At 38.1% G+C, this 55,586-nt stretch overlaps 2 protein-coding genes and 1 pseudogene across 2 annotated transcripts; all 3 read right to left on the bottom strand.

Moving 5' to 3' along the window:
* Positions 1–4,789: 4,789 nt before the first annotated feature.
* Positions 4,790–30,297, bottom strand: LOC140245703 (uncharacterized; annotated as a pseudogene).
* On the bottom strand, positions 16,079–21,452 carry LOC140245707 (uncharacterized). The gene is made up of 4 exons (XM_072325243.1): positions 21,101–21,452; positions 20,539–20,667; positions 19,740–19,864; positions 16,079–16,093 (listed from the first exon to the last, which is right to left on the bottom strand). The coding sequence occupies exons 1-4, from the start codon at positions 21,450–21,452 to the stop codon at positions 16,079–16,081; spliced, it is 621 nt and encodes a 206-aa protein (XP_072181344.1).
* A 17,374-nt stretch (positions 30,298–47,671) lies between the features above and the next one.
* Positions 47,672–53,673, bottom strand: LOC140245718 (uncharacterized). The gene is made up of 5 exons (XM_072325253.1): positions 53,334–53,673; positions 52,325–52,450; positions 51,057–51,187; positions 49,854–50,088; positions 47,672–48,180 (listed from the first exon to the last, which is right to left on the bottom strand). Exons 1-5 carry the CDS (start codon positions 53,671–53,673, stop codon positions 47,672–47,674), a joined length of 1,341 nt encoding a protein of 446 aa, XP_072181354.1.
* Positions 53,674–55,586: the final 1,913 nt, after the last annotated feature.

Below are 55,586 nucleotides of genomic sequence, written 5' to 3'. Positions count from 1 at the left end.
AGACATGTTGACTGAAAATGTCATGTTACTCCGTAATGTCATTCTTGAGATATTGACGACACAAAATAGGCCAGAAAGAAAGAAGAATAAGAAAAAAGACAGATTTTGACAATCACAATAGGTGATACGCTGATAGCGTATCACCTAATAAAGAGAGATTTTGACAATCACAATAGGTGATACGCTGATAGCGTATCACCTAAATATTCTTCAAGTTCGTTGAGGCATATCTTGTGGCGTTCGTTCGTATGTGCATGTTCGACAGCACATAAATGTCGCGCCATTTTGCGTTTCACAAAACACTACACTGTACTTTCTTTAGCGGCCAAAGTCCAAACTCAAATGCACCCAATGCGACATGGGTGCATGCAACCCAGGAATAGTGCATTAAGTAGCATCCATTGTTATTGCTATAACTTCCATGGTGAATAAAGTGGTACGAGCTCAACGGATTGCAATGATAATGTTGACTGGTATTGTGTAGATCATCAGAACCGTAATAGTCAGGTCGTGTAATGCCAAAATTTGGGCTTACTGTTACAGGGCGGATAAAAGCACCAAATTTGGGGAGGTGATCAAACCTAGATCTTACTCATTGATATTAGAGTAGTAGCCCTCTGGGATTTTTTTTTTCTTTATTTTTAGGTTGAAAATGCTGACCTTCAATATTTCTCTATTCATGATAGATATATACCGTATTTGCTTATTTAGGGAATATTATGTGACCGCGCACCACAAAACAAACAAGAGAGTTCACACCCCAAATGAATATCAGAAAAGGCCTACTCCCCCGGGAACTAGCATGCTTCTTTTGTGAGAAAGGAGCAGAGGGTGGAGGATGTCCTCCATGCTTTGTCTACATTCGACACTAATGGCCGGAATAGTTGGAGGAGATTATCACTGCAATGGAAGGAAGATATCATTTTCGTTTTGCTCTTACACTGCCGAGAAAAGGTTCACTTTGAAAATAAACCATATCGCATTATGATTCTATTCTCTATCATAATCTGATAGAGAATATAATCATCTTGTTTATTTTCATAATTTCATATATCATAAACATGTGTGTGTAATGTTCGTGTGCTTCTGCATGTGCACGCGTGTTTATTTGTGTGAAAGAAATCAATTGTGTTCCCTATTTTCCCTTTAATCAAGCTATTGACCTGTCATATCCTACATCAAGATACACCAAGAAAATATATTACAATAATTACGTAGGTGGCATAATGTCTAATAATAGAAAAAAAACCTACAATATAGCTCTTTTTACACTTGTGTTTCTTAACCCCGTACTTTCTCTGACCCAGGACTATCGTTAGTCCCGTACCAATTTTTTCAGCTTTTTACACTCGCCTATTAGTCCTGTACTAAGCTCTTGTCCGGGGCTAAGGAGAAAATTGACCTTTTTACACTCGTATTTCTTAGTCCGGTACTTTCCAAACCACATGCATATTCATGATTACGCTGTGTACTGCACACGTACACGCGCGCACCGGCAGCACTTGATTACCTCGTTTCTGATTGGTCAGTGAGGGTCGGACTTCGTCTCTGTCGCTTAGCCCAGGATTATTTTTTCGTTCTGTTTACACTCACTTGTTTGGCACCGCAATTGCGGTGCTAACCCTGCTATTTTTCAGGGCCAGATAGTACGGGATTATCGGTGGGGCTAGCCCACTTTAGCAAAAACGAGTGTAAACAGAAAGTGGGCTAAGGATAGTCCCGTACCAACGGTGGGGCTAAGGCCCCCCGCCCCCCTTAGCCCCACCGTTGGTACGGGACTAAGCACAAATTTACAAGTGTAAAAAGCCCTTATTTTACAGTACAACACATTATGATATACAGTACTATAATAATTCGAATTGGTATGTCATGCAGGAACTGTATCTCTTGTTCTTTTCTCTTTCATTTTATTCTATTTTTTTTTCACATCGCACGAATGTGACAGGGCATAGTAAAATATATAGTATAGTACGAGTACCAATCAAGCGTACAATGTACTCACAACAGCAACGTAGTTTCACTTAATGTGATGCATGCACGCAAGAACATCAACGCATATAACGCAAAATGTGCATTGACAGCAACCGGCCGTCATGACGCTTTGGTACCAGTTTTACCACATATTACCACTCCACTTACTGATTATGACCACTTGTTACCACTCCACTTACTGTCGTTTGTAATTTTTTTTTTTTTTTTGTCATTGCCAGTGAGCGCTACACACCCCATAACCTACACAGTAAAGGAATAGAACCTACATGTGGAAAAAGACGTGACAAATTTCACCATTTAGCCTTTCAGTTATAATTTTTCTTATTTTGCATTTAAGCATTTCTTCGAATTACATCAAAAGAATGCATAGATCGTTGGATTTCCCTCACTTCTGAAAATATCATCGTGCGCAAAAAAAAAAAAGGTGAGATACAGCATTAGTTATATTCTCATTTTCTTGTTTTTTTTTATTTTTTTATTTCATATTCCTGCCCTTTTATTTTGGGAGAAGGGGGTGAAAATTTTCATCAGCCGGATAGAAGCGTATGTTCTGTATAACATTTGTTATTTCTTGCCAGAATAGATTTTGCATTACACACAAAACTCACAGCATAATACGTCGGAATATTTATATCGTTTGAACATGAGTTGTTTGAAAGGGCGTACCATAAACAGAAGTTTATGATTGCTAAAGTTGATTTTTTGATTCGGCACAATATATCTAAGTATACATTTTATGAAAGTTGAGATAACTGTCATGTCCCATGATCTTCAAACAGTGCGTCACGTGGACTTTCGCCGTAGACTTTGTGCAAAAAAAAAAAAAAAAAACTTTAGTTTTAGTACTAGATAAACAAAGAGCTTTATATTGTAGAAGCGTGAAGAAAAAAAAAATCTGTTTCCCTTGGGTTAAGTTTTATTTCGGGATATCATTTTCAATACGGAATAACGAAATCGTAAAGTGCATAATTTTATGAATTATGATTTATATTGTGAAAATAAAGATGTGAGGAACAACATCGTTATCAAAGGGACGGTAGCTGCGCAAACATGTCGAATAGAGTTGAGAGAAAACGATTTGATATGTGGGGGACTAACTTCAAGAAGCTTGAACAGAAAGATGGTCCCATTCACCGTTGCAGCACACACACACACACAAAAAAAAAAAAAAACTTCATAACTTCATAACATTATTATCTGACCACTCACAAAGTAAATACCAGTGCATAGGGCGTGTGGTGAGGTGAGGTATTCCTTGTGCTGTGATGATGTTGTGATGTGTAGACGTACGTATAATGTACCACGGCCGGCGGAACGGAGGGGGGGGGGGGTCGGGTACCCCACCCCCAGATTTGCCCCCCTCCCCTTTTTAATTTTAGTGTTTAGTTTGTTTGTTTGTTTGTTTTTTTTTTTGCTTGACAGATGAAGAAACCAGGAAGTGAAATGATGAGAAAGATGAGCTGACCTCAGCTTCAATTTCTGTTAAGTATGTATGTTTCTGCTCGAAATGGAAAAATAAACGAATTAATAAAAAATGAAAATGTCCAAGAATTACTGAAGTATGAGACTGTTTTTGTATCATCTTGTAAACATATTTAATGGTTAATAATATTTTTGAGACTCATATGCTTATGCAGGGAGGGAAATTCAGACATGTGATATCATCAAACTCCTTCATGCTTTAATTCTCTTTGGGCTATAAGGATTCTGGGACTTTCGCAAAGGTAACAGGACGACTGACGCCTTGGGTATGAATGAAATACGGTATTTGTATAAAAAAAAAACCGAAGTCATCTAAAAAATCAAACGATGTAGTGCACACTTTTGGTATAAAATCTGAAAAGCTTTCAAGCAAAAAAAAAAATTGTACATTTTTGAACAAGTTGCCGAAATACTTCTTCTTTTTTTCAAAAACGAAAACCAAATAGGAAAATGGGATATCATGCTTAACAAAGAAATAAGGGAGGACTATCCAACCAGAAAAAAAAAAAAAAAAAACGGGGGTGGGGGCGGGTGGAACACCCACCACTGTTGCCACCAATGAACAAGATTACAGCAAAGATCATGATTGCGCATTTCTTTAATTTCGCAAATATAATTTTGGTTACAACTTTATTATCAGATGTACCTTAATGATTGCGCATTTCTTTAATTTCGCAAATATAAATTTGGTTACAACTTTATTATCAGATGTACCTTTGTTTTTATCTTTTCTGAATATGAAGAATATTTGAAACATTATTGAAACATTCGACAAAAGTTGAGGTATATGGACCAATCCAACAGTGATGACATACTCCTATTCTGCGATTAGGGCTAAACATGTATTCAGCAACTTTTCTCTCCTAGACTTTTCAGTTTGTGAATGGTAAAGGAGCCATTTTAATACCACGAAAACTATGCCGTGAGTACTTCGAGCTCGACAGCTACAGCCTCTTATTAGGAACGGCTTCTGTTGGAGGACAGGCTTCTGTAGGAGAAACGGTTCTTGTTCTCCTCCTATCCATACATCCATACATTCATAAATGGACATTATATTTTTGTGTATTGCTATACTACGCGGTAAGGGGTTCAAGATCGACAAGTGCTAGCTGTAGGAGGAACGGCTTCTGTAGAAGGAACTTCCTCTGTTACAGGAACAGCTTTTGTATGTTCTCTCCCAGTCATCCATACATGGACAGTTTGTTTACGATAAAGGCGCGTGTAAGCGTTAAGGGGTTCGATCTCGACGGCTACCGGCTCTTCTGTAGGAGGAACGGCTTCTGTTGTTGGGGGAACGGCTTCTGCTATTCTCCTATCAACGGAGGGCGTACAATTCCTTTAAAATGGCCTGAGCCAGTAGCACTGCGAAAGTCACGCCCACAACGGCTGCGGCTGCTGTGTCGGGTTTGTTCTTGAAGTCGAGCACGGGAGAAACAGAGATGTTTCCAAACGGGTCCGTTCCCCCAGCCGCAAAGTAGGTGACGATGAAGAGCAGGTAGATGACGAGGAACATGAGGGGGTAGACAACGTGTACGAAGCGGACGACGATCAGAGTAAGTAAGATTTCGATGAGGAAGCCGACGGTGAAAACGAGATTGTAAAAGTAGTATATATAGGTCAAAGTACATGACCCCCAAGTAGAAAGTAGTTACGATGATTGAAGGAGTGGCGGCGAGGTTAAAGAGAAGCCACTGAATCTAGTATCGAAATGTGTCTGAAAGTACAACGAAAGTGACAACTAAGTCACTGTCAGGCATGCTAGCCTGGAACCATTAAACTGCACATTACATGCATATGAAACCATTCTTCAGCAAATGATTTTCACACAACAATAGATATATAATAATGGTCTTAAATGAATCCCACAAGAATTGGAACAATCATCCCCAGCATTCCCACTGGTGTACACTGATCAGTTACTAGCCATCCCCTTAACATTGATTACACGTTATTCTACTTATACTTTATTTTCACATTGGTTTTTATGCCTAATCACATTTTATAACTTTTTTGAAGCACTAAAGCTGGGTTTCTGTTTCATCTGCAAATGGAAAATAATGCATTTCGCTTCCTCCTACCCCGCCTACATGTATTTCCACTCCACCAAAGGAAGACACTCTACCTTCAACTGTTACATTTGTCTTGCTCTTCCTGAAGTCCATCACAGCATTAAAAAGGGCAAAGCAAACGTAACATGTTGCAGTTACAGTAGCAATCGTCCAGAAAGGGAGGTAGATGAGGAACTTTGGGCCCAGAGTCTTTGCCCCGAGTACAACACACCATATCAAAATAGGGAGGGAAGAGGCTGCCATTCCGAATCGGTAGAGTGCGTATACAACGAAAGATAATATCCATGGCTGAAAGAGAAAAAAAGTGAACTGTTTTGAAAATTGACAAACTGTTCAATGATGTTGTACTGAACTGTTGATAACGAAACCTTAAAATAAATTCTTTATTGTGAAATCCAACTATCAAATTCAATCTCGCTGGAAGTTTTATAAAACTAGACACTAGGTAATTTCAGGTAAGATGCTAGTTGCTGGGTTTAGTCTCAGCACTAGCGCCATCCATAATCTAAAACTAAAAATCAGTCGATGCTAGCAGTGCAAAAGTATGACGTTGATACTATTTTCAGGACACTGTTGTTGCTGTTGTTTTGTTTTAATGGCGTGTATCACTCCGGAGTGAGTATCTTTGCGTTGGGCATAATGCAGCCTAGCTTTCAGAACCATCTGCCTGTATTATTCTGATTCCCAGAATATCAATAGTAGAGCGGCTAAGACCCAAAATACACCCAAATCGTTCACTTTTTGAAGAAAGCGTGAAACTTTGCGCATCGTATCTATGATACTTAAGGATCATTAAAAAAAATGGATCCAAAAAAATAGCGCCCTCTGGCGGCCGCCATTTTGAATTCCAATATGGCCGCCAAAATTTTAACACCTGTGTACAAAATAGCTTATAACTTTCTTGTAAAACATGTTTTTAACATGTATGAGGTATGAATTTAAAGAAAATTAAATTCTTAGCATAATGGAACCAATTTAGATTTTTTTTAAATTTACATTTCTATTGATAATGGGAGGAAAACCTATTCGTTTTACATTTTTTCTGAAAATTGCAGATTTACCATGAGATGCAACATTCTGTAAAATGATCATTATTCAACTAAATGTCATCAAATAAATCAAAAAAATATCTTGAAGTATGCTGAATAGATTGTGAAAAGTTGGTGATTATTACATTTTTTATCAAAAAGTTATAACCCTTGAAAGAGAGTAATAACAATTTCTTCAGAATCACAAAAGTGAATAAGACATGCGCCCTCTGTTGTGGAGACATGGGCAGCTGCTTTATTCTGGTTGGTGAAAAGTTTTGTTCATCTATTGACATCTCTTGGCCGTCTACTCAGGTAAGTCTCTGCTAAGTTTAGCATTAATTCATGTAGAAAATGATATTTTGATGCTGTAGTTGATATGAAACAATGTTTTTTTTCATCAGGATAAATGCTTGTATTTGCAATAGTTTCCATGTTGAATAGGTTTACTGTTCACCAGTCCCATCCAGTCAAAATTGTGTCGGGTGACAGTAGTGGTGTTTGCACGTAGATTTATATACAAATATAGATCTATGATCATTCAGAAGAGTGTTTAACAGTCAAATGAAGTTGTATGCATGCAGTCTCCACTGGTAATTTCGAAGAGAATTAAAATGTTGAGACATCATAGATTTTTGTGATCATTCAATTAGATCTAGGCCCTAGCCTAGGTAGTCTAGTCTAGCCTCGAGTTCGTGATCTAACATAAGGCCGAAGCCAGGATAGGGTCCGGGAATAAAATTATATCATAGATTTCACTGAAATTGTGAATTCAATAAAGGATTCACTAGAATACAACTATTATTGTCTCCTTTATAGAACAAATGTGGTGTAATCAAAAGCATGTAGATCTATACTTGTCTAGACCTACATCAGGACCATAATGTAGACCTGGACTGAAAAAGCAATGGAGTTAATACATAAAAGAATTTAAGATCAATGCACAGTGTATTTGAATGTCATTCTTTTGGTTTATAAATATAAAAAAGTAGAAAATGAACATACTCTAATCCATTTAGGACAGGAATGGTGTTGCAGCAAAAGCAATTGCTATTCCTCCTCAAGTTGGCAACACTAGAAATTTCAATTCTCTTTCTAGAATACAGGGTAGACTATACCTAGTTCTTGAGTGTCTGGACAGGTTGGGTATCCGAACAGACAGTTTTAGTATTTTAATTTCAACAAGATGGCATTGATTGTTTTATGAATTTGTTGAGAATTATTGCTAGTATTATTCAAAATCAGATATATTCATGATATTTTCTATTATCGGATGCATCATTTTGGCAAAAATTGAAAATAAAAATTAGACAATTTATTTTCGTTAAGCCTCTGGACACCCAACCCCCATACTATTAATGCAATGATACCCAATTTGGTCTCCATTTCAGAAAAGCTTAAACAGTTTGTGAACATTTTTTTTTCTCTCTTTCTGTTCATCAGATAGTGAAGAAGACATACACCCTCTCTTCCGAAGACATGCACCCTCTCTTCCGAAGACATGCACTCTCTCTTCCGAAGACATGGACTTCTGGTTGGACAAAATTAGGTAAGTTTAGCATTCATTCATCATAATGGTATCTTCAAGAAGATGCATAAGAGAAACTGAGAACAGTTGGGTATGATATATTTTCTTGAAATTGGGGGGGGGGGGGGGAAGGGGGTTGATGAATCTAGTATTGCATTGCATAAAGATATTTTTGTATTCTTTGTAGTAATTGTGACAGGGCTTGTGTGAAATACAGCCTGTCATGATACACCCCAAGATGGCCACCGTGTTTCACAATACGATTTTATTGCATTTGGCTAAAACCTTTATTGAGAAGTTTTAACACTTTTTTTTTCTATATTCTTACAACTCTTTCCCCATGATTATTGTTTATCACTTTATCACATTTCTTGAGCGTCCGGACAGGTTGGGTATCTGAGCAGACGATTTTAGAATTTCAATTTCAACAAGATGGCATTGATTATTTTATGAATCTCTTGAGAATTATTGCTTATGTTATTCCAAAATTATATTCATGATATTTTCTATCATCTAATGCAGAATTTTAGCAAAATTGAAAATAAAAAAATAGACAGTTTACTTTTGTTAAGCCTTTGAACACCCAACCCCATCATATTTTAATTTAAAATTCAATACAATATTATCTAATTTTGGTCTCCATTGTATGTAGAAAAGCATGAAAAAAAGTTGAAAACAATTTTTTTTTCTCTTTCTGTTCATCAGATAGTGAAGAAGACAAGCACCCTCTCTTCTGAAGACATGCACCCTCTCTTCCGAAGACATGGACTTCTGGTTGGACAAAATTAGGTAAGTTTAGCATTCATTCATTATAATTGTATCTTAACGAAGATGCGTAAGAGAAACTGAAAACAGTGGGGTATGATATGTTTGCTGGACATTTAAAAGATTTTTTTTTTTTAAGGGGGGGGGAGGGGACTGATGAATCTAATATTGCATTCCATGAAGATATTTTCGTATTCTTTTTTCTATATTTTGAAATACAGCCTGTCATGATACACCCCAAGATGGCCACCGTGTTTTACACTATGATTATATCGCATTTGCAGGGCTGTCAACATTGCGGGAGACATTTGAAGATTCAGGCAATATTTTAGCTGCTAAGGTAGTACTAAAGCAAATAAATACAGATTAGAATAAATAGAATAAAGCCCAGAACTTTCCAAACAGCTGCATTAGCTGATACAAATGCCTTTATTCTTTAGAAATAAGCCATCCAAAAAGCTGCAACAGCTGAAATAAATGCCTTTGTTATTTAAAAATAAGTTATTTCAAAATAAAACATAAAGATCCCTGCCAATACACCCAGTATTAAAGAGAATTATTTTGACACTCAAACGAATACTTCTAAAGCAATAGATATCATTGTCCAACGAACAAGATATTTGATTCAGCTGTTGGAAGTATGCTTCATCTTTTTCATTCAAATCATTGTGTAAAATTTTGTTTTAGCTGCCTGTTTCACCCTGCCAAGTAAAATTTAAAATGTCTCACGCAGTGTTGGCAGCACTGCATTTGGCTAAAACTTTCATCGAGAAGTTTTCAACACTTTTCGCTATATTCTTACAAGACTTTAGTCTTTCACCATGATTATTGCTTATCGATTTATCATATGCCATTTCTTCTTTTTTCCAGGATCAAGAGGAAGATAAGGGTTGAGAATAGCAACAATTAGCAAGTGTGCCGATGTGCAGATGCTACCCACAGTCCAGCAGCACTTGTGTGATACATGATGTCGAAGCTGTTCAGACTAGTAAAGCCTGGCGAACTGGCTGAAGTAAAGCGGCCTCCATTGGACTGGACCCTCTGCATTCTCTGTCAAGAGAAATCGTCAGAATACCTTACCCAGCCTTGGAAGGGTAGAGGGCGAGGGAATCATGAAGCTAAAGGGACAAGTTATCAGTCATTCGCGACAAATCTGTTAAAATTTAAAGAACTAGGCAAAGTTCCTTTGAATGTTGTTCCTGAACAATTAGATGATGGGTCTGGCATTGAAGAGACATTACAAACGAACAAAGCAATGTGGCATAAGACTTGCCGGAATATGTTCAGCGACTTGAGATTGGATCGGCAAATAGAAATGCATGAACTAGAAGCAGACAGCGGCAACAGCTGCAGCAGCAGAGTTAAAGTGAGACGGACTAGTGTTCAAGGCGACCATTGCACTGGACAGGATCAAGCTCTTTGTTTTTTCTGTGATAAAGAAGCTGGAACTGCAGGATTGCATGATGTTACGACAACTGGGATGGACCAGACAGTTCGAAAGTATGCCACAGAGCTTCAAGATACAAGACTCCTGGCTAAATTGGCCCCAGGTGATATGATAGCACTGGATGCAGAGTATCACAAGACTTGCCTGTCGGATCTATACAACAGGTGCGTTGATTTATGAGAAATTAGTGTGAGGGGCGACCTGTGCTGATGTTTCATTGCCCAATGAAATATAGGTAAAGGATTATGGAGAGTTTTAAATGTTGATCACTGCCTAGATTGACAAAAAGTAGACACTGCCCATAAATCATGCGCCATGTTTTTATATTTCTATGGTTGTAGTATTTTGGTGAGATGAATCATGATTTCAAATTAACTTTCAAACAGTTAAATATAATAATACAAAGTTTACGATCATAGGAAAAGTGCATATCAGTTTGTTTTTGTTTTGTTTTGTTTTTGTTTTTGTTTTTTGTTTTTAGCACAGACCAAAATGTTCAAATCTACATAACAAAATGAGACTGCACTCACCATATTTGCAAATAACTAATGGTCAAATAGCAACTTTCTAGAAAATTAGTAAAAAGTTTTCCTCAAATCTTTTGTTTCATACCAGGCTTTATATCGTTTGATGCTGATACATGCGTTATCGTATCAAAGATCTGTGTGGTGGTGATATAAAATATGATATCAATTTTTTTTTTTCAAAGGAACATATAAAAGTTTGTACCCTCCCAGCACAAAATTGCAAAATTCCTTTGGTTGCTTAGGCATCGATAAATAAAAACATGTAAAATTGTGTGTTCGCTTTTGTATGTTTGTTTTATATATTTATGAATTAATTCAAAAGAATATTTGAATTCTGAACAGATATTTTAAGAATGTTTTAGACTTCAAACTTTACATTAATTTGTGTTTCACATTCTCTCTATAGGTATAAACGGGTGAAAAATACAAGACTTCAAAGCTCTTCTGACAGTCACGACTCGTCCCATAAAAGTATCGCACTTGCGGAGCTGATCTCTTACATTGATGAAAGGAGGATGGTTGGGCCTAGTGTTCCTGTCTTCCGTCTTGCCGACCTTGTCTCTGTGTACACAGAGCGCCTGGTGGAACTGAGTCCGGACAATACAGAGATAACGGTCAATTCAACCCGCCTGAAAGAGCGTCTCCTATTGCATTGTCCATATCTGAAAGCTGTGAGGCAAGGAAGAGATGTTCTCCTGACATACGACACTGCGATCGGAGATGCCATCCAAATGACATGCTTTGATGATGATGATTCTGAAGCACTACAACTGGCAAAGGCAGCTTTAATTATCAGGAAACAACTTTTCTCCCATGGCAGAAAATTCAATGGATCCTTGATAAATGATTCAGCTGAAAACACAGTCCCTACCAGACTGCTGGCACTGGTCAATATGATCCTTGATGGTCCGAGTATCAAGTCGCAGACCCGAAAAGATGGTTCGTCGACACGAGCAGCTCGAACCAATAGTGAACTCATAATATTCAATAGCATACAGGGCAATCGTGTGACGAAAGATGCAGTTCGACATAACGCTGACAGAGAGGTCCCTGTACCGACTTACATAGGCCTGAAAGTTCATGCGCAGACACGAAATCGTGAGTTGATTGACAGCCTCCACAAGCATGGATTGTCAATATCATATGATCGGGTTCTCAAAATATCATCATCTATCGCTAATGGCATCATCAATCGCTTTGAGGAGGATGGAGTAGTCTGCCCGCCTCAGTTGAAGAAAGATCTTTTCACGACAGGACAGGTTGACAACATTGATCATAATCCCAGCGCAACGACAGCAGTTGGCTCTTTTCATGGAACTGCCCATTCCTTATGTCAGCACCCCACTGAGAACAATCAAGGAACAGATGCTGACCCGATAGGTCTCGTTGACATGGAAACAGACAAGCGAATCCATCCTCTTCCTCTGGCATACACAAACATCTTGCCTGCACCATCCATGCCGAAGGAATACAAAGCACCAGTGACGTACGGACCAATGCGACCAGATAGAGACAAGTTTGATGAAGACCGCAGAAATGAGAACAAATGGCTTGAAAAGCAGTTATCTTTGATGGAAGAAGGAGACCTTTCGGTTGGTGATTTTGTGTCTTGGGCTGCATACCATGCAAATATGCAGATGCAACATACCTGTAAGCTGCCGACTACAATTGCACTGATGCCATTATTTCGTGAAGTATCACACTCATTTGCAACAATAATGCATTGCATGTATACCAACCAACAAGCAACACACTTGTTAAACCCAGGACAAACACCAGTATTGACGATGGACCAACCTTTGTATGCCCTTGGGAAACAGATCCAGTGGCGATTCCCAGAGCGCTATGGTGAAGACAAGTATGTGATGATGTTAGGCCCTCTTCATATCGAAATGGCTGTCTTGAAAATGCTTGGTGATTTGCTTGATGGGACTGGTTGGAGTAATGCTATCGCCCAAGCAGGAGTTGCTACACAAGGGACAGCGGATAGTTTCATTCATGCATCACATGTAGCAAGGACAAGGAGAGCCCATCAAATTACTGCTTCTTCACTGTACATTCTCCAAAGGCAAGCTTTCAGGAAGGAAAAAGAATCAGCCATCCATGAGGATCCTGTCTCCGAGGAGAGCTTCACAGAATGGTGTGAGCAGCGAAGCAAGTTCCACCCTATGTTTCGATTTTGGAGCACAGTGCTTGATCTGGAACTGACTTTGTTGGCATTTGTGCGATCGATTCGGACATCAAATTTTGAGCTGTACGTGCAGACATTGTCTCAACTAGCTCCATGGTTCTTTGCGCTAGACCATATCCACTATGCCCGTTGGATCCCTGTACACATAAAGGACATGACAAGACTTGCCGAGCAGTGCCCAGATGTACATGAACTCTTCATGCGTGGTGCATTCACATCAAACAAAACTGGGAATCCATACTCTGCAATTGGTTTGGATCACGCGCATGAGCAGGTGAATGCTCAAGTGAAGGGTAACGGAGGAGCCATCGGTCTGACAGAAGATCCAGGTGCCCTACGACGATGGATGGTGGCAGGGCCGCATCTAGCCATGGCCATTGAAGAGTATGAGAGCAGTGCTGACAAGTCACCTGCGGATACTAATCCAAAGCATCATGAACAGAGTCCATCTGTGCAAAAATCCTTTGCTGATGATGTGCGCTCCCTCGTTGCTGTGATGGATGAGTTGGGGAATCTGTTCATGGATCGTACAAAGGAATTGGTAACAATAGATTCACAAGAAGTCATGCCGCAGAAAGTTGTGGAGGGTATGGAGCAAGTTCACACCCTGGGAGAGAGAAAGTATCAAACCTTCATCGAAGAACGCCTCTTGAAAAACGAAACACCCATCAGTGCACCCATCAAACGAAATTCACTTCCGCTTTTCCGCAATCGAAAGCAAGTGGGTCCATCCAAGGAAAAGCAGACAATAATGGATCTGAAGAGCGACTGCGCATTGTTCTCACGACTATACATTGCCAGTCAGACAAGAGAGGGTGACATCAAAGAGTTCTTCAAGTATGAAAACCAAAAATATCCCCCATCACTTTCTTCGTCTGGAACACTTAGACAAGGAACCAAATCAGATCTGGTTAGATTGCTTGAGACTCTCATCAATACTCCGTCAGCTGTCACAAACACTCCATCTACAGATGTGACAATCCTTGATGGTGCGGCGCTTGTGCATCTGATTCCAGTAAAGGAATCAAAAACCTTCGCTGAATATGCACAGGAAGCATTCATCCCGCACATCTTGTTCGAGCTTGGAAAGGTCAAGCGCGTTGATCTCGTTTGGGACGTGTATCTCAAGAACAGTTTAAAGCTTTCAACAAGAGCAAACAGAGGTACAGGGACAAGGAAGAGGGTGTCTGGTAATGTGAAGCTTCCAGGGAACTGGAAAAACTTCTTGCGGAATGATGACAACAAGGATGAACTCTTCCAATTCTTAGGACAGCAATGTGTTTCCAAGGACACAGGTGACAAGGTCATCATTTCCACCCTACTGGACTCTGTTGTCACTTCTAGAGAGGATTACACCACAGATGGACTTCAACCCTGCTCGCATGAAGAAGCAGATACGCGGATCCTTCTTCATGTCAAAGATGCTATGAACTGCGGGTTCAAGAGAGCAATGATACGAACTGTTGATACTGATGTTGTTGTGCTCGCTCTTGCCCATTTCCAGGACTTACCAGACATCGAGCAACTCTGGATAGCTTTTGGAACTGGCAAGGATTTCAGGTACATTCCAATCCATGAAATTGCCCGTGCAATATCCCCAGAGATGGCCAAAGGATTGCTTTTCTTTCACGCATTCACTGGATGTGATGTAACATCCTACTTTGCCAACCACGGGAAGAAATCTGCATGGAAGACTTGGCTTGCATGGCCAAATATCACCAACACGTTTGTTGCACTGTCACGGCCGTGTACAGCACAACTACCAGATGAAGTTGTTTTAGAACTTGAACGATTCGTTGTCCTGATGTACTGCCGGACCAGTGATGAGACTCGTGTCAATGAAGCGAGAATGGAACTTTTCCCAAAAATGAAAAGAAACATCGAGAACATCCCTCCCACGAGAGCTGTCTTAGAACAACACATCAAGCGATCATCTTACCAGTCAGGCCATGTGTGGGGACAATCACTTGAAATACAACCTCAAATTCCTGATGTCACTGAATGGGGGTGGGAGTCGGCCGAATCTGATGGTTTTGTTCCGAAGTGGTCCACCTTGCCCATCGCCGAAGCAGCTTGTCTTGAATTAATTTCATGTAACTGCATCAGATCTTGCAAGGGGAACTGCAAGTGCTTCAAGACAAAGCTGGAATGTACTGCACTTTGCAAATGTGGAGGGGTATGTTATAAGTAGGAGATCAGAACAGATAAAATGTGGACAGGACATCCTCATCTCCTATTTTTCATCTATACCACAAAAATCTAAACAAACATCTCATCAACAGTGCAGTTGTTCGCTGATTATTGGATCCTCTGCCAGAAACTCCAAGAGGATAGCCAACATCCTTACCTGGGAGTCGAACTGTCCAACACTCTTATTTTGGGAAAGTCAAGGAATAGTGGTTGCACTAGCGCCGACTACATGGTGGCCATCTGAGAATCCTCTGATTTTGACACAACCAACATTTTTCAAATCACCAAAATGGATATATATGTGTGAACTGTGTGCTTGTCTTCGTGCAAATATCAAGTATTCACAGGTTTGCAAAAACGACTATATTGTTGCTATATGGTGAAATGAGCTCATTTGAAATATGTTCAAAAGTATCAAGAACATAGGCATATCGTATATTGTCACCTATTGTGTAATAGCATGGCGGCCATCTTGAAATCTAATACCCCAGATGCAAGTTCTGACACTGGCAATGTGTTTGTAGACATCGAAAACACTTGAACTCCTAGGTGCAATAGAAGTGGAAATATGGACAGAGGGTGTTTTGATTTCGGCAGCCATATTGGAAATCAAAATGGCGGCCCCAGAGGGTGTTATTTCTTAATTTCAATTTTGCAGACTTTTGATGTAGATTTTGATAATAAGCAATAATTTTCTAGACAAAAAAAACAAAACAGGTATAGTCGTTTAGATTTAACTCCAAGGTGAAATAGCAAAAAAAAAAAAAGGGGGACAAAACGAGCGCAAAAGTAATTTTATTTTGTCGGCCATCTTGGAATTCAATATGGCGGACCTCTGACATAAATTTCAATACTGCCATCATGTTCCTAGACACTGAAAACATGGGAAAAGACGTTTGAATCTCAGTCCTAGGTGCAATAGAACAGGAGATATGGCCAAAAGTATTATGATTTTGGCGGCCATATTGGAATTCAAAATGGCGGCCCCCAGAGGGCGCTATTTTTTTGGATTCATTTTTTTCTACAATCCTCATGTATCATAGATACCATGTGCAAAATTTCATGCTTTCTTCAAAAAGTGAACGATTCTGGTGCTTAGCCGCTCTACTACAACGCCCTCAAACGACGAAGAAGTAGCAGGTTGCGCTGGATGGTCTTACAGCGGAGGGAACATTTTGTGGAAGGGACTGCAGTTGGTAAAGTGTCTGGAACGAGAATTTGCCCCAGTGGCGGATCAAGAGGAGGGCGCATCGGGTCCGCGCCCCCACTTTATTTTTGGTTAAAACAAAAGAAATAAAAAGGAAAAAAATGGGGGAGAATGCGTGCCCCCTCCCTTTAATTTTGCAAAGGCTAACCCCCTTTACGGAATGCCTATATCTGCCCCTGGGCCCGATGTTGCATGCCTATATTACTTTTTGACAACAAGGCCTAGTAGCTGAGACTTGGAAAAGAGAGTAAGTACAAGGCCACTCCTTTTGTCAACAAAAAGTCCCCAGACATGGAATTCCGGTTAAAGGTAGATTCTGAAAGAGCAGACTCTAAGCTTTAAAATTATGCATAACTCAATTCAGATGGACAAACACAACACTGGTTCCTGTAAAGAGTTCAATTTTGTACAGAGGGTTAAATTTAACCAAAATATGGATTTAACTTTAAAACCAATCATGGATTTAAAGGGATCGTATAGTTTTGGTTGTAACCTAATTCCAGTTTTCTAAAATTTTATGGTGAGATAATGACAAACCTCTTATAAGATATGATTAAAATTGTAATGACAAGAGGAATTTACCATTTATTTTAGAGAGTGAAATTTCTCCAAAACCTGGATTTAACTTAAAAATTAATCATGGATTTAAAGGGATCGTGTAGTTTTGGTAGGACTTGTTATGCAAAGAGGAATTTATATTATATATATTATATTTATTATATCATTTATTTGATGAAAACTGGTTTTGAAATGACAAAGATACCCAAAACACAGAAATCCTAAAAAGGTGTTTTTTTTTTCTTTTAGTACGATCGCTTTGTTTTACTTTGTTTATGTAATACTTAATCATTCTAAAACCGAGTGGCTTCTTGATATCTCACCAAAAAAAAAAAAAAAAAAAATGGCAAGCCAAATCCTCATCTCCGCCAATATCATGTTGTCCCTCTAATGAAACAGATCGATGCTTTCATTTTGAAATCACCCCTAACTTAATTGTACTCTAACAGTCTTAAGCTGTGTTTTCTGATATTTTAGTTTCTAACTGTTGAGGATCAAAAGTGGGAAACGCCATAAATGTTTTCTGTAACCTGTAGTATTTTGAAGAAGAGTTGAAATTATTGGCACCCTTATCTATCTTCCTCGTCATGTGTCTGTCATGAGTCTAGCCAGGGCCCGCATTCACGTAGGTGGTACAAAAACCGTGGTTTAAACCTGGACAATTTGTATGAGCGCAAAGTGTGGCATGGCTTATTTAGTCACAAAATTAGTTATTTCGGCGACGAAATGACCATTTCTACAGCGAAATGTTCTTTCGTTACAAAAAAGAAAAAAAAAGAGTTTTTCGTCGACGAAATGACTGATTTTGTAATGAAATAGACCATGCAACACTTAGCACTTCATACAAATTGCCCATGGTTTCAACCATAGTTTCAATATGTTCCGCCTTCGTGAATTCGGGGCAAGGTTTTCATCTTTCACGTTCTGTCGTGCAATTCCAGATCGATCCCGCGGACTAATACCGTGGTGGTGTAAAGATAATAGAAGCGTTACAGATTTTATTCTATACTGTGATCACATTAATTCGACTGCTGGTGTTTGAGTTCGATTTAAGGAAGTCATGTGGGACATACAACTAGCATCAGTAGTAATTAGAAAAGAAAAACCAGATTATTTTGTTTGAATTGATACTGCGAAAGTCAAATTATTGCCTCGAAGAAACAATTCTTGATGTTGTCGTTATCATGCTGACTCGAAGAGCTTCGAAATTGAAATAAAGCTGCATAATTTTGTCCACCTCTATTACGCTGAAAAGGAGGGGAAGGGGGGGGGGGTGGAAGGGAGCGACATAAAGTCCGCCTGGGAAGTTGGGACCATACTTTCAGTGCATTCGTGTAAGCAGTAAATCAGTCTCATTTTCAAAGTTGATCGTATAAAAAGCTGCGAAAACGTGATTTTCTAGGTTGAAATGTATCATACGTAAGTTTCCCTATTGTCAGGTGAAATACTATTCTGAAACTCATACAGCTCACGGGCTCTGAGCTCACGCCATGTAATTTGACGAAAAGATTTTGAAATAAATTATATCTTCATGGAATAACATAAAATCAGCGAGTAACAGAGCTCAAGTCCAAAAGTTGTCACGACTTGATTAGATATTGTCTTTATTGTTTTCAACGTTCCTTGACTGTCGTTTATCTTTCAATCTCCTGTACCCTCTGTGTGTGTGTGTGTGTGTGTGTGTACGTGTGTTTTCAAGCAAACTGGTCAGGAAAAATGTAGTGATCCCACTAAAGGGAGTAAGTGAGATGATGCAGGCTTAGTTCACCCTCACAGTAAAAGAGCCAACGGTATCCGACGAATTTGTTTGAAAGATTCATGAAATTTTGCGAATAAAGAAGTAATTGATTCTTACATTCTCACGTCGATGGAAGGCGGGGACGAATTTAAATGCAAATCGACGATTTTAAATGCCATGTCTTTGAATTACAATGACGATTGACTAAATTGAAGTTTAGGATTTGCATTCTGTGAGTTCCTCGGGAAGAATTTCACTGAAAAAAAAAATGAAATTGAATTTTAAAAGTGTAAAATGAACAAGAAAACCTATAAAAACAACAATCATTATCATAATGACCCTTGGCCAGTAATTATCAAGAAAACAACAAAATCAACAACACCTGCAAATTTTCTCTTTGTCCGGCAATCTCACTGCTAATTATTCCAGTGAGAATTCCATGCGACAGTGTCAAATGAGAGGTAGTAAAAGCATTATAGGCAAATTCTGTCCAAGTTCCAAAGTTTCGCATTACATAGTATTGTAAAATTTAAAGATCTGGTATTCGGTGTGTTTTACGTTTGTTTGTTTGGTTTGTTGCTGTTGTTTTTTTTACTCTGCTGTGGTAAAAGTTAAGCAGTTCAGGGAACATACCGTTTTTGAAACTATCTCCCTTTCTTTAGTCTTTTTGAACAAAAAAAGGAAGATGATGATGAAACGAAAAGCCTCCCCTTGATTTAAATGCCTGCAATAATGATCATGAGAGTGCCGTTAACAGCGTTGTTGTTGTTGTTGTTGTTTTTTTTTTGGCACTGTGATTATGCCAACTGAGACAGTGCTGTGTGTACATAGCAAATCCTTTTGAACATTGAAACATTTCACAAAAATTAGCACTAATAAGTACTATGTTGTTTTCAGTATCATTAAAGTAACACAACGAGCAATAATGAGATACTCATTGTTAAAAAAAAAAAAAAACAACTTTTCGTCTATATGAGGAGGGAAGTTGGTGTACCCCCCCCCCCGCCCAATACTCACTGTGGACACGTCTTTGAGCCTTTTGCAACAAAGTTTGAAGTCCGTCCATTGTACAGAATACCACTTTCTCATCTCATTTTCGCTATCAATTGTTCTCTGAACGTTCGGTTGTGACTCCCCTGAAAAATGACAACACGAATAGCTTTTCATTTAATCATATTGCTAAAAAGGGCGTGATGCTCGTATTTTCTTTTAAATCTATTGCACAGTCTATCACAAAATCACTTAGTAGACATAGCATAAGTAAGTGATTAAAAAAATGCCGATCGTCAAATATGACTATTCAAAGAGCCGACAACGTCACAACATCAAATTTCATCCGATTATTTTTTAAAAGGGACTGTACAGTACTGGTTGAGATGGGGATTCATGTTTTGAACATTCCTAAATGAGATAATGAAAAGCCTTTTATGAAATATGAAAGAAAATGCAATTTTAAGAAGGATTCAACGTTTATTTGATAAAAATTGGTTTTCAAATGGCTGAGATATCCAAAAAAGTGCTAATAATAAAAGGCGACATGCCACAACTTTATTAGGATCGCTTTGTTTCACCTTGTTTTTGGATATCTCAGCCATTTCAAAACCGATTTTCATCGAATAAACTTTTGATACCCCTTAGAACTGCATGCTCTTTGACATCTCATAGAGTGGTTTCTGAATATCTGGCAAAACGTTAAAAGCTAAATCCTCACCTCGACCAGAACTGTACACACCCTTTAAAGCAAAAAAAAACAAACAAACAAACAAACCCGAAAATAAACAATTAAATGAATAAACACAGAAAGATAAAACGACACCTCTTTGCGATATGTAGTCCTGATCGGGTTTTTCCCGAAATTTTTGAACAAGGAGAAACAGGATGAATACGGCAGCTGGTATACCAATGACAAGTCCAAAGATGAGACCGACATTATCACGTTTTTCTGTAATTTGACAAAGACACAATAAAATCACGTTACTCAGTGATTACATGAATAAGAAGGCGTAAAACAATATCTCGATAATCTTAAAACGTCAACACGTTTTGCATAGTGACAAAAACGTAGTTGACTTTAACGGGTAAAGCCGTTTTTCATCAAATTACATTGTTACTGGCCCTTGCCTTCACTATGCGAAATTCATTAACGCTTTTAAACGTGTTTTTTTTTTTTTAATAGTAAGATAAACTTTTATATGATTGTGTGGTCAAGATTTTTTTTTTTAAACTACAAACACAAATTAGACTTCCCCGTGACTAATCAGATGTAAAACATTTGTTGAAGTATTGTTTATATTTTTGTTGTGCATAATTTCTGTTAGTGATTGACGAAAACAATGCTACTATTCGTTATCATTCAAAGCAACAAATTGACAATTTTCATAAATCTGATATAGGCAGAAGAGTGATTTCAGCGGTCGACGTTCCATTCAGCGAATCACCGGTAGCTATGCACACTAAGGCTCGCTCTGTCCCGTGATTGGCTGAAACATTGATTTTCTCGAACCTCTCGTATGTGTCGTCAGATAGTGTTGTCTGTAGGGAAGCGATGGATTGTAGTCTCTCTCCAGACTCATCGGTCCAGATCCTAGAAATGCCAGGCTTGAATCCACTCACGACACATGTAAGTGCAATTATAATGGAAGTAGCGTTGGATGGGGCTCGGTACGTACATCGGTTTTGACTGGACTGACTCCTATTGACGCATTCCTCGATTACATGTGTTGATGCCATCGCTAGTGAAACAAGAAGTTCACAAGATGACACACACTTTGTGCTAAAACTCTTTCTCTCTGTCTCTCTGTCTCTCTCTCCATATAGGGGAATCCGCGGCAAAGTTGACCAATAATGTTTGTCCAGCCAAAACGGTAATGCAAAGCGGAGTAAAGCAAGATTTTCTGTTTAAACTATTACCTGAGGACAACCGCTAACAAACGACAGTAAGATTTGTATTCAAATTATCAGTTTTATCCATTACTGTGAATTTGAAGAAAGATAATTTGAAGAAAGTATGAAAATTCCACATTGCCCCAGACCATTGGGGCAAAGTGAAATACAAAACGCAAGCCATGCGGCGTGCGTGGAAACGTACCAAACTTAATTTTACCCACAAGTCCATTAGTTAACATGTTCCACCTTGCCCCGTCAACTTTGCCCCAATCATGAATAAGTTTTCCCGACAGGCATCACTGAGACGTCGGCCAGTATTTACTCTCTCTGAAACCATGATTTATGGAAGCTTAAATTACTATGTATTACATTATATTGAAATCAAATAACTTTGAAATGAATTGAATTGAATTGAAATCCACGCATCGTTGTTACCATGGTTTCCGAGATAACATTTCAGATAAGCATGACGATTTGGCATAGAATATGTAATCATCAATTGTTGGTTTTGAGGTATGGAAGACAGATATTTTCCCTAAAGACAAACATACAATTATTAATTTACACAGCTCTGATATCAAAAGATGGAGCATCCCTAGAGGGATCTTGGTGAGTGAGCTTTAGACTCAAGACTGAATATGCTAATGGGGGTGTTTCACTTTGCCCTGTGTTCCTCTTTGTCCCAGGTTCCCCTATATATATATATATATATATATATATATATATATATATGAAGAGTTTGTTTGCAAAAACCGATAAGTCCACATTTGCCAAATGGAGATATTTGCGATTAAAGGTCAAGAAAAATAAAGAGAATAATAAGAAAATTTGTGCTTCTTTTGACCATAGCTTCAAAAATATACCTTTATATGTAGTGACCAATATATCATTTAAAAGGTATTATTTTATACTTTATGACAGAGACTGTAACTCAAAATCTTTAAAAATGGACTTATCGGTTTTTGCAAACAAATTCTTCATATATATATATGACCGTGCACCACAAAACAAACAAAAAAAGTCGCACACAGTGATTTTGTGTGAGGACTGAAAATTTGTGAAGTGGGTCAACCTAACCAATCTTGAGTTTTTCATATTTTCTGACAGAGCAAGTCTTTTTCTATATTATATCAAAGTTTGGGATCATAACGCAAACAGGAACTTGTGTTTTCAGCAGTTTTTTCTCGAGCGCTTTTTGGTGGAATAGTGTGATTAGTTGTTTCTCATAGAACCGACTTCCCATATCTCAAAAACCCTGTCCATACACTCCACTTTCAACTCCCATAACTTAGGAAAGAATGATGCTACTGCATTGAAAGTTGGTACCAGTCGTAGACAAAATGTACCAATGAAGCATGCTGGATTTCAGCTTAATCTGATAATCTCTTCATTGTTTTTGCTCTGGTGGTCATCATCTTGTTTTTTGTTCAATTCATCCCACAGCTGGCGTAGCTTGTTAAAGATCAAGCGCTTGAATACACCCTGTACTTCAGAGCCTGCTTTCTCAGTTCACACTTTCCAGAGTGTGTCCTTTCTTTCAATTATTTAGATAGGTTAGGAGAGTCCATCTGAATTGAGGTATACATCATCTCAAAGCTTAGAGTCTGCTCTTTTAGAATCTGCTCTTAACTTAAAAAAAAAATCCATGTCTGGCGACTTTTTGTTTGTTTGGTGATGCAGGGTCATATATATATAAATATAAATATATATATATATATATATATATATATATATATATATATCTTTACATATATATGTGTGTGTGTGTGTGTGTGACCCTGCACCACAAAACCAGCAAAAAGTCGCCAGACATGGATTTTAAGTTCCGATTCTAAAAGAGCAGACGCTAAGCTTTAAAATGATTATTATAATTATAACTCAATCGAAATGGACACTCCTAACCTATCTAAATATTGGAAAGAAAGTACACACTCTGGATAAGTATGAAATGAGAAAAGAGGCTCTGAAGAACAGAGTCTATTAAGCGGTTAATCTTCACCAAGCCGCGCTATAGCTGTGTGATGAATGGAACAAATGACAGGATGATAACCACCATAGCAACAACAATGAAGGGATTTAAAGATTAAGCTGAAATTATGCATGCTTTCAAATCAGTAGCTTTATCTCTTCTAAAGTTATTGAAGTTGAAAGTGATGAGCATGGACAGGTTCTTTTTTTTTAAGAAATAGGAATCCATGACATATCCCCTAATCACACAATTGTACTAAAAAAGTGATCCAGAAAAACTGCACAAAAACCTAATTGTCTTTTCCTTTTTGTGACCCCAGGCTCTAGTAAAATGTAGAAGAAGACTTGCACTTTTAGAAAAAAAAAAGAAAAGTCAAGATTGGTTGACTATTCTTACCCATTTCCAGCTCTCATACAAAAATCGGGGCGTGCCAATTTCTTTTTTTTTTTTTCGTTTGTTGATGCACGGTCACACACATAGATTATGAATATACAATAAATATAGATATTATTTATGTCATTATCATTATTATTACTATTATTATTATTGTTATTATTATTATTTTCATTACTATTTAAATGTTATTCATATTATATTATATAATGTGTATTTTTTTCTCCTGTGATTGTGGAAGGTGGATTTATCACACCTTCCAGGTAGGGGTTTACCCTGCATAGCTTCCCAGTATACTGGGCGAGTAGCTTCCCTGGTAGTTAGGACACTAGGGAGGAGTATGTTTTTAAAAGGCGAGGAAGATCCCAGCACCTTTCTTGGGTGTACGAAGTACAACTGTACACCCATGTCTGTTTGGAGCTGACTCAGCCCAATACCTGTAAAGAGAGTGGTGGCTGCCACCACTAGATATTAGTTTTATAACCTAATGGGAGGATCAGACCCCCACGCAAGGATGTAAATCATAATTTGTATAGGATTTTGTAGGAGAAGAAAGATTTGGTTAGGTATCTGTTTGAAAAAAAAATATTAAAGGCATTTTTGGTTTATTAGTTCCATTTTTTAAAAGATGCAAGGCTAGGGAATTGTTTAATTTATTTTGGTCACATATTAAGGTTATAATATGAGAGTTCCGGTGGCCAAAGCAACATATTTGTTATGGTTCGCCAATTAAGCATCTGCTGCATTTCATTCACGTATTTGTTTGAAGAATGTTTTCTTTGGCTGTTTTTATTTGTATATTGGTGTTCCTTGTAATAGGAACAGTCTTATATTTTGGGACTTATGTCATCCCATGACAGGGGTGTTTCCCCTATTTCAAGGTGTTGTTTGTAATGCTAGTTGGGGCTATAGGGTCTTTACTCCCTCCCAACATCAACGGTCCCTTGCACCTCCATTCAGTACATGAGTGACCTAGGCGGTGGCCCGCTGAACTGCCCTCGGCAGACCCCCGAGGGCTGGTCAGATTGTCCATTCCCATGGGTGGGGCTCTGCGAGATCCCCGGTTGTGCGGGATTTGGGGGTTATAGTTAGGTCTTTATTTTGGCCGGGGTTGTTTTTTTTTTTTTCTATTATGCCCCTTGTTTTATAAAACGGGGGGGGGGGAATGTAGTAGTAGCGCCCCTAGTGGTTTCACCCTAACCCCCCTGTCTACAGGGGAGGTATAAAAGGGATTGCCTGTACGCGCATCCCTCAGTTGTGACCTGGAACCTGATTGAAAGACATACTGACTGAGCTATAGAAAGACAAGTTACAGTTGCAACTCACCAGTAGTGCCGGTAAGTACTACCGTTACTACAACAGTACTATTGGTGGCCTATAAACACAACGTTAAAAATAAAACCCATCTAACAGCATATGCCCTACATTTTATCACAGCATAGGGCATGATAAGGCCTAGAACTGTGCCTTTCTACGTAGAAATTGATAAATTAAACCTTACAAGAGTGTAGGAAGGGGTGAACCGACACTAGACGACAGTTAGGCCTACGGCTATGCTACAGGTAGTACAGTGTCAGTAGCCTGTTTTGCCCATAGGTACCTACTCCATAGCGTTACCTTTCAGTCAAGACACCAACATCGTAAATCATTAGGTAGAATGAGGGCTTTATAAGAGTCCCTGTATTATTACTTGCAGTTTCACCGAGATAGAGCCCCCCCCCCCCCAACAATACTAGTATAACGTTTATAGCCTACATGTAACTTGTTACAATGTTTAGATAGCCATGAACAGCTAGCTAACGCGCTTCAGGGATGGACAGCGCTGTATACAGCGGCAAGGCTCAAACTCGCCAAAAATGTAGAGCACATCTTAACATCTTTTATCTTTGGTTACTGAGTCCCAAATCGAGTTATCAACCACATTCTAAAGCATTCATACAATAATATGCTCACCTTTAAGCAACTTGGTCAAGCTTCCGTCAGATCATGCCCTCGAAAAACTCCGGCCTGCATGACTTCTGCCTTCAGGACCAACTGTTCAAGTCAATAGCGTTTGCAAATGGTCGATGGTACTAGGACTGGTACAAGTAGTGTACTATAGTACGGTACATGTGAATGTGTGTGTGTATGACTACGCTATCTAGCATCGCGCATGAAGCGACGGCCAGCGCCAATTCCGGTTTTAGGCGGTTCAAGATGACGTCATTTACAAATCATCTGATTGGCTGAAAGTTTAAGCCTTTGTTAGATTTAGATTGCGAACAGCTTCGACACTCAACTTTTAATCGAAGCCACCTAAAATAAGTCTTAAAGACTTAAAATATTTTAAATCGTAAGAAAGATTTAAAATTTAAGTCCTAGAAATTAAGAGAGTGTGTGAAGTTTAAAGGCATCAATTAAAAAATGTTCTTGCTGGGACAACTATGAGCTACATGGGGTCTCAGATATTGTGTAGAATTAACTCATGCAAAAATAAAATGCAAAATGAAAAGGACAAGTTCACCTTTGTAGACATGTGGGTTGAGTGAATGCGGCAATATTAGTAGAACACATCAGTGAGAGTTTGAGCAAAATCGGACAATCCGTTCAAAAGTTATGAATTTGTGAAGTTTCTGCTCAGTCACGGGTGGATGAAAAGACTACTATAGCTTGTTATGTCACATGAGTACAATGATCTAAAGAAAGAATAAAGAAAACTCAACATATTTCCATTTTTCTTACATAACGAAATAACATTCGACTTCTCTCTTTCAGGAGGCAGGGGAATAATGTTACCCTTAACATACGTTAGAAGCAAGTCAAAAAAATGTGCACTTTATACAAAAAGTTAAGTTTTTTGAAATTTTCTTTTTGTTTTCCTTATATAGTTGTAGCATGTGACATCATACACTGCAGTAGTCTTCTCATCCAGCTGTGACTGCGCAGATACTTAAAATATTCGTAACTTTAGAACGGATTGTCCAGTTTTCCTTAAACTTTCACTGATGTGTAACTAATTTGCTGCATTTTCTCAATCCTTATGTATATGAAGGTGGACTTTTCCTTTAAGTGCTCTCTCTCTCAAAAAAAAAAAAAAAAATGCAGATGAAATGTAGATGTAGATGATAGATTTCAGTTATTTCATTGACAGTATAATTGTAACCAGACCATCTCAGAAGTTTTTTTTTTTTCCAATAATATGATGGTATTGGTTTTGATTTGATATTGAAATGATTTTTTTTTGTGTGTGTACGCGTGTGTGAGTGTCTCTGTGTTTACCCTTTTAAACATCATTAAGCAAAGTTTCGTAATTCCTTATATCAAGACCAACGTTGTAAAACACTGTCTTTGAGATATCAGTTGATATAAAACTTCTTCGAGGGGTAACCACAGGAAAGTCTCAATCAAGTTTTTAACCTGCCATGGACATAGCCTTTACAAAAGAAAACAACCATCATTGGGGGAAAACATCAGATTATATGAATGGGCTTTTCGGGTCCTGTCGTTGGATTTCATGTCAAATTCCTCCTCCCCTTTCCGTTTCTACGCCATAACAAAAAAAAAAAGAAAAAACATGAACACACTACCTTCAAGTGCTGAATTTGTTCTGGTCTTCTTGAAGTCCATCACAGCATTTAAACAGGCAAAGCAAACATAACATGTTCCAGTACTTTGTGTCCAAAAAGGGAAGTAAATGAGAAACTTCAGGCCCAGTGTCTCCGCCTCGTGTACAACATAAGATATCAAAATAGCGGTGATTAAAGCGGCCATTGCACATCGGTAGAGGGCGTACAAGCTGAAAGATATTCTTGGCTGAAAGGGAAAAGATGAATAGTTTTGATGATTGAAACAGGGTGATTTCAAGTTCGGTGCTAGTGACTGGTTTCACTGCTATCTCAACAATCTCAAATTTGAAATCAGCCGCTGTTAACAGATTGACAACACAGGTATGACGTACACACTGAATTGTGTGTACACAACACAGGTATGACGTACACACTGAATTGCCGGTAGCTAAAGGGTTGGGCCCGGTGTAGTCTACCTTCCCGAACCAAACTCTGCATGTACTAGTTTCTCCCCAGAATGTTAACGCCCTCTAATGAAGATAGAAGTGACAGTTTTCGCTTGATGATTCTGTCTTCGGCAAAGGCGGCGACTTTCCGCTAGGGCTCATTTTGTGGGAGGGACTGCAATTGGCAAACGATCTTGAAACCAGATTTGGCCTTGTTTATTGAAATACATATAAAAAATAAACAAGGAGTGAAATTTCACTCTGCGATTACGGCACGACTCTGCCTGTTTTATTGAAGAACGATAGCACCGATATTCTACAACAACCATGTAGGAAAAAGCATACTGGTAGGCCTACTACTTTTTTTTTAATTCACCGTTCATGACGATGATAATATGTGATGATGGTATGAATGACACTAATATCTATCGTTATAACTAATACTACTACTGCTAATGGCATTGATAATAACATGAATAAGATAAATATAAACAAAAATAATAATAACAAGAATCGATATCACAATGATCCAAGTGATCATCAAGGAATCAACAAAACAAAAATAACAAACCCTCTTTGACTGCCTCTTGCTCTTCAGCCGTTACTGCTTATCAATTCAGAAAGGATTTCATGCTATGCTCATAAATAGGCATCAAAATTATAAAATTTGACATCGTACAGATATTTTCATAGACAAGTGTTTTCCAAGTACCTACGTCTCGCGTTATCATTATAACTTTGAAGATCAGGTAATTTCTTGTAGGTTTCCTCAGTCTTCCTTGGCAGTCAGGAAGAATTTGAATAGCATTCCTTCCCTCAATCAGCCTCAAAATAGATCATCACGGAATTACAAAGTTACAAATACTATTTCATAAATGGCTGCAATACCTCAAATAACGATGATATGAAGTGTCGCGTACTGCAGCTTGAAACACTTGTATTCATGCACTGCCTCTTGACGAATAATTCACAAAGGTAACCATTGACTTCACTCGGCTATTGATTCAAATGTATCATCGAAAGGCTCTCAACGCTCATGGTAAAATTTAACTTAAAACTTCTTTTGTGCGTGGAGAGTGTTGTTGCTCCACACATCCATCTCATACTCACTGTGGAAACGTCTTTGAGTTGTCTGCAAGAAAGTTTGAGGTCCGCCCATTGCACCGAGTACCACTTTCTGCTCTCGCCGTCGCTACCCGGTGTTGGCTGAACGGTTGGTGGTGATTCTTCCGAAACTAGGCAACAGGAATAAGAGAGATTGCTCGCATTGCCTTTTTTTTTGTAATAATGTTGCTGAGTGTGTATCAAAACTTTTATGCAGACATGGCAGAAATCGTTAACACAATGCCGATCGTATGAATACATCTTTTCGAAGGGTGGAGAATAATACAGGAATCCTAAAGCATTCATTTTCATTGGTCTTATGAAGAACGCAAGCAAACAAACAAAACAGTGAAGAAACACAGAATGATAAAACACGACACCTTCTTGCGGTAGACAGTTCTGATCATATTTTTGCAGACACTTTGGAACAAGGAGAAATAGAATGGACAGGGCAGCAGTTATACCAATGCCTAGTCCAATGATGAGACCGACATTTTGACGCTTTCCTGAAATTTAATGTAGACACAGTAAAAACACGTTATTCACTGATTACTGGAGTAAGAAGTCGTAAAACGTGTCGGTAGGTTCCTCGATAGTTGTACAATATCAGCGTATTTTTCATTGCGCAGTGCCAAAGACGTAGTTGACTTCACAGGTACAAACGGCTGCACACAGGCTGTAGGTTGAAACCCTGCCCGAGCATGCATTACCATGAGTACCACCACGCTAATTAATTCGATGCTTAGTTACAGCTGTACGTCGATTATCTCAATCAGTTGAAATAAAAAAAAAGGCTCGACGAAAGGATTTCATAGATTTAAATGTGTATTCTTAATAGTAGACTCTTATGATTGTGTGGTCGAGCAACTTCCAACTAAGATTCAACTTATCCCCGTGACAAATGAGATTCAAAACATTTGTTGAAGTATCGTTACTTTTTCTTCATGCATATTTTGTAGTAATGGCGGCATAAACTATAATATGACTGGCTATGATTCAGAAACACAAAATTGAAAACTTTTCACAAAACCTGATAGAGGCAGAAGAGTTATTTCTCTGGTCGACGTTCCATTCAGCGAGTCACCGGTAGCTATGCAAACGAAAGTTTGCTCTGTCACACGTTTAGCTGAAACCTCGATTTTCTCGAACCTCTCGTATGTGTCGTCAGATAATGTTGTCTGTCGGGAAGCCATGGATTTAAGGTTATTTCCAGACTCATCGGTCCATATCATAGAAATGTCAGGCTTGAATCCACTCACGACACACGTAAGTATAATGGAAGTAGCGTTGGAGGGAGCTCGGTGTGTGCATCGGCTTTGACTAGATTGATTCTTATCGACGCATTCCTTGATTTTATGTCTTGACGCCATAGCTAGGGAAACAAGAAGTTCATGAGAGGAGTACGGCAAGTAACTAAGGAAGTTTTTATTGACTTCATCTCTTTTGTAATAATGGAAAGAGGGTTATATCTGCATTATACATGTATTCAGTTTTCTATTCTTCAAAATAATCAGGCTATAGAATGTGAGAAAAAAAAGACAAGGGAAACGTGATCATTGTTTAAGAATATGAAGCACAATGACGCGCGTATCTGCTACTTCTCGTGTCGTGACTGTATGTGACACCTACTCAGTCGGAATACGTGAATAATTCCATTTTCTGACACTGCCTTCTTTGCAAAGAAGAGCTATAATAGCAAATCCGTTCCCACGGTAGCTGGCCACAAGAGCAAAAATCTTGTTGCCACGGAGCTCATACCACAGATCATAAGTTTGCTTGTTTGGCTTTTTCGCTTCTATCTTGTAACCGTCTCCGTTCAGACGGTGCGAGGCCCCTTGTGGCCAAGATAGCTTCAAGTCTATCATAGCCTCAATTTTATAGTCATACGTCTGAACTTAGCTATTAATTTGGGTAAGTGAGTAAGTGAAATCAAAAGACACATAGATAGATACATAAAAGAGTAAAACTAACCTGCTATCATATTCAAGTTGTTGACACTGTGTGAAATGTTTCACGGACAAGTCACCCTCTAACTGTTAAAGGGTGTGTGCAGTTCTGGTTGAGGTGAGGATTTAGCATTTAACGTTTTGCAAGATATTCAGAAACCACTCTATGAGACGTCAAAGAGCATGCAATTCTAAGGGATATCAAAAGTTAATTTAATGACATTCGGCTTCGAAATGGCTGAGATATCCAAAAACAAGGTGAAAAAAGATATCCTAATAAAAGGCGTGACCTGTTGCCTTTTATTATTATCACTCTTTGGGGGGTACCTTAGCCATTGGAACACCAATTTTCATCAAATAAAAGTTGAATCCTTCTTAAAATATTACACGTTCATTTCATATTTCATAAGAGGTTTCTCATTACCTCACTAAGGAATGTTCAAAACATGAACCCCCACCTGAACCAGTCCTGTACAGTCCTTTTAAATGCTTTAGTTGGCTCGTCCACCGACTGTTGCTTTGTCCTAAATATATTTTATTTTCACAAATTAATGCAAAACCACTCCCGCCTCTTTGTCATGGTATAGAAAAGATCACTTACAACTAACTGTCAAAATGACGGAATTCTCGAAATTCTCGGAATTCTTCAGAACCACTTGACAAAGGTAGAGACCCTCATTTGCCACCTTCAGGTCGGTGATGACGAGGCTAAAATTCTTGTCGAATTCGAATCCCTCCTCCAAGCTTTCAAAATTCCCATCGTCAGCCTTGGGAACCGGCTGATGTAAGACGTTATCCTTGACCCAGAACACACCTGCAGGCTCCCCTTGGAAGTGGCATGGCAGTCGGATGTCTTCCCCTTTCCATCCCTGAATGCTGGAGACAGTGTCTACTAATAAGAGTACAACGATGAAAATTGGAGTATTAGCAATATGCCTTGACCTGCTCACACATCTCCGAGTGTTACCTGAAAAGAGAAGCTACAAAATTAAAGATTTCAAATTAAGGACAGCTATGCTGCTTCGAGTCTGCCTTTAAATCTATGCTAAAATCCCGTAGTCAGTTGCAGGTTTAGTAATTCAGTGCAGTCGGACCCGGTACAACGCACACGGCTGTAACGAAATTTCGTTACAGTAAAAATTCAGATCCCAAATTTATCATCATCAAAGTCAACGGGGCAAAAATTGCTAACAATGAACAGGATCATAGCAAAATTTTCGTTATAACGAAGTCATTCTCGAACGCCATTTACAGGTATAAACAACAGAAATGTGTTCAGTTATAACGAATGCATGTCGCCTACGAATTTTCTTAACAGGATAAACATTCTACCTAGCGTCTCTGTAAGGGTGAAGTAACGCTTGACACTCTTCTAGTGTGTTTGAATAGAAATGGCTCTCGTTCACTCGCTGCGTTACACGTCCCCCCCCCAGAACTTATTAACATAATCATTATCAATTGTTACATGTTAATCCGAAGTGAAATGAGTAGTTATTCGGTTGGTTCGTCATACCGAAACATATAAATTCCTTATACCAGTCCTATTACATAGATATTCTCAAATTCAAAATGAGGGGACTCGTTATTACAAGTATTAATGTGGCGTTATTCTGAAGGTTCGGTATTCCTATACGGTCAATATCAATGACAAAATGAAATAAGGTTCGTTTCTCCTAAGGCGGAAAAAAGGGGGCGAGTGTATTGACAAACCCTACGAATTGCAAACCATAATCGCTTTCCTATAATTAACTTTCGGAATAATGGATTTTTTTTCATACTCAGATTACTCAACTTCCGGAATAACGAATCGTATTTCACTGTCGGAATAACATATACTTTTGGAATAACGAGCCTTCTCTCTAAATTCATTAGATTAGAAATTAATCTATAAGAATATGGTAGGGGGCAAATTAAAAAAAATAATAATTAGATCGATATTTAAATCTATCAGATTGACATTTTCAATCTACTTTGGGATTTGTCCTTTATCTGAATCTGAGGAATTTAGAGAGTCTGAAAATATGAATGAACATGAATAACGAATCTCAGCAATGTTTGGATTACAAATGTTCGAGATAATCAGCATTCCGAAGAACGAACCTGTGGAGTAACAGGGCTTGGGAACAACGAACTGTAACCGAATCCTAAAACATCATTTCCTACAAGCGTGTTTTGGTGTTGTAAGCTTGTTTTTTCTTCTGTTTGTCGTTGTTGGTGTTTCGTTGTTTTACCCTAGTGCAAATTCAGCAGCCAATACCCTTACCAGAAGAAATATTCACATTACCCTGTTTTATGCGCACTGCGTTAGTTACCTGCTGAACTTCGCATTCATATCATTACTGTTTGTTTTTAATTAAATCCGCGGATCTGCCCCAGAGTACAATGTTAAGCCCCCGTTCCACTATCACGATTTGGACCCCGATCTGTTCCGATCTAGCAGATCGGGAGAGAGCGGCAAAAGCGTACGGGGATCGGAAGCATCGTAGCAGCAGCGTGTGGAGGTCGGGGTTGGAGCGGGCATTTTTTTTTTTAGATCGGGAAGAAATTTTGAACCTGTTCAAAATTTCTCCCCGATCTCCCCGATCAAAGTTGACCTATTTTTAATCGTACGGCAAGCTGGGAGAGCGTAGTGACAGCGTAAACGCATCGGGGAGAGCGTAATGACGGCGTAAACGCAGCGGGATGAGCGTAACAAGGTCTTTCTGAGCGTAGTAACATCGGCACAAGAACGGAAAGTAATTTTAGCTGTAATTTTCGAAGAAGAAGAAGAGATGAAAAAAAAAAGAAGAGAAGAAAGCAGCGAAGCAGCTACCCAAAAGGCGAAGAAAGAGAGACTGCACGTGATGCTGAAAGAGGAGGAAGAGGACATGGCAGAATTTTGAAGAATATGAAATCATCTACAACTGGAGGAAGACGGACTATAAAAGCAAGGGCATCAAGAAAAAGCCTTGGAAAAATCAGCACGTCTTTGTTTATACAATGCATTGCTGCAAAAGAACCGTGAGTTGAGGAGCCTCTTCGAGGTCCACAGTATATTTCTTCGGTTCTGCATGCTAATAAGTTGACTGACTGCGGATCGACAGTCGAATTTTGTACATCGGGGCACATCGGGCACTTTTCAGCTCTCTGAACGGGGTAACAGCGTGATAAGATCGCACAGATCGTTCAGAGCGTAGATACAGCCTGCATCAATCGGATAACATCGGCAACATCGCACTGACAGCGTAGCTACATCGTTCTAAAGCGTACCGGCAGCGGCAGAGATCGTAATGTCTCATTCCCGATCATCGTAGTAAGAGCGTAGCAAGCACTTGGTAGTCGTAACTGCAGCGTACTTAGAGCGTTCTAACATCTTATGTCCGGATCGGCCAAGGTTGTACCCGATCCTTCCCGATCTAAGAAAATTGTCGAGTTGTAGGGAGAACGGAATAGTGGAACAGGGGCTTTAATTGTTTGATACCCAATGATCCTCCCAGATTTTTAAGACCATCCGACCGCAAATTGCTTCTCTCTTCAAAAACTACGAAATCATGGGGTATCTGTCGGTTGCACATGCTGGATCTTACCTATGGAATCAGTTGCCTTTAGCTATACGTCATATTTCGAAGGATGACGTGTGTTAATCTGCTCTCAAGATGCTTTTGTTTAAAACTGCTTTCTCGTAGATTTATGTCCACATTATGTAAACTTTTATATGTCATTATTGTTCCACTTTTTGTACCTTCTTCAAGGAAAATTGTGTGTAATGTTTTTTTTTTTTCATAAATCATTTTTCCCCACTGAGCCTTGAGCACCTTTAAACATAGTCATGTGGAATTGGCGCAAAAGTCACCAGCACTATTATCATTATAATTTGAAAGTGCTGAATCAAAATCTGCATGACGAAACTCTCTCACGTCCTTGAGAGTTTGAAACATACAGATGGCCTCCCACATGGCCGTCAAAATCTGAAAATCCTATTCAAGATTGCCTATATTCAAGATTGCTGCAAAAAATCGAAATTCTCTTTGGTTAAGGACTAAAAAGATCTGATGGATTCAGCCTATTTCGAGGGTGTTGAATCTGAAGCTGGGTAACGCAACTCTTGCGCCCTTGAGGATTTTGAGATATCGAAAATGGCAGATAAAAGAAAATGAAATTCAAATATCAGTATTTCCCTATAAATGAGGAATAAATTGATAGATTTACCGTATTTCGAGGGTTCTTTATTTGATTTTATATGATTTATTCATTCTCCGTATGGCATCATTTACAATTTTGTTTTCAACATATTCAAACATAATGATAATATACAAATATGAAACTCATTAAAGCTAGTTCAACAATTTCAACAATTTTGATTACAAATACATTTAAGACAAAAATTACAATACAGAACGGTCGCCAATAATAAGCTATAAGCTTGACCCTTTCGCAACCCATTGCCCCGTCTTATGAAACTTGCGATAGAGATAGAAATCAATTTCAAACCTTCTGAAAGCTGTTTTTTCTCATAACATTTTTTACAAGATTGATGTGCAATCAATCATAAAATTATGATTGATAATTTCAAGAAATAATCACAACTATTATTAAATTTCTGTCTACTGCTATTATCATTAGTTACATACGGAGAGAGCGTCATATCCATTTATCTCCAGTTAAAATGGATGGATTTTTTTCTTTTCATGTATTATCTGTTTTTACTTTTTTGGGGTCAAAATTTCAAAAAGAAGAAATCGTTGTTTTTAATGTATTTCCATGTTGTAGATTTTTTTTTTTCCATCTTCATGTTCAACTTGTAAAATCAAGTTATGGATAAGAGTCATATAGAGAGCGGGTCATATAGAGGGAGTATAATGCAGCTAAAAGTTATTTGTTACTTTATGTTTCACTACATATACACCGATATAATTATGCAAACAACACCAGCTACAAAAACAACTAAAGGAAACTTTAAATGATAAGACTACTTTTGCGTCGAACTAACGTGGAGAAATCAGTTGTTTTACAGAAACAAGGTAAATGCATCTGAAACAAAATGAACGAAAACTATATAACGAGATTCATAAAAACTGCCAGGCCGATATATATATATATATGTTTTTTTTTAGTTAGTTATATGCATTATATATTTACCGCCGAGTGCTCTAGAAATATCCCGAATTGATAGGAAACAACACATATTAAAAAAAAAAGACACACCAAAAGCCAACTTTGGATATTAAAGTAGAATCAAATCGAATCAGAATTATTTGTTTTACAGATACAGAGTGAATGCATCTGAAATAAAATGAGTGAAAATGTGAAGCTATATAACAGAATTCATAGGTATAAAATGAGCGAACCGGCATTCTTAATCAGACAAAAGATTGTGAATACATTATAGTCTGTCTGATATTACTCTGTTTAGATGTGTTAACGATAACTTGATATGAATTCATTTTCTTGAACATAGTCACACTTATCTTCTGCAATGGGGTCACAGAACACACAAGCAGTCAATGTTAACAGGAGAACTAGGGCGGATCTTTTATCCATCATGGGTAAACAAAGACGAATAAACCATTTGATCGTAATATCCGATCACAAGCCTGTCATATGATCGCAGTCATCACAGTTCTCACGGATGTTGCGATGGTCGACCACATGTAAAGCAATGCACCCTTAGGAAACGAGCACTTTAATTCATAGAAGGAGCTTGTGTGGGGGAAATGTGACGCTCCTTCCCGCGACGTAGCTGTACGTTCGCTATTGTAGAAGGCTCTGTCTGTAACTCGCAGAATGCGCGGTATAAATCATACCCGTTTCACATGCGATGTAGTTCAAGTTCAGTGACGATATACCCATGTACCTGTTTGTTTGTAAGTGGCGAGCGCATAATAATGGTTTCGAATGAAGCACAGGAGTTTCTGTTTCACACTATGCCTCCGTCTGTCTGTTAGACCATTGCAGACATTGCTACGCTTTGTACCGTTTTGCAGGTTGCAGCCGCATAACATAGTATCTGATTTCAGCTTCCGTTTGTTTCTTCCGCAGCCAAAGTCCAAACTGTAATGTACTTTAGTGCTACCTGCGCGGTTGGCGTTCTTCCAAGCTTAATGCATAAAAGAGTATCATCCGTCATTACTGTCATGATAAAAATGTGGTGCCAGCTCAACTGTATCACTTTTCCGGACCCCACTCCAACTTAGTTAAATCAATTCGAATTTGCAGGCTTATATTGTTCTTGTTTCTTTGCTATCGTCTCGATATTTAGTAGTTACTGATGAACCTCAGTACTCCAGGCATTCATTGTGTGCTCTGTAGATGGTGGGTGCGTGCTCACTATAGTGTTGTTGTTGTTGTTGTTGTTGTTGTTGTTGTTGTTGTTGTTGTTGTTGTTGTTGTTTTTACCCTCGGCGACTCTGGGAGGGATGCGGTTGGGGTGTTCTATTTCTGTGGTCCTGCTATCCATTATAGTTCAATAATTGAGCATACGAGACAAAACTATTGCTGCTTCATTTATTCAATCTCATCCTCACCCTGCCTGAAAACTTGAGATGAATAGAAGTGATTTGTCACATCTTCTTTAAAACTTGGATGGACTCAAGTTTAAATGTTATCTTGTTTCATTTCTCCTGAATCTGAGTACACCTTTGTTTGAAGTGTCGTTATAGTGAGGATGTTGTTAAAGTGAAGTTCTTAATACATTTTCAGGAAAATTTGGCGGTATTTATTAACCAGTTCTATATAGGTTCATTGCTGCGGATGTAAACCATTTCTTTTTTTAATGCTTGAGATATTTTATCTTTCTTCCTTTTTTTTTTGGGGGGGGGTCATTTCTTTCTTTACATGACATTTTTAGTGAATGAAAAAAAAAAAAAAACGAGAGACGGGAGACGGGAGACGGGAGGCACTCTTTCCTACTAAAACTCAGCTCCCTGAGAGGAGAGAAGTAACCACTCTTACCTGAAATAGCTTGAAGTATAAAGACCAGAGGAAGAAAGTATTTCATTCTGGAAAAGAAAACCTCTTGGACCCAGAAGAAGCAAGATTGGTCATGAAAAGTGTCTGGCGGAACCCACTTGTCTACATGATATTTCCTACATAACAGACTGTAGGTATTTCCATGCGTAACCAAGTGAGAAGGACACGAAAACCTTCGGCAACACTGACAAAATGAGGTAACATAGAATATCATCAATGCAGTGATACTTGATACTTGATACTGTAATCCCTCTCGCAGCTCCAAGAAGCTATACTGCGATGAAACTACACATGTGTGTCATTGGGAAGTGCCATGGTGATGATCTCCATTTACAATAAAAGTGTGCACTGTGCGAGTAAAATCTGAATGCATCCTCCTTTAAAGGATGAGTGATCCAGAAGAAGGCTGCAAGGTTGTAATACAGGGGAGAGCAGCTTCTTTGAATGTTGTTAGGGTGGTAGCATGCACAACTTGACTAGGTAGGCGGTTCCAGATCCATATTGTCCTGGGAAAGAATGAGTACTTGAATGCATCAATGGTTGTCTTGGGTTTGTTGAACTGGAGGTTATGATCGTTCCTTGTATGGTAGGTTGCAAAGGTAACTGCTGAGGGCATTGGTGTAAAAAAAAAAACAACAACAACAACAACAACTGAATATTGGTCCAGGAGTCGCCGGTGGCGTAACGTGTTCCATCTGTGTGCCGACACCAGATGGGTAGATGATGTAGACCATCTGTAGTCACCAGCAACAAACCGAGCTGCTGCCTTCTGCACTTGTTCGAGGCTGCTAATGGACGTCAAAGTGTGAGGGTTCCAAACCTCAGAGGCATACTCCAGTTTAGGCCTAACCAATGCTGTGTAGGCTCTACACTTCACTTCCTTTGAGCATGATGGCAATGTTCGGCGTATAAGTCCCAGGGTCCTGCTGGCCCTGCACCAGTCCTGATGTTTTGGCAGTGTGTATTCCAGCGTAGGTCAGGTGTTACAGTTACCCCAAGGTATTTACACTCCGTAACTCTTGGAATGGCACCATTCTGAGGGTGGTATTTGTAGATTTTAGGATTGCGTTTTCGAGTGATTGACATATACTCCGCACTTCTTGATGTTGAAATTCATGAGCCACTTGGATGATCATAATGATAATGTCTGAAGAGCTTGTTGCAGAGTGTTGTAGTCACCTTCTGATCTAATTTCCCGATAAGTCACACAGTCATCAGCATACAGACGGGTGGGTGACGACATGCCATCCTGGATGTCGTTGATGAACAGTAGAAAAAGAGGGTAGGGCCGATAACAGAACCCTGCGGGACTCCTGATGAGACCTCCTTCCACGATGATTAGGTTCCATCAACGACTAATACAGCTTGTGACCTATCAGCCAAGAAAGCACATATCCAGTTGAGAGACTCGCCAGTAATGCCATAATAGCGTAGCTTAACAGAAAGTAAGTCATGTGGCACCCTGTCAAAGGCTTTCTTGATGTCTAGAAAGATGACATCAGATTGGCTGCGATTTTGGAGTGTCTGGGACCAGTCATTGACAGCAGAATTGAGTTGTGTTGTAGTTGATAAGCCTTGTCTAAAACCATGCTGAGAGTCTGCAAAGATGTTGTTTGCTGTTATGTGCTTGAAAAAGTGACTCAGCATGATATGTTCTACAACTATGCAAGATATACAGGTTAAGGAAATTGGTCGATTGTTGGATGGATCACTTCTGTCGCCAGATTTGTGGATTGGCGTGACAAGGGCTTGCTTCCATTGAGGCGGAATCACACCACTGTCATAACTTTGTTGGTAAAGGAAGGACAAGTCTGGTGCAATCTCATGGGCTGTAAGTTTGAATAGCCAGGAAGTATCTCATCTGGTCCACTGGCCTTTGACGGGTTCAGCTGTTGAAGTTGTTTTTCAACGCCATTGTTGTAGATATGGAGGTGCTCTATTTCGGGGAAAGGGGATGAGCCTTTATGGGGCAGTGACTGGTCATGTTCTTGGATAAAAGCTGACTGGAAGAACTCGTTTAAGCTTTCAGCTTTGTCGACCGATGTTGCACATAGCCTGGAATTCCAGCGGAGTGATGGTATTTCAAAGCTCTCGGTGCGGCAGGACTTAATGTAGGATGCGCTTGTTGGGTCTGTAGTTGACTGCAAATCCGAATTTATGTTTGTATGGCTGAAATCTCCAGCGATTGCGATATTTGGCTGACCTCTACCGTTCTGATGAACTGGGGTTCTTAGTAATTAGTTTCTGCAATGAGTCACGAAGACCGTCTAAACTGGCTGAACGGCTGTTTGGGGGCAGTAATAACTACACAGGAACATCGGTTTAGTGTTAGCTAATTTGATTGTGCACCACTGCAGCTCACAGTCTGCATCGAAATCTGGGCATGCGCTGACCGTCAGTGAGCTGTCAATGGCTAGAAAGACTCCTCCGCCATGTTTGTCCCTGTCCTTGCGGAAAACCAGATAGTTGGTGGGGAAAACCGAATAAGTTGGTATGTCTTTGTCAAGATTTGATTCACAGCCAAAGATAAAATCTGGTTTGTGTTGCTCTATAGTTGTCTGAAAATTTGCTATCTTTGTTCCACTTTTTAACCCATTGCAATTTATAACCATTGCTTTGAATCCTCGTGTGGGTTTTCGTTTCAAAGTAGATGAATTAGGGGAAAACTAGAGACGATTTTGGCCAGTACAACTAGACCTTGGAGTATATAGACGTTTGTGGGAAAGTAAGCTGGAAGTTATTTCCATCAACTCCGCTTTCATCACAAAAAGACGAACTCAATGGCGAGAAGGTATTTGAGTGTGTAAAATCCAGTCCCAGTAGAGAAGCACTGGAAAAAATATTTGGTTCCCCACAGTTGATACATAGCCAAGAGAAACTCCTTGATTTGTTATAACCGGGGGGCCAAAACCTTAAAACAGAGGTCGAGTTGCACTCTCTCTACAAACTAAGTAGACCATGCTTATTTTCAAGTTTTTATTGTAACAAACAACATTCCACTGGTCTACCTCAAAAAAATTGTTGCGAAAGCCTCCAAATCCAAGATGGCGTCCAAAATGGCCGCCATATTTACTGAATTTGTTATTTGAATGATAGAATTCGACAGAAACATCAGATTTCAACAAATGTGATGTCATATGAAAGAAAATAAAATTTTCTACAAGTTGATACCATTTTTGTGGGTTATTGTGATAACTGGATTGAGATTTTAAGGAAAAAACACTAATTTTTTGATATTTTTCTGAAAAAAAGGAAAATCATGAAAATGCTTGATTCGGCATAAATCAGAGAATGACTGAAGGATTATCTTGAAACCTTTCAGGAATTTTGTTTGACATATAATTAATATTTGGAGAATATTAGGGGTCAGTACCGCTTTTTGTTCAGGAGTGATAATGTCTCAAACTTGAAAACTCACTTTGTAAAAATGGGCACTTTAGTTGTGACAAGACCTTGTTGGTCATAAAACAAGTCTGCGCGTGTCAAGACTACTACACATGCGCCACTAGCACTGGCGCGTGTAGCAGTGTCAGTGGTGGGTGTAGTAGTCTTGGCAAACGCAGACTCATGCTTTGACAAACAAGGGTTTGTGCCTGCAAACTAACTTTTCGTACCAAGTGGTAGCTCAGGTGACGCTGGTCGCTATTATTTCAAAGTAGATTGTTCTGAAGCAAATGAGATAAAGCAATTTTTTTTTTTTTTCAAATAGAGGTAGTAGCTTGAAACTTGGCACCAATCTTGTTATAGATAGTTTAAAGGACAAGTTTTCCCTCATAGACATGTGGGTTGAGTGAATGCAGCAATATTAGTAGAACACATCAATGAGAGTTTGAGCAAAATCAGACAATCTGTTGAAAAAATTATGATTTTTTGAAGTTTCTACTTAGTCATGGCTGGATGGAAAGACTACTATAGCTTGTGATGTCACATGAGTACAACGATATAAAGAAAGAATAAAGAAAATTCAACATATTTCCATTTTTCTCGCATAACAAAAGAACACATGACTTCTCTCTTTCAGAAGGCAGGGGGAATAATATTACCATTAACATACGTCAGTCGCAAGTCGAAGAAATGTGCACTTTATTTAAAAAGTAAAGTCAAACTTTCACTGATGTGTTCTACTAATATTGCTGCATTCTCTCAATCCTTATGTATATGAAGGTGGACTTGTCCTTTAAGGCAGAATTCAGATCAACCACAAAAAAAAAAAAAAAAAAAATCAAGAGGACAGCCATCAAAGTTGACATAGTTTATTGCGCCAAATTAAATGTACTATCATGATTTTCATAAAATTTTGTCTGTTGTACTATCTATTTATATGTTTTTACATATTTCAAACATTGTAATGCTATTTCAAACCGTCTTAGGTTTTTATGGAGACATTTTTAAGACCAGTGATATTCTACTCTCCAAAAAAGAGAAAAAATCGAGTGGAAGTAATCACTTTTGAAGGAGTGAATAACAGAAAACAGTGAATTTAGAGTGAAATTGGAGTGAATTTTGAATGAAAATGTTCATTTTCACTCATTTTAGAGTGACCTCAGGGAACACTCGTCATTCTTCGAGTGATCCCTGAGGTCACTCTAAAATGAATGAAAATAATAATAATAATAATAATACAGGGTACTTATAATGCGCCAGTTCCACATAGTTAACGTGCTCAAGGCGCAGAACATTTTCACTCTCGAGTGATTCTGATATCTACTATGGGAAAGCATGAAATGGCCTAAGTTTCGTGTGACACTATAACCAACATGAAATCAGCCTAAAAACAATGTAAGAAAAATCTTATAACAGTAAATACAGTTTCAGCATGCTTATTTGTAAATGTGAATATACAGCACGAAAAATACATTTGGACAGTTTTATTCGAAAAATATACTGAAAAATGATTTCGCACAAGATATTTAAAGGCAAATTTGAGAAATTGCCGCCATGTCGGATTTTCCGGGGGGGGGGGGGATCAGAAGGGCTTTCAAGGACAAGGATCTACGGACATTATTACACATAGTACCATCATTATTCACGTTTCTGCAACAGCAGAGTAGCATACAAGTAAAAAAAAGCATATCTTTGATACAGACGCATTTCTCTTTCATCAAAGATTGGGCCTTACCCAAAATGAGTTCCACTGAAATGAGTTCCACCCCCCCCCCAAAAAAAAGACCCTCAATATGGTTTACACTATACAATATCGTTCGGATGTATAGAAACATATAATAGACAGCAATATAAGATGATTAAAAGAATATATTAAATCATAAGTTGAGATTTAACTTTGACGCAACACACATAATGTATTGTTTACCATTGGGATATCACATTCGATTTATATGTGCAGGTTGGTTGTATCACAAAACATTCTACCATGTATAAAAATTAAAATAAAGACTAAATCATACGAAGATATCACCATTTCTTTACAAGAAACCATTAACCATGATAACTGTTGACAGCTAAGTATAAAAAAACCCCGTTCTTATCAGATCTATTTAGTATATCTAATAATATTTGCAATGATTATACTGATTTAAGTTTGTACATTAGTTGTTCTATCCCTAACTCACAGTAGAACTAGTTTGAGGAATTAACTAAAGGTGGGTTTTGGTTTTACGTGCACTTATGGTAAATAATGCCTTGAACGACAACTTCAATCAATTACTGCCATCTTGAATTTTGTGCTGATACTATTTTTGTCACTAAATATGACACGTCAGCAAAATTTGTGCCAAATTCCAAGCTCCTATCTCTTTTTGGAAAATACTTTTTGTTCAATGTTCAATCTTATCTGCCTCAGAACAATCTACCATGAAATACTACAGTAATAGCGACCAGTGTCACCTACCTGTCCACTTGGCATGAAAAGATAGTTTGCAGGCACTTATAAGTCAATAGACCATTACAGTATTACATGTGACCATGTATACATGTGACCATGTAAACACATTGTATGCAAAATTTATAATGCATAGATATATCTTTTTTCAAGTTTTAGATATTAACATGTCAACATTGTATGATATTGCTTGTAATTCCATAAATATGAATTATGTCTCCTCTCAGTAGATCTCAGTCACAAGGTTTCAAAATAATTATTCGGTTCTTCTTTGATACATACTAAATCATGCATTTTCACATTTCATTCTTTCTTCAAAACAATATAAAAATATGAATTTCCTTCCCCTCCCCCCCCCCCCCATTTATCACAATACACAGCTAAAGTGGTATCAACTTTTAGGAAGCTTTTATACTCTCCTTCACATGACATCAAAGTTTCTGCAATCCGATGTCTCTATCAATAGAAATGTTAAATCAATAAAAATGGTGACCCTATTGGACCGTATCTGTACTTTGGAGGTTTTTGTAACAAATCTACTGAGGTGTAATTACGAAACATTGCTTAGTACGCTTAGTAACTTTATGTATGGTCTTATTCATAGAGAGAGTGGAACTCGAAAAGTAAGCACAAACTTGGATTTGACCCTCTGTGACATCTTTGGAAACAGATGCGTGTAAAAACATGATATTATGTAAAATGAGATTTCAAGTTTGAGACATTACAACTCCTGAACCAAATACAATACTGACCTCTAATTTTCTCCAAATATTGATTGTATGGGAAAGATCTTAATTTCTACATGGTTTTCGTAAACATTTTAAATTTATTTATTTTTTTTTTTTACTTTTTAGAGAAATATTTACGGTGCATTCTGAACAATGTCTCCATAAAAACCTAAGATGGTTTGAAATAGCGTTACAATTTTCAAATTTATATAAAAACCATATAAACAAACCATATAAGCAAAACAGACAAAATTATATCAAAATCGAAATGATACATTTACTCTGGCGAAACACACTATGTCAGCTTTGATGGCCTGCAATCTTGATTTTCTTTTGAGTGATTGATCCAAATTTTGTTAGAAACTTTCTAAAGCCAGGTTGTTTCAAGCTTCTACCTCTATTTGAAAGAAATTTTTGCTTCATCTCATCTGCTTCAGAACAATCCACTTTGAAATAATAGCGATCAGCGTCACTTAAGCTACCACTTGGTATGAAAAGTTAGTTTGCAGGCACAAACCCTTGTTTGTCAATGCATGAGTCTGCGTTTGCCAAGACTACCACTGGCACTGGCGCGTGTAGAAGTGCCAGTGGTAGTCTTGGCAAACGCGTGTAGTAGTCTTAACGTGCGCAGACTTTTTTTATGACCAGCAATGTCTTGTCACAACTAAAGTGCCCATTTTTACAACGTGAGTTTTCAAGTTTGAGACATTATTACTCCTGAACAAAAAGCGGTACTGACCCCTAATTTTCTCCAAATATCAATTATATGTCAAACAAAATTCCTGAAACGTTTCAAGATAATCCTTCGGTAATTCTCTGATTTATGCTGAATCAAGCATTTTCATGATTTTCCTTTTTTCAGAAAAATATCAAAAAATTAGTGTTTTTTCCTTAAAATCTCAATCCAGTTATCACAATAACCAACAAAAATGGTATCAACTTGTAGAAAATTTTATTCTCTTTCATATGACATCACATTTGTTGAAATCTGATGTTTCTGTCGAATTCTATCATTCAAATAACAAATTCAGTAAATATGGCGGCCATTTTGGACGCCATCTTGGATTTGGAGGCTTTCGCAACAAATTTTTTGAGGTAGACCAGTGGAATGTTGTTTGTTACAATAAAATCTTGAAAATAAGCATGGTCTACTTAGTTTGTAGAGAGAGTGCAACTCACTCGTTAAATAAGCGAGTTTTGGGGGTTTGGCCCTCCGGTTATTAGCAAGGCATTGGTACAAGTTTGGTGAGATGCCCACACATGAAATGTGACACCAATATCCACAAGCATCGCAAAGGATGGCTGCATCGTCATTAAAGATTGTCTTTTGACATACTGCACATGGGTAGTCTTGTTGGGCATTTTTTGTAGATGGCCCTGGATTTCTCTCAATTTGGCCACTCAGTAAAAGCAGAATAACAAGATGGCTTTGGGATCTTGAGCTAAATTAAGGAGACGTGCAGGTACAGCACTTGACCCCTCAGCAAGGGATGCACACACTGCCACCTTCATACAATCAGATTCAAAGGATTCAGGGGATTGGTATTGACTTACTTGCAGGTCTTTGGTCAGTACAAGGAGAATACATACAGTTGCAAAAAAAAAAAAAAATGCAAGCAAGAATGAGTGTTTTGTTTTGTTCCAGGCTCCCATATTGGTAGGACTTTCCAAATGTTCCTTTCCAATCGTTCAAGAAGAGTTTAAAAGTTGCCAACAGTTGATGGTTAACTGAAGTTCAAATCTAGCTCCACGGGGTATAAGAAACTGCAAAATAATTTCTCCATCAATGCACAGGAATATAAAACATCTCATTCTAGCTCCTGTTGGTTGGGATCAATATAAGAAATATATATATAAACATATCATAAACTTGGCACAAATCTTTGGCTGCTCACAAAAGTTGATCCTGGGGCTGAGGCTGGATGACCCCGCAGGAATGCATACAAGGGACTACAATAAAGTTGTAGCCTTTAGCAGTGCAAGCATCAAAAATTAAATGGTCCTCAAAATACACTCGTTCAAATGGTCAAAACTTGAAAAATAATCCACTTCTATGGCACTTGGGGTCCTAAATGAACAGGATTTCAACACCTTGCTGATTGATTTCAAATATAAAATGGTGGATTTTTACAGTAGAGAACACCACACAAGTCACCTCCCCTAGACACACACACGCAGTGATATTGCTATGATTATTCATCTTTGTGACTCTGACCTTCTAAACTGATAAATCTACACTCATGGAATGTGTCGAAGTGCATTACTTGCGAGGTGCTTGCTGTCCTTCGCAATGAAGCAGAAAAGAATGCGATTTTATGACTTTCATAATTAAAAATTGCGCATGTGGTCGGCGACAGACGGACATAGTGAAACAATGGACTCGTTTATTAGTTTCTGTTAATTTTAAAGAGTAATTTCTTTTTATTTCTTTTTAGTCTTATTCCCGTCTGACATAGGCAAATATTATATTTACAACTCCCACGTATCAATCAATTCGATGTCTTGATCGTCTGTGATTTGGGTTCATCTATCGGAGATAGTCATACAAAAAAATCGATCCATTCAAGTCTCGCAATTTAGAAGTTGTACTTGCACTCCAAATATGCTCAATCGCCCGGTCACCTCCCCCCCCTGTTTTTAAGAGCAATGAAGACTGATAAAAGCAAGAGATACAAATCTTCTCTAATGAATTCCACGTATAGACCCCTCCTAGAATAGATACCTTTAATCTGCAGATGATAAATTTTTACCTATGGTAATGCTTTGTCTCACCTCGGAACGTATGAAATTTTAATGAATTATCAATATTGATATAGGATAATGATCGAAAAAATATATATCATCATTCATAATTACGTACATACACGTAGCGTCACACCAGACGTTCCAAGACACAGCAGTCAAAAGAGAACGGGCTATGCGAAAGAAATGACTGTACCATTATTTTCATTGAGATGTGCTTCACCTCTATGTAAATTTCATATTTCATTAAATTATAACAACAACATTAATGCTGTACTGGCAGTGAGTAGCATGACAGAGTTTGTCTGAACATGCATATTGATAGCAAGGTTGTTGTTGTTGTTTTTTTTTTCTATCCTCGGCATAAAGAGTTTGTTGAAGGTGAGGGTATCAACCAGGAAAACTACGTGGTCAGACCTTCGAGCTCGACAGCTGACGCTTCCTCAGTAGGACTTCTAGGAGGAGCGGCTTCTGTTCTTTGACTATCCATACATCGAACACGGAGAATGTACAATCCCTTCAAAATGGCCTGAACCAGCAGCGTTGCAAAGGAGAAGCCGACAATGTGGGCGGCGGCGATGCCGGGGTAGTTTCCAAAGTCCAGAAAGTAATAAGTAAAGGGGTTTCCGAACGGGTCCGTTCCTCCAGCCACCCAGTAGATGACAGTGAATAGAAGGTAGCTGATCAGGAACAAGGCCGGGTAGACCACGTGTAAGAAACGGACGACGATCAACGTGAGGAAGATTTCGATGAGGCAGACGACGCTGGGAAGGAGGTAGATGCTGACGTAAAGTAAGATCGATACCTTTTCTGACTTGGCAAAGTACAGCGGCCCCCAGTCGAAAGTAGTAATGATGGAAGGAGTGGCGGTGAGGTTAAAGAGAAACCACTGAATCTGGTACCGAAATTTGTCTGAACGTACAAGGAAAGATGTTTAAGAGGGGGTGGAGGAAGAGAATAATGGTGATCAAAATAAATTGCAATAATATATGGCGCTGAAATTGTCAATCACGTTTCAGCTTAACTATACCGTTCCCGCTTATGACTGCATGGCATAAAATGTCAATCAGTCAATGGCAGTCATAATAAAGATGCTGACAAGTACACAATGTCCCCACAATGTAAAACCGTTACACACCACTTCCAATACTCTGTGTATTTGTTTGCAATATTTGTAGAATAAACTTGAGACATGCCTCCTGCAAAATATATATTTCTTATACATGCTTCATTGTGAACACATTGTCAATCATAAATTGACAGTGTGAAAGAGAACACTGTTATGTGAACACTGTGGAAAATTTACACAGCAGTGTGAAACCATCTTTACACTGTTCTATTCGAGCATTTCAAATAAGCTACTATTTGAATACATTATGAACACAATGTGGGACACTGTCGTAAGTTTTAGTGTAATCTTGATATCAGTCTTGTCAACACAGGTATAAACGCAACATGCTGCCATTTTCGATGCCATTGAGTTTTGGCTGATTTGACAAATTGCTCAACTGTTTCACTCTCGATCACAATATTTTATCATTACTATGGAATATATATATATATATATATATGTATATATATATATATATATATATGTATATATATACATATATATATATATATATATATATATATATAATATATATATATATGTATATATAAATATAAATAAATATATATAAATAATATATATATATATATATGTATATATATATATATATATATATAAAGGACCTTGCGTTTATACTGGACATATCTGAATATCTCAAAACTTGAAATATGCCAGAGTAACATCAACCAGATTCGGCTTTAGAACCATCGAGACAGAATAAGATCATTCATCTATTTTAAACTTAATTTAAATTTTTCGTCATTTTATAATGAAATATTCATATCAAATTTCAATTTTTGGCAGCCACTCTGGCAGTCATCTTGAATAACTCAAACCCAGAGAGAGTGCAAGAGTTGCATCTGTCAGATTCTGCTTCTACTCCCTCGAAATAGGTTAAACTTGTCAATATAATAATTCTCAATTCTTTTTTTTTCTTTTTTTTAACCATTTAGAAAGAAATACATTTAAAAGCTCATTTTTAATGGTCATTTTGGCAAGTCTCAAAGATTAAACAGTTGCATCATGCAGATTCGGATTCAGCACTCTCGAAATAGTGTACAACCACCAATTGTTTTCAATTTGTCACAATTCAGATGGAAATACAAAAGGATTCCTGGTTTTGGCGGCCATTTTGGTGGCCATCTTGAATATCTCAAAACCCTCAAGGCTGCAAAGGTGCGTCATCCAGATTCGGATTCAGCGCCCCCGAATTTGATAGGGTTAAATCATTGAAAAAACAAACAAACAAACAAACAAGAAAATAAGGCAGACGACATAACAAGGTTAACCCCAAAATTGGCCTTTGCCACCCAGACTGTAATATTCTCACACTCACAGCTTGCGACATGCTCAAATGTGAAGTTGTTGACCACCCTGGTGGAATACGCTGCTTATTGGGCTTTTAAGGCCCTCTCGGCTTTTGTGTTCCCCTCCCCTGCCCTATTGAACTCCAGCAATACAATAATTATTGTACCTTTGAGCATGTTAAGTGTTCCATGTTGCTCGCTGTTTTTGAAGTCAATGGCAGTATTAACAAGGGCAATGTTTACATAATATGTTGCTGTAATATATGTCCATGCTTCCAGGTATATGAGGAACTTCGGGCCCAGTGTCTCCTCTGCAAATACGACATGAGTTATCAAAAGAGCGAAGAAATAGGCGGCGAGTGCGAATCGGTAGACGGCGTACAACCAGAAAGGTATTCGTGGCTGAAAAGGAAATAACATGAGGTCAGTTTTGATGATACAAACAGTGTTTCTAAGAAATATTGTATTGATTGATTGTTTATGGAAGTCAACGAATTATGAACCGTCAAATAAAATAAAAATCAAACCACGAGGGCTTTTTGGCAAAATGATAATGCAGTGTATATAATGATTATACATATTATCACAATATTTGCGACACTATTATATAATTATGCGAAAATTAAAGGGAATGGCTAGTAACTGATCAGTAGGAATCAGTGGGAAAGCTGAAGGATGATTGCTTCAATCCTTGTGGGAGTCATTTAAGAGTACATTATAGTGAGTGTGAAAATTATTTGCCTCAGAATGGTCTCATATTCAAGTTATGTGCAGTTTAATGTTTCCAAGTTGCATGCCTGTACAGCGACGGGGCGATCGTCCCCGTAACTCATTTCATTATTGATTTTTATCAAAGAAACTATGATTTACTCTTAGATTTGTGTTCTCATTCATTTTTCATAGCAGATTATAATTACATCGCAAAGTTAGAAATCGGAATTCCCATCTAAACTTAAATTGTACTAACATGTCGTATCCCCCTGAAAGGTGCCAGTCCATATCTTTATTACCCATTTCATGCATATTGAACAGTAATAGAAAACATTGCAATGTAAACTTTTTACAACTTCCCAATTACAACTTTTCACTGAGCGCCAGTTTGAGCTCACCACACGCTGTATGAATTGATTTAACAATGCATGCACACATGCATTTTTTAGCACCTTCCTGGCTCAGTCAAGTGACGTTACAGCCCTAATTTTGAGTTATGCTCTCATACACTACCTATCGAAGCCTTGAAATATATTAAACAAACTAATTTTTTTCAGCATCGTCAGATAGTACTCAACATTAATTTATGCGAAATTTTATTCTTGCCTGCATGTACAGGAATGTCGCTCTACACATAAACCATCACACAATGTACTCACGTGTTGTGTGGACACGTCCTTCAGTCGTCTGCAATAAAGTTTGAAGTCCGCCCATTGTACGGAGTACCACTTTTTGCTCTCATCTTCAATATTCAGTGCTGTCTGAACGTTCGGTGGTGAGTCCTCTGAAACTTAGGCAACATGATTTACCAAAAATCATATTTCAGTTAAAAGCGAGTTACTCGCGTTTTTGTTTTAAATTATACTGCCCCATTGTACCGCAATATACCGGGTGTCCCAACAAAAGCGGAACGGTGGATTTTAAGTACCTTGCGTTCTAAAAGTTATATATTTTTTGACATCATTAGAAAGAGCATCTTCCGCAAAAGACCATGATACCAAAATCATTAAATTTGGTTCAGTACTTTTTATTCTACGCCAATTTCTGTAAATGCAGTCATTTTCAATTTTTTTACGATTTATGAGATAATAATTTGGATGAGACACGCGTTCCATACGGCGAATTGTATAAGCTCGTTGATGCATGTCAACAAAAGATAACGCTTTCATATTGGGCGCGCGCACACACAGACACAGACAAACACACACACACACACACACACACTGCTTTTTTTCCTGGCCAGTGCCCAATGTGAGAGCTGTATCTTTTGTTGACATGGATCACCGAGCTTACACAATATTCACCGTATGGATCGCGTGTTGCACTCAAATTATTATCTCATAAGTCCCCCAAATCCGACGAAATTTGAAAATGACTGCATTTTCAGAAATTGGCGTAGAATAAAAAGTACTGAACTAAATTTCATGATTTTGGTATCATTGTCTTTTGCGGAAAATGCTCTTTCTAATGATGTCAAAAAATATATCACTTTTAGAACGCAAAGTACTGAAAACCCACCGTTCCGCTTTTTTTTTGGGACACCCGGTATATACATATATATATATATATATATATATATATATATATATATATATATAGTCATGGCAGAAATGGTTTATTGAAACAATTTTAATAGTATGAATACGAACATTGGAAGGGTGGAGGATGTTACCACAAACAAACAAACGGTTCCAGGACAATTACCCCCTAAACAATCTCCCAAGACCCTTCCCCTGACCCTAACCCTAATCCTGAACCTAGTCCTAACCCTAGCCCACATTCTAACCCTAAATCTAACACTAACCCAAATCTTTACTCTAAAATTATAACTAACCAATATTTAAATGGGGGGGGGGGGTGGTTAATTGTCCTCGGGGGGTTACCCTGATACGCAAAAGTGATTAAAAATGGAAACATAAAATGACACCTTCTAACCGTCCGCAATCCTTATCGCATTTTCTCTGAAACTTTCTAACAAGGAGAAATAGGATGGATCCGGCAGCTGGTATGCCAATGACAAGTCCAATGATGAGACCGACATTATCATGTTTTCCTGAAATTCAATAAAAACCACAGTAAAGCCCGTTATTCAATCGTTGATTGATAAATGAATGATTTGAATTTAATTCCATGTTATGTTTGCAAAAGCAAGAACAGACATAACTGAGTCTTGATGATTATTATCATTGTTGCTTACAATGATATTTTGTTAATTTTTATGGACAAATAATAGTTGAAACAAATGAAGAGTTTGTTTGCAAAAACCGATAAGTCCATATTTGCCAAATGGAGATATTTGCGATTAAAAGTCAAGAAAAATAAAGAGAATAATAAGAAAATTTTTGCTTCTTTTGACCATAACTTAAGAAATATACCTGTATATGTAGTGACCAATATATCATTTAAAAGGTATTATTTTGTACTTTATGACAGAGATCGTACTTCAAAATCTTCAAAAATGGACTTATCGGTTTTTGCAAACAAACTCTTCAAATATTGTCCATTACATGTATAAAAATCCCTAAACATGTAAATAAGTTCCTCGATAATTTTACAACATCAACATTTTTTACTTTATTATTTCTTCTTCTTCTTTTTTTTTTTTTTTGCGTAGTGCCAAAGACGCGGTTTACTAACTACACGGGTACACACGCAGTACACAAAAGTACATTATTTTAAGCTCTTGTCTTTACTCAGGGAATAAACACTCAAAAAACATGTGTGTATACTAGGGAAAAGACTCATATTTGATTGTGTGGTCGAACAATTATATATCTAAAAATTACCCACTCCAATTAGACTTCTCCGTGAGAAATCAGATTAAAAATGTTTGTCGAAGTATTGCTATTTGTTTCGATAGGCATCTAGAAGTGACGTCAGAAGCTATGATTTGACTCGTTACTTAAAAAGGGAAAATTGATAACTTTTAACGAAACCTGATGCAGGCAAAAGAGTGATTTCCGTGGTTGACGTTCCATTCAGTGAGTCACCGGTAGCTATGCACACGAAGGTTTGCTCTGTCCCATGTTTGGCTGAAACATTGATTTTCTCGAACCTCTCATACGTGTCGTCAGATAGTGCCGTCTGTTGCGAAGTCATGGACTTAAGTCTCTGTCCAGACTCATCGGTCCATTCGATAGAAACGCCAGGCTTGAATCCACTCACGACACACGTTAATGTAATGAAAGTAGTGTTGGACGGAGTTTGGTACGTACACCTGCCTTGGCTGGACTGGCTCTTCTGGACGCATTCCTCGATTGTATGTTTTGATGCCATCGCCACGGGAACAGGAAGATCTTATGAGGCAACATTTTTGTACCCAATTAAATTTACTTTCTTAGCAAATAATAATAAGGCAGCTTTCATTTATTTCTGACATTTCTTTCGAGAAAACTGAGTTACACGAACATACGTCATCAGAACAAGACAACCGTGCAAACTGCACTTACTACGAAACACCCGTTGACAGCTTTGAATAAGGAAATGAATGCAACGTCGAATCAACGTGGGAAATCAGTTATTTTACAAATACAAAATGAATGCATCTGAAACGAAACACGAGAAAAAAAGTGAAACCATGCAAAAGAAATGAGCCAACTGACATTCAACGCCAAACAAAAGGATTGCGATTACATCATATCACGGGATTACAGGTATATAGATTTCAGTGCAGTTCTGTCTGTCTAAATACTCCTGCAGTGATATCGCTCGGTTAGACCTGATAAAGCTGAGCCTATTTATGAATGCAGGTTCATGAAAATAAATAAAGTCACAGTTACCTTCTGCAGTGTGGTCGCAGAATACAGAAGCATTTAATGTTAATAGCAGAACGAAAACAGATCTTTTGTCCATCATGGGTAGATGCAGACCGAGGCAATTATACAAAGCAAAGTGAACAATCGTTTTGATTGTACTATCCACGAAAGCCCTTCATACTATAATGATCTTCAGTCAGCACAGCAAATAAAAAACTGGCGATTGTCGAGCGCACGTCAGACATTTTGAGACAAGCGCAATTCCAAATTCATACAAAGAGCTAATATAGTGTGAGGAGTCAAATAATTATGATGCTTCTTCCCATGGTACATCTGTGTGTTTGCTAGTTTTTCGAAGTCTACGTACCTCGCATATCAAGTACCATACCCGTACCACTGGAGATATGGTTCAAGGTTCCTTCAGGCATTTGAACGTGCTTTTTGTCCATATGTGACTAGTGCATGATAATGATTTCATATGAAGCACAGTGTACGGTAATTTATTACCTGCCGTTATAGCGTTGTTTGCTTATTTCGCTATGGTCAAAGTGCTGAAATGAAATGTGCAGTTTATTTAATCACACGCACACATACACACACACACACACTCACACACACACACACACACTAGAGTAAACAAAACAATAAAACTCATGTTTGAAGTAAACAATATTAGACAGGTAAGAATGCACACCATGACTGGTTGCATAGTATCATAAATCTCCCCACCTCAACCATCCCTTAATCTCTATTTCTATTTCTACTCCCTCTGCTATATTCATTCGGGACTTTGAGGAAGCAACATAAATCCCTTTCTTCTTAGGAATGCTGGTTTGAAGTTGATACAAATGTCGGTCAGTATTTCTTGATATTTTTGTTTTTCAGTTATGAACTCTCAATAGACTTTACACACAAAGTTCATCAAACGATATCGCGATAGAGAAGGAGAGTCTTGGATGAATGAACGACTTCTACAGGAATTAATTTTTTTCATGTAATAAAGTCAGAAAACTGTTTTGTTTAAAGACGAATGATGACATTGGTGAATTTGATCATCAAGATAACACACAAAAGAATTAATTTCGGTAAGATGTGACATACATTTCTGATTATCTAAAGCATTACATTTCTCGTGGAATTTGTGCAGCAGATATTCTTCTGGCCAAATGTCGACTTTGCATTCTTTCGTTCAGGGACCCACTTCAATTCAATTCAATTCAATTCAAAGTTTGTTTCATTTTTTTTAAATGTACATTTCACTTCATGTTGTGAATAACAAAGAATAATGTAAACAGAACATCGGAGAATAAAAAGACTATGCAATAATTGAGGAACCTTATTGTAATTATTCATTATCATGAAAACTGAAGTGGTCGAAATAAATGTGACCCTGCACCTCAAAACAAACGAAAAATCGCCAGACATGAATTGTTA

The sequence above is a fragment of the Diadema setosum genome, unplaced genomic scaffold (assembly GCF_964275005.1).
Source record: "Diadema setosum unplaced genomic scaffold, eeDiaSeto1 scaffold_24, whole genome shotgun sequence".
Taxonomy (NCBI): Eukaryota; Metazoa; Echinodermata; class Echinoidea; order Diadematoida; family Diadematidae; genus Diadema; species Diadema setosum.
This window is presented reverse-complemented; position numbering and strand designations above follow the sequence as displayed.

Coding starts and splice junctions, on each gene's coding strand:
- LOC140245718 (XM_072325253.1), bottom strand. CDS start 53,673: ATGGCATCAAAACATACAATCGAGGAATGCGTCCAGAAGAGCCAGTCC. Junction 52,451..53,333: donor CACTCTTTTGCCTGCATCAG/GTTTCGTTAAAA, acceptor ATTGAATTTCAG/GAAAACATGATAATGTCGGT. Junction 51,188..52,324: donor GGATTGCGGACGGTTAGAAG/GTGTCATTTTAT, acceptor ATGTTGCCTAAG/TTTCAGAGGACTCACCACCG.
- LOC140245707 (XM_072325243.1), bottom strand. CDS start 21,452: ATGGCATCAACACATGTAATCGAGGAATGCGTCAATAGGAGTCAGTCC. Junction 20,668..21,100: donor TCTGCCTATATCAGATTTAT/GAAAATTGTCAA, acceptor TTTGTCAAATTA/CAGAAAAACGTGATAATGTC. Junction 19,865..20,538: donor GGACTACATATCGCAAAGAG/GTGTCGTTTTAT, acceptor CGTGTTGTCATT/TTTCAGGGGAGTCACAACCG.